This window comes from Canis lupus, chromosome 10 (genome assembly GCF_011100685.1).
Source record: "Canis lupus familiaris isolate Mischka breed German Shepherd chromosome 10, alternate assembly UU_Cfam_GSD_1.0, whole genome shotgun sequence".
NCBI lineage: Eukaryota > Metazoa > Chordata > Mammalia > Carnivora > Canidae > Canis > Canis lupus.
The window spans coordinates 27967476-28028423 of NC_049231.1; the positions used below are offsets into that span (position 1 = coordinate 27967476).

A 60948-nucleotide genomic window follows, 5' to 3' on the forward strand; every position below is an offset into this window, starting at 1 on the left:
AGCCCCAGCACAGTTCTCTCCCCCGTCCTTAAAGCCTCTCGTTCCAGCAGACTTTGTGAATCCTTGCCCTTCCTCTTGTAAGACAGTGAGGTGAGTGCTGCTCTGAGCCCCCAGACTCAGTGGTAGTGATTCTTGGCCCTCCACCCAAAACACAGTTGGGCATACACTAGGTGCTTCATAACTGTTAGTTAATACAAAATGAGGGACTTTAGGGGAGCACCTGGATGACTCAGTGGTTGAATGTCTGCCTTCAGCTCAGGGCATGATCCCAGGGTCCTGGGATCCAGTTCCGCATCCAGCTCCCTGCACAGAGCCTGCTTCTCCCTCTGCCTGTGTCTCTGCCTCTCTCTCTGTCTCTCATGAATAAATTAAATCTACCAAAAAAAAAAAAAAAAAAAAAGGACCTTAGGAAACAGTAGGGTCTCCTTACTCTGAACCCCTGGACCCCTTCGGCATTAGGGACCCCAGGGAGAGTGGGAGGGGGAGAGACAGCCGTATGGTCTTGCCCAGCCTTTGCTTTGTTGGGAGTTTTAACTCAGTTTGAGGATTACTTGAGCGCCTACTGTGTGTGGGTAGGCAGACTGGGTACTTCATGGGGGCAGGACCTTGGCCTCAGACAGGGGCCCTGCCACAGGGCGAGCACTCACTGGGTGCTGGCTGCTTGCTCCTCCAGGCCCCTGAAGGGAGAGCCAGACCGGCCCAGCAGGAGTGGGGAGGAGGTGAGAAGGGAACCCTCTAGCTGCTGCTGCTGCTGCCGAGTCAGAGCCTCACAGCCCCTCAGCCCCGGGGCCCACCTGAGTGTGGAATCCACTGGATCCAAGGCTCAAGCTGGCATAAGGAGATCCCAGACAAGGTTTCTTAGCCCACCTCCCTTTCACCAACTGGAAGGCCTCTGGAGGAAATTCTAGAAAAGGGGCAGGGCTTGAGGAATGCCTTGATGGTGGGAGAAATCAGAGTCCAGTCTAGACCTGGCTTCTTCAGATGCGGGGTTAGGGTTTGCAAGGTTTGGGTTCCAGTCCTGGCCTTTCCCAATTCCTCACTGGCCAGATCCCAGAACATCAGGGTGGTTCAAGTCTCCCCCCATTTCTGCAATGGGCACAGCCTACTGTGTGCACAAGTAGGAAGCTGAAGACTCCTAAGCCAGCAGCTTGACACCAGGTGCCACTGTCTTGCTGTCTCAGAAATCTGTGGGTTACAGGGTGTTCCCACCCTGTTTCAGCCTGCCTCCAGCCTGGAACACACTGGGCTGGGTTTGCCCACTTCTTCAGCTCCTCTCAAGGTCCCTGAGGGCAAGGTCTGGCTTCTACCTTTGTCCCCTCTAGGCTCGCCCAGGCCTGGGCCCCAGCTTGGGTCCGCAGGGGGGTCAGGACACTTGGGCCATAGCAGTAGCAGCTGAAAACCACCAGGGTCGTCTAATCAGCGCGGTGGAGCTCTGCACCTCTCACCCAGGCTCCCCTTCGGTCTGGCCCAAGAGCTCTTCTCTGTCTGGTCTGGGTGGGGCTGCTGTGCCTCTGGGTTGGATGAGGGGTATGTTTTAGGGTATATTTAAGCTTGAGCACACTTGGATGCTGAATCATAAAAGTTTGGAAGCCCCAAAGGTTGGATCATTGGCTGTTCCTTCGAAGGATGTTGTAATCAGAGACTTTTGGACACTGGAAATTATATCAGTGAATGTTGAGATCGTAGTTTTAGAAGCGCAGATGCATGGGGGGGGGGGAGGGCGCACTTCAGAGGTCACCAACACCATCTCCAATCACAAGAGCTTTTCACACTGCCTTGTGAGGGCTTGTCGACTTGGCTGGCTTTCCTCTGCTCGTGCCGAATCCTGCGTGGCCTAGCAATGTGCCATGGTCCCAGGAGCTCAATAGACCGGGCTGACTTGAATGCAAGTGAAGGCATTGCATCAATGGACACTTATTTCCAACCCAGAGACAGTAAGAACAGAGCTCAAGTGTGTGTGGATGAAACCGGCCAGCTGGGCTCAGCCTCGAACTAGCTGGGTGACCTTGGGTGAGGTAGTCCACCTGTCTGAGCTCAGTGTCCTGGGTAAAATGAGAACAATAGTGGGTACCTGACAGATTCTTTTGAGGACTAAAGGAGTTTCTACGTAAAATGCTTTTAACAGGCCCTGCTCCTTGTTATCCAGCCTGCAAAGTCTGGAATGAAAAGACTCTTGCCTCCATTTCTGCCTAGTTGCCCCCTAAATGTGTCCTGCTGCCTTCTTGGGACAATAGCACTTTTTTTTTTTTTAAAGACTTTATTTATTCATGAGAGACACAGAGACAGAGAGGCAGAGACACAGGCAGAGGGAGAAGCAGGCTCCATGCAGGGAGTCTGACGTGGGACTCGATCCCGGGACTCCAGGATCAGGCCCTGGGCTGAAGGCAGGCGCTCAACCGCTGAGCCACCCAGGTGTCCCATAATAGCACATTTTTTTCACATACTTGCATACATCTCCCAGTAAGGCTGGCATCATAATCCCCATTATCCCCTACTGATAAATAGGCCAAGGCTCCGGGGCACCAGGTCCATCCCCAGGTCCCTCACGGTTATGTGGTAGAGGCCAAGTTAGAAAGCTGACCTGAGGGACACCTGGGTGGCTCAGTGGTTGCGCGTCTGCCTTTGGCTCGGGTTGTGATCCCGGGATCCTGGGATCGAGTCCCATGTCGGGCTCCCTGCATGGAGCCTGCTTCTCTCTCTGTGTCTCTCATGGATAAATAAAATCTTAAAAGAGGAAAAAAAAAATCAAGCTGACCCGACAGGCTCCCAAGCCCTCACATGCATGCCAGATGCCACTGCTTGGAGGCTCCCGAAATGCTGCCCCCTGCCCCCTCCATCCCCACGGCTGCCTCCCGGGGGCAAGCCTGGGACAGCCTGGGAAGTGTCAGCGGGTGAAGCTCAAGCAGAACATGCGCAGGGAGGCCAGTGGCTGGCGCGGAGGTGATGGTAGCTGGGTCGGCTGCGGGGCCACTGGATTGAGCAGGAACGTCACGTTACGGACACTTGAGCAGATCGCTTGTTTGTGGTCCTACCAGGGCCGGGCTCTGAGTGGAAGCTTCTGCCCAGGGTGGCCAGGCCTGCGGGGTGATTTCTGGGGCTCTGAGAACTTGCCTGCCTCCTTCCCAAGCCAGAAGCACTTTCCCAGAAGGAAACCCTAGGAGGGGCAAAGGCAAGAGGACTTCCCAATCCTGACAGCCCTCCAGAGTTTGTGCGCTGATAACCCTGGCTTCAGGGTACAGCGGCCCACGGAGGGCTGGGGAGAGAGGGCTCCTCGGGAGACCAGGGTGCGGGGCGGGGGTGGGGTGGGGGGTGCACACAGCGTGCTGCCGGAGGGCACCTCACCTGACAGCTGGTTGGACTCGCCCTAATGTGTGCCCTCAGGCATTTACAAGCTCTGTGAGCCTCGATTTTCTTGTCAACTCTTGTCACTGCAGGCAGTTCTGAGGACGAGTGCCAGGCCAGGCCTCGGGCTGGCTCCTGTGCCCTCCTCCTGTGCAGATAGGGGCAGAGACAGGCTCTCAGGCGGGTGGCGGCCCCTCGGGTCCTGGTGGCTGCCACAAACAGATGAGCAGTGTGCTGTAGTTGCCAAAAAAGAAACCCAAACGAGCTGCTTTCTCCAGCCGCATGAATAGAAGTGGAAGTGTGGCTTCGGGGTCTGGGAAGTCCCACTGCTCCTGGCGGGGGGGTGGGGGTGACCCTTCAAGGCAAGAGAACCCCCCTTCCCTGTTCCACCACGAGGACTCCAGAGGCTCTGGGTCTCCTGAGCGGTGCTCCAGACCTCTGGCCAAATCCACACACGTTATTTGGGGAGTGATTCCTCCAGGGAGTGGAGCCAGCGGAGGGTCACCTTCCATCATCAGACTCCACCCCCAGCCCTGCAGACAGATGCGGGCTCCCTCCCAGCTCGTGTGACATGCTGAGCTCCTGGCTCACAGGTTCCATGCCAGCCTGTGGGCTGACCGCGGGGCCATGCCTCGCATGCAGGCCGCTCAGAGGCACCTGCAGGACGGCAGATGGTTGGGATGGATTGACTAGGAAAAAGGGAAGGTGGTAGGTCAGGAAGATGAAAAGGGATAGCCCTGTCCCTGCAACATCTGGTCACCCCATGCCAACACTTTGGTGACCAGTCTGCTCAGGGACTCTTCAGAAGGCTTCAGAGAGGCCTTACAGCTCCCCAGGTCCCTTCCCACAATCAAAGAGGAACCCAAGGGCCAGAGAAGGAAGCATCTCCCTCAAAGTCACACAGCAAGCCCGGGACCCCACTGGGAGCAGGTGGAGACTCCCAGCCCGAGGCTGCACCCAGTCCCATCCCACCCTGCAGCACTTCCACAGTTAGGACAAGATCGTACTGCAAATGGTGCTTCTGGGACTTAAGGGCAGCATCACAGGGAATAGGGTTTCGTTTCATTTAGAAGAACCTTCCTACTACAGACTCTTTCAGGGACATCACAAGTGTCCAGGTGGAGTTTGGCCCAGCAGAGAAGGGAACATGAATCAGGCCATGTGGCTGGGGGTATGCAGGGGTCCGAGTGTGTGGAAGCCCCACTGCAGGAGGGCTGAGTCTGGGGAGGGGGGTTCCCGTGGTGATGTGAGGCACATCCAGTGAGACCTGGCATGGAGAAACCCCCCTCATTTGCTGAATGGAAAGGAGTGCCCAGGCTGGGGAGTGAGCATGCTGGGCTCTGGGAAGACCAGCGGACTGGGCTGTTCTCCAGCACCTCCCAATAGTATCTGTGGAAAGGGGTTCAGCCTGGGAAACACTGGGTTAGGCAAAGTGAAACTTTTTTAAATGCAGGACTTCTCATCGGCTACTAGGGAAGAGAGATGGCGGGCAGCCTTGTCCAGACCTATCTCAACGGGAACCCCCTCCTGCAGAGCAGTACGGAGGTCTGACTCCACACCACACCGGGCCGTGCCCTGGACTAACTCCCCCTAACGCTGGCTTGCTCTCAGCTTCCTGGCAGAGCCATTCCCCAGGGACTGGACCAAGTCTCCCAGTGAAAACTCTGGTAACACCAGGGGGTTAAGTGTGCCCCAGCTGGGACTGGCAGGGGGCCCAGCGCAGCATCCCTGGGCCTCTCTAGAAACATTCTGCTGCAATTAGCACCCTGCTTCCTGGGAGCAGCCTCTGGGGAAAGCGAGAAGAGAAGCCGAGGCAGGGCCCTCAGGGGTGTGCAGGCCGCAGTTGTGTTTGGAGGGCTGAGAGCAGCAGGCGGAAGTTGTGCGCAACAGGGGGCCTCCCACTCAGCGTCTGCAGCAGCTGGGGCTCCTGGCAGGCAGGCCTGAGCGGCCACTCACTTCCAGCTGGGACGGCTCTGGGCCCGCCACAGCCCTGGGCCCTCTCTGGTGACTCAGCACCGCCAAGGGCCCCCAAGCAGGGCCTCTTCCTGTGAAGGGCTCAGGGGTGATGAGGAGGAGAACCCTGGCTGGATGGCCAAAGACTGGGCTGGGGAGGCCTGCAGGGCAGCCCCGGGACCCTCCCACTCCTGGACCCTCGTCTCCCTCCATCTCAGAAGGGCCAGGAGGGCAGCTGGTCCAGGAAAAAGGACGTTTTATTTCCATAAATATTCCTGCTCTCACTCACACACAGACCCCACTCCGCCCACAGACAGACGGATGGGCAGAGGGGGGCCACCCACAGGAGGCAGAGGCCAGGGGCCCAAGGAGACGCCCCGAGGATTCCAATGAGGGACCTCCCTTGGCCAGGGGCCCTGGAGCTCCCAGCTGGGGCCCTAGGTCTGCCGTTACCTCTGGGCTGGCAGTTACAGCCCCCACAGTCCCTCAGGAGGCCTGACGGCAAAAGGGGGCAGGTGGGTATAGTGAAGCCCCCACGAGGAGTGGGGGACAGGTGGGGCTCCCCCAACTGGGCCCCCTGAGACGATGACCACAGGGCCACCGAGAAAGAAAAGCAAAGAGTGTCAAACCACACACCAGAGAGTGCAAAGAGCTGGGGGTGCAGGCGTCACCCCCCCAGTCACCCGGTTCCTATGGAGGAGGCCTGAGCTGGTTCCTGCTCCAGCATGGCCCCCGAGTTATGGCTGGGCCTTCCCATAAGGCATAAGAGACAGGTGGGGACGACCCCACCCCAGGCTGGGGTTGGGGCTGGGCCTGAGGTCCTGGCCCCTGCCCGACAGCCCTGCTTCTCCCCTACGACCCCAAGTCCTTCCAGGGCCAGGTAGCTGTTCCCCTGCTCCAGGCTCCCCCCTGTGGCAAAGGTCCCCAGCAGTGCAAACCCAGGCCCAGCCTCCTGCTGGGTTCAGCTCCGCAGGGGAGGGGGCAAGGAAGGAGGGGCCCACAGGGGTATGGAGAGAAGCACCAGGCCAGGGGGGGATGGCCATGGGAACAAAGGGCGTCCTAGGCCACCATGGCCTCCCACCCAGGCCAGACAGCGCCCAGTCCTGCTGCCCCCTCCTCTCCCCAGCCCCTCCCTGTTCTAGAGGCTCCCCCAGGTCTCGGGTGGGGGGAACTGGTCCACGTCCCCCATCTCGTTGTAGGTCTGGTCGCCCATGGTGAAGAGAAGCTTGTAGCGGAGACGAACCTTCTCCTGCGGCAGAGAGGGTGAAGGCAGAGAGTCAGAGGGAGAGAAGAGGCTGCCCCCACCCCATAGCGGGGCGCTGTCATGGCCTGGCCCCTCACCTTCTGGGGGTTGGCGAGGAGCAGGACCTGGGTGATGGCAGAGGGGTGGACGATGGGGTTAAATGCTGGCAGTTCCGTGCCTGAAGGCGGCTGCAGCTTCACTTTCATGACCTGCAGACAGGAGAGCAGGACGGGGCCCAGCTAGCCCCGGCTTCCTGTCCCCATCCTGAGGGACCAGGCCCAGTCCACCTGCCAGCTCTTCCTTGGAGGGTCCTGAAGCTCTTGTCCCTTGGTTCCCTTCTATCCCCTGATCCCCAGGGGACCCTGCCCCCTTCCCCCCACCCCCTGACAGCTGACTCCCGTCCAGCCCCAGATCACCCTGCCTGGAAAGGAGGGAGGCAGGCTTGTGTCACCTTGGGGACAGCTGACTGGAAAACGATGTTGCGAATGGGCTGGGGGGCAGTGCTCAGCATAGAAACCACCACCACCAGCACGTCGGAGCGCCCCGGCAGCGGGTCTCGGGCAAAGTGGAAGAGGACCCGGAAGCCATGCTGGTCATACACTGTTACTGGCAAGATGCTGCCTGGCAGAGGGAAGGGGAGAGGGTGATGGGTGGTGCCAGGCCCAAGCCCATGGGCGTCCAACCAGCTCCCCCCACCCAGCTCACATCAGGCACTCGCGGCTCTGCTGGGAACAAGTGAACGAGTCCACATGCTCAGGTCCCTGCCTTGACCCTGGGCAGTAGTGTGGCCAGGGGTTACAGACCAGCCCCCAGGTGGGGCAGGCAGACTTCCACCGTGTTGGTGGAGGCAAGATGCCACCATGGACGGAGTCACCGCTGTGGCTCCCCCAGCACTGCTCCCTGGAGAGCTGGGATGAAGGCCTGGCTGGGGGCTGGGGTCCTGCTCTCCCCGTGTGACCCTGGTACGGTCACTCTGCCGTCCAGGATCCTCCCTACTGGTAAGAGAGGGGCACCACTACCCACTCCCTGGGGACACTGAGGGGGTGATGCTCTTGGTCACAGGGCAGTCACAGGATGGCAGTCACAGGCCGAGAAGACTAGTCAGGCTTTACCTGTCTGCTCGCAGCCTGGGCTATGAGCGGCCTCCCTTTTGCTCCCGGGCAGGAGAGGCTCAGGCTTGGACCTACATCTTTACCCTGGTCTGGTTTCATGATCTCGGAGAGACCTGGAACCTCTATGTCCTCGCCCTGACTTCCTGGGAAGGCAGCACTCAGCAGCCAGCGTACGAAGTCCTCCTGCCTATGGAACCTTGGACTCTATAGAGCACTCTGCCTTCGCTCTGAGATGGATGAAAAAGTGGAATCCTGGGAAGGGCAGGGGTCTCACCCAAAGCTCCCAAAAGGGCAGTGAGGGGGTGCTGCTGGATGGTGTGCTGACCCAGTTCAGCCTGTAGCTGCCTGCGCCCTTGGCCCACTCACTGGGTTTGATGGACTCCAGGGGCACAGTGATGGTAGCCAGCGAGAGCTCAGTCGTAGTCGGCTGCTGCGGAGGCCCAGGGGGCTCGGGAGATGCGGTATGAAGGAGGCCAGCGGCACTGGAGCTGGGCGAGCTGCAGTTGCTCTTGTTCTGCAGGTCCCGGAGTGTGAGCCGGGGGGCAGGCTGCTGCTTCTCCCTTGTTGGGGGACGTGGCATTGGGGGTGAATCTTTGGTGGCCGAGAGATCAGGGTCACAGGACAGGCTGGGATTCCTGGCTGTCCCCAATGATCAGCTGAGATGCCTCCCTGCCTCTCCGGCCTTGGTCTCCTCCCCTTGGAATAGGCAGCTCTTGCTCCCCAACCTGCCACCCTTGGCCTATAGGGTACAGTTCCCCTTTCTCTCATAACCTCTCTGTTCCACGGAACGGGCCCTGCACCTGCCTCGGGCCCTGTTGCCTCCCATAAGCCCAGCACAGAGCTCAGCACATAGCAGTCCTCTAGGTGGGGAGGAGTGGGGGGAGGGACTCCCACCCCATTCCAGCCAGGGGGTGCCCTCACCACCGCACTTGTTGGGACTCCGGGGGCAGTGACTGCTGCAGGAGGGTCTTCCCCAGGAGGTCCAGGTCATCCAGACCACTGCTTGCTGGCAGGGATGTCTGCGCTGAGGGCTGGCTGTCTGTGCTGGGGACCTGAGGCGGGGCTGGGGGTTCTGCGCCATCGGAGGACTGTTGGGCACACAAAGCATGCAGATGGGTAGGGCGATGCTGAAAAGGGGCAGAGTCACCTGGCGCTGCCCTGAAGCCCCTTCCCCTCCTTGCAGGTGACATCTGGGGAAGCAGCACGGAAGAGGACGTTCTTGCTGGCCCACTCCCCTCTTGTGGGCTGGCCTGGTCTGGGGTTCTACTCTAGAAACCATCACATTCCAGGGTCCTTAAAGTCACCCCCCAAAAAAGAACGGGGAACCCCGTCTCAACCCAACATGGAGACTCGCAGGGAGAGCATGTGGAGATGAGAATGCCTGCCTTCCCCCAACCGCAGACCCCACTTGGGGACAGGTGCCTCAGCGCCAGGGCCCCTGCCGCCCCAGGGTCCCCTCTCCTCACTGCCTCCTGAAGGCTGCCTGTCCCAGCTGCCCTCCCCCTGGGACAGGTCAGGTGGGTTCCTGGCCCTCCTACCTGGAAGTTGTTCCATCCAGCACCGTCCAAGCTGGGGCCTGGAGGGGGTGTGGGGTCGCTGAGGCCTGAGAGGAAGTGAGACAGAGATAAAGGAGCTGGATTCCTGAGAGTAAACACAGGGGCTGGGGGCTGTGTGCTGGCTTGGGGGTCACTGGCTCCTGCCCTCCCTCTACATCCCCTCGAGAGGCTTAGTTCAACGGGGAAATCCCACTTTTAGAGGGAACGAGCAGCAGAGCAGAAGCAGAAACCAAAGATCCTGAAGGCCCATTCCCTGCACCCACTGGTGTTCCTCTCCTGCCACTCTGAAGCCACCTCCATCACTAGACATCAGGACTTTTGTCTTCAGAGACAATGGGCAGCTGGGAGCCCCGAGTGGGTGGAGAGGTAGGATTCAGTGGGAGACACCAGGTGAGGATCCATGGACAGGGGGTGGCACTGTGCCCACTCAACAGTGGCCTCTGGACATCAGAGCACAGGCGGTGCCCCAGACTGAACAGCCAGGTTGGCTGGGCTGCAGTGCCCGCATGTGCACAGTGGCAGGCGTGAGCTGGGGCAGACTCCTGAGGCCTTCTCTGCCCTGGCCCGTGCCCACAGGGTGGGCTGGCTGGGACCAAGGAGAGATGGGGGCCCTGTGGATGGCTCTGCTTACTGGCCTGCCGATAAGCAGAAGGCAGTCCAGGTCACCAACCAGTCTGACCTCTGCCCGCCCTGAGGTACACTCGAGACCAAGTTCACCACGGGTTTTACCTAGAGAAGACAAGTTATCCTGTTTCTAGCAAATCCTGAAGAAGTGACCTGCAGCCTGAAGTGCCGCAAAGGCAAGGCACGGGCAGCCCAGATGGCTGGGTCTCCTCTCTGGGCACAGCACCCTGAGAGCAGGGATGACACGGGGGTGGCTGCTAAGGTTTCCCACACACCCCTGACGTGTCAGGCTCCTCAGCCGTGGGACTCACTGAATCCTCAAACTACCCTGTTCACCCCAAGGGCGGTGCAGTAACCTGCCCCAGGCCACACACCTGGCAAGTGGCGGCATCTGGGCCCGGCTGGAGCAGGGCCTCATTCCTGGAGTTCAAACACGGCTCTGCCACTTGGCTGTGTAACCTCAGGCTGGTGACAACCTCCTTGTGCCTCGTCTGTAAAACTGAGCCAGCAGCCGTCTGTACGAGGGGACTGCGGTACACTAGAGCAACGAGAGGAAGTGCCTGCACCGTGCGGGGCACCCTCCTCAGCAGACGGGAAGTCTGCATTGCTTACCCTGCCCCCTCCTTCACCCTTCCTGCGGCGAAGAACCGTTTAGGACAGGCCCCCTCTGTGGTCCCCAGGCTTCCTCTATTCCCCCAGAGCTGGGCGGGTGCTGCCCTGGCACTTCTGGTTCCTGTTCCCACATTTTCTCTGCTTCTGAGTAGAAACCAATGGGAGCTGGAGGCTCAGGGCTCTGCGGCAGCGGCCCAGGGACAGGAAGTACGAAGCACACCTCACTTCTCCTAAAAAGGTGGCTTTGCCCCAGGTGGGTAGTTGTTGCCTGGCACATGCTCTGCTGGGGCAGATGAGCCGGGGGCGGGGGGGGGGTGCTCTGTCACTGGACCATCCTGTCCCTTTCTGTAGCTCAGAATGAAGAGGGGGCAGGTGGATGGGAGGCAGAAGCAGACCCACAGACACCCTGTGGCCAGACCCTTTTAGGTAGGGTGCCAGCTGCTGGGCCTAGACAGGAGCCCCGTCCTGGTCCACTGTCCAAGCTCTTGTGTCCCTTTCCTGGCTGATTAGCTGAGTCAGAGCCACAGAAAGGTTCAGAGAGAGACTCAGGATTGAGTGCCTCGTCCTAACCTGCTTGCCCCCTTTGGCAAGGCACACCCCCACCTGCCTGAGCCTTGGTTCTGCATCTGTACAGCAGGGATGTTGGTGGCATCCGCTCCTGTGGTGGGTGGAGAGTGGTGGTCTGTGATACGACAGTCTGGTAGCCGTGGTTAGGGAAGCCACCTGCCCAGGACCCTGGCTCATGAGTGCTTCTTCCGGTCCATTAGGTTTGGTTTTTACCTCAGAATTGGCTCGAGAGAACACACTGACTCTTGGCATTGAAGTCAGTTCCCGCAACTAAACCTTTGAGGTTCCTCTGACAGAGCTCAAGCTCTTTTTATTTCTTTTTTAATAACTTCAGGGCTGAGACGGAGAGGCCACCACCATGATCTCCTGCTTCTAAAGCCTCAGAGGGGGCTGCTGCATCAGAAAGCTGGACTCCTAACAACTGTCTGGCCAGCTGGCTGCCCCCTGCATCTTCCCCAGGCATGTGCCTGGTCCCCGTGGGCTCTTGAGCCCTGCCGCTGGCCCATAGTCCAGGACCGGCCTGGGACATGGAGTGCTTGGGGCTCTGGCAGCAGCTTCCCCGGAGCTTCCGGTACTGCAGGGCCATGGCTCTGTCCCTGTGCCTCTCTCCCTCTTTTTTTAAAGATTTATGTATGTATGTATGTATGTATGTATGTATTCATGAGAGACGCAGAGAGAGAGACAGAGACACAGAAAGATGGAGAAGCAGGCTCCTCACAGGGACTCTCCCCCGACCCCAGGGTCACACTCTGAGCCTAAGGCAGATGCTCAACTGCTGAGCCACCCAGGTGTCCCATGCCTCTCTCCCTCTAGATGGGTGGGAAAACCACAGCTCTCTGCTGGGAGGCTCCCAATTCTTGGCTCTAACCTGCTGTGGGGAAGTCCCACCATTTCCCCACAGGCCACTGGAGCCTAGGTATGGGCGGCTCACCAGAGCTCGCTTTAGAGGCTGGCCAGTCTCACCCTTTGGCTAGTGACCCAGTAAGAACTCCTTAACATTCCTGAGCCTCAGCCTCCTCAGCTGTGAAATGGGCCTAACCCCACAGGACCCACCGGATGCAGGATGCCTCACGTACTGTGGGCATCCCCTCCACCTGCAGCCAGCCCACCCTCCTCTGGGCCCCAGCCCTTCCTCACCCAGAGACATGAGCTCATCATCAAGCAGGGAAACTGAGGTGCTAGGCTGCTCGGAGCTGGCTGGGTCAGCAGGCCGGGTGGGCACGCCTGGGTAGGTGGTGCCCGTAGGAGGGAGATCCAGGCCGGAGAGGTCCAGCAGGGCCGAGGTGCTCCCTGCGGGGAAAGGAGAGTCAGGCACGCCCTGGGTGGAGGACAGTCAGGCTGTTGGAGGCCAAGGTGCTGGGGCGGGGGGGGGACCTGGGGGGCAGGAAGCTGTCCCCCACCCCCCACAGCCCTCCTGCTTCCTTTGCCCTCCTTGGCCATACTGTCCTGGCCCCCAAATCTGACACCAGGCCCTTTGTCTAGCACACGGTGTTCCTTCTGTCCAGAACCTATTTTCTCCTTCTCTCTACTTGGCCAGCTGCCCCCCATCCTTTGAGATGTCAGTTAAATTCGGCTGCTTCTGTGTAACCCCTGCCCCTGCAGCCCCCCAACAGGGTCCCTTCTAACCTCTGTGGGCCCCCATGGCTGTCACTTCACTCTGACTGGAGCCGAGCCTACAACATCTGTGTGCTAAACCCTCCCTCCCACCTTCTGATAAGTAAACCAAGCCTGGAGGGTGCCTTCCAGCCCCACATGACAGGTGCCAGATCTATCAAATGAAAGAAAGGCCTTCCTTCTTCTGCCCGTCCTTGCCAAACCCTGGCTCCCTCTCCCTCCTCCTCATGTCCAGACTTCCTCCCCCACAGCTGCAGCCTTGGCCCAGACTTCCCCCCCAGCTCTCTCCTTAGGGGCCTTCCCTATTTAAGGGGCCAGGGTCACCCTGGCAGTCACAGCCCCCAGCTCTGGAACCAGCGCTCCACCAGCCTGGTAGGGCCCTCCCCAGCTCCCCTGCCAGATGCTCACCAGGGATGGAGCTGGCTGCAGCATCACCATTGACCTCCTCACCCCTCACCAGCTGCTTGTACAGGTTGATCACCTGGGTGAGGTTGTCGTTGGCCTGCAGGATCTCGGCTGGAACAGGCAAGAGAGGAGAGACTAGGCTGAGGGAAGGTGGGGGCCTTTGGGGGGAGATGAACACCTGCATCCATCCCAGCCCTCGGGTGAGGGGGTGGGGCGGGGGCATCCCGTTTGCTCTACTCAGGCCCCCTGCCACCTCCTCTTGTCCAGTGTCTCCACTTGACCACCACCTGGAAAACCATCACTGCTCACGTCCTTGCTTATTGTCGGTCTCCTCTCCATAGGCTGCATGCCCCACTGAGGAATCATATCCCCAGGGACTAGAACAGTGCCGGGCACAAACTAGGCCCTTACCAACACCACCCCCTCAGGGGCTGGGGCTTAGAGGGGTCTGGGCAGCAAGCAAGTCTCTTGGGCAGGGACTAGGTTCCTGGCACACAGAAGGCACTCAGTGAGCTTCCACTGTATCAGGTGCTGAGATGGCACCCAGATTGCTGCCCAGAGACCCTGGATGCCAGAGAATAAGGACAAGAACCTGATAATGTGGCCCTGGCAGGGGTCACAGGGCCCCGCTCCGGACTGCTCAAGCCTGCGGGACTTGTCCTCAGTTTCCAGCCCTTACCTACCAGGAGGCAGTGTCTGGCGAGAGCCCCTGGCCTACCCTGGCTCTGTCACTGTTATGCTCTTGGTCTGGGCAAGTTCCTTCTCCCCATTTCAGCTTGTTCAGCTTGTGGGCAGTAAATGAACTGCCCAAGCAGGGGCTTGGCCCATAGCATCTCATAACCACATCTGCTCCTGCTCTCTGCTTCCTCAATGAGGAGGAATCCGAGGTCCTGGAGAAGGGGGGCCCCCTGGTGGCAGCTCCTGTCAACTGCAGATACTTAGCAAGGCCTGAGAGAGGCAGCAGAGGAAAAGTCTTAGGTGACTCTGCTGGGGGCTCACCTAAGGCCTCATCGTTGTCCTCAGTGTCACTGGCCAGTCGGAAGAGTGTCGGCCGCATCCGCTCACAGCGCTGGTACAGCTCCTGGGGGCAGCAGGGTGGGAGGGTCAGGCCGGTGGGGGGCCAGGTGAGGGTGGGGGCTGGGCAGAGGAGGCCGGTGAACCCAGACTGAACCTGGACCAGTACCCATACCTTCATGAGGTCCTCGCTGCTGCGGGCTGAGGCTCCGCCCTGGCTGTGGCTCATCACCATCTCTGTCAGCAGCTTCACGTTGTTGTTTACCTCCTCAATGGCACTCACCCGCTTTGAGATCTTCTCCATCCGCTTCTGGTCCTGGGGAGGCAGCAGCCCGGGAGAGCCCAGGTCATGCCTGCTCTGAGCCAGGCACTGTCCACAGCACTCTAGTTTCCACTGGCTTGGTGTGACCCCCCACAGAGTGCTCGTGCCCAGCACAGGGCATTTAAGTCCAAGAAGCCCTCTGCCAACCACGTGCTCACTTCCTCTCCTCTTCTGTCCTGATGCCCCCTGGGCCCAGGCCTCTGCAGGAGCCAGTCAGAACCTCCAAAGCCCTCAGACACAATCTCCAGGGTGGCTTGGGAATCTGGGCTGGGTGGTTCTGGAGGACCAGAGCTACATACCCACGCCTGTGGTTTTACATGACCCTAGCTCTCCTTGTGTTTGACCCTTGAAAGGAGGTGCCTGCACTTGAGAGCCAAAGGGAGCCTTCGTGGTCACTGAGCACAACTCAACACTAGGACAGAGACCCTCCCATCCCATGCCCGCCATGCTTACTATGCACATTCCTCCCGGGTGGGACAAAAGGTGGGCTTGTGCTGTGCCCTCTAGCATAGTCACCCTCCTTGAGAGGGGCCACCCGGACTTCCTCTACACTGTCAAGGCACACCCAGCTTGTTCTGAGTACAGCCTGGGACTTCTGCCCTGAGTGTCTCCAGACTGTAGGCTTTGATGGCCTGCCTCCATCAATAAAAGAAGTTTCAGCGTGTGCCCACAACATCCATATGCTTGCTTAGAAGTTAAACACATACTCTTCTCTTCCCATGCAAGACATACACATATGTGAGTCCCTTAAATATAATGGACGATGCCTAACTGATTTCTGTTTCTCGTGGAAGAGGGAGCTGGCCTCACAGAAGGCCCTTTACCTGGGTCACTGCAGGATTCCTCATATGCACACACACAACCCCACCTCGGTGGCCCAGCTCAGATCCCCACTTTGCCTCCTCCCTGCACCACGGGCTTGGCCATCACCTCTTGCACCATCTCCTTGATGAGTTTGTTGGCTGCTCGAAGGTCCTCGGGGTGGGAGCTCTTCAGTAAGCGGGCCAGCATCTGCAGGGATGGAGGGGCACAGCTGTGACACCAGGACTGGGCCTGGGGTCATATCCTGGCTCCCCATTTCCTCACTGGGGGGACACAGGGCGTGTATTAAGCTCTTTGAGAAATGGTGAGACTCTACCGACACTTGATGGAGGTGGCCATAGGACGCCTGAAACACTGCACATGAATACTCCCCAAAGAAGTTCTCAACAAATGGTACAAAATGTTATATGACTATCACGAGAGGATCTTTCTGGGTGTACCAGAAAGGTACAGAAAGCATGTACCAGAAACTCAATAGCGCTTACCCTCTGGGGCTGGGACTAGGTAGACAGGACCTTTTATTTTGTATCTTAGCTCCTCTGTGCTGTTTAATTTCTTGCCCATGAGCACAAGCTTCTTCAACACAAAGTTCATGAAATTACCATTGAAAGGATCAAAGACAAAACTGCTGCTCAATGCCCTCAAAGTAATCCCAGGGATACCAAACATGCTCCTGCGCTTACTAAATGCAGGGGTTCTGGATGAGAAGTACTCAGTACACAGAAGTGCTTTATAAACTGTGCCTGTCACCCACTACGGTGACTGTGCCCCGCGTGAGCCTCTGTTTCAGGTCAGGGCAGCCAGGGCCTGGAATTCAGACCAAGTGGGCCCCGAAGCTCCTCGTCTACCCCTCCTACCCCTCCCTGGAACCTCACCTTGGATTTCTCCTCGTCCTCAAAGATCACATTCTTGGGTCGTGGAGGAGGAAGGGGAAAGGTGGCATCATCTGGAAGTTTGGGGTCGGACTTCACAATCCCTGGAGCAGACAGTGGTGAGAAGGCTGTCAACAGGACCTAGGGCCAGGGGTGGGATGGGAAGGGGCGGGAGGCAGGCGAGGGTAGGATGGAGGCTTGGGGACAGCCCTTCTCCAGCATACTGGCTTTGGACTCTGGTGGGCCAGAGTCAGCTCCTGAACTAAGATGCCAAACTGAGTGGTGGAGTTTAGGCACCCGTATTTTAAGGCCACTCTGTGGAGCCCATAAACAGGCCCCCCTCGCTATAGGTTCTCGGAAAGTTAAAGGGCAGTTCCATGACCACGTTGCCAGAAGCTGCCCCTGAAGTGGCCAAAAGCCCCAGCTCAGGGAGGAGGCACTGCTCACACCCCACCATCTGGTGCCTCACCCTGCTTCTTCAGCATCTGGTAGGCCTCTGCGATTTTCACCTCCTCAGGCAGGCCGACCGTCCAGCTGTAGAGGAGCTCCAGGATCTTGTTCTTCACCTTCTCTGATGTCCGTGAGCCCAGGTACTTCAGACACCAAGGGGAGAGGAGGCTTTTGCAGTTGTCTGGCCCCACTCACTGCAGCCCAGCCCCTGCCCCAACCTGGCTGCTCCCCAGGGCTCCAGGGAAATCTCAGCTTGCGGGGCCCTCACGTCCCACCTGGCTGGACTGGTGCAGACTGAGCTCACCTCCTAGCTCTGCTGCTCACTAGCTGTGCCAGCCCTGAAGGTCTGTTGGCCCCACCTGTTAAGTAGGGATGATAGCAGTGACACCATGGTGAGGATGCAGAGCTGACACGGGGAAGGTGCAGAGCCTAGCGCCTGCTTTCAGCCAGCTCAACTCTGGCTTAACTCAGTGACCTCAGGAAGGAGGAGCCACCTGGCTTGGGGCTGGCCAGGGTAGGGGCAGGTGTGGAATTGCTTGGCCCTGGGTCCCACTCACAGTCTCTTAGCAGCAGACTAGGCTGAGGCAACTGGCTCTCACACCAGTCACCTCCTGGGAAGAGAATGGGGGGCCGGCTGGAACATTCAGCTGCTACTGGTCAAGAGAGGGGTATGAATGAAGGAGGGACAAAGGGGGTGGGCTCTCACCCAAGGGGCAATAAGCATGTGCATGCTAGGGATGCCTGGGTGGCTCAGTGGTTGAGCGTCTGCCTTTGGCTCAGGGCATGATCCCGGGGTCCTGGGATTGAGTCCCGCATCGAGCTCCCTGCAGGGAGCCTGCTTCTCCCTCTGCCTGTGTCTCTGTGTATCTCATGAATGAATAAATAAAATCTTAAAAAAGAAAAAGCACGTGCATGCCCTACGGGAGGACCCCCTCACCCCCCACCCAAGGCCAAGGCTAGGGCTTGACCCATCAGGGGGCTCAGCCATTCAGGTTTGGGGCCTCAGCATCCAAGGTCTCATGGAGGCTACTCTTGTGAGGTGGGGACAGGGAGACCCTACACTAGAACCCTAGGAGCGTGGGGAGACATCAGAGACAGAGTGGCCTACTGGGGAGGCTGATCAGCAGCTGCGTGCATGCCCTGTGCTCATTCCTCACTAAGCCTGAGCCGCCCCATCCTTGAGCAGTTCCAGAGCAGCCAGCTACCTGGTGACCTGGAAGCCCTCCTCCTGGACCTCCCACCATCCCAGACTCAGCTGTGAATGACCTCAAGGAAGGCTCTGTGTTTGTGCCAGAGTTCTAACGGGAGCCTGAGCAGCAGATGTGGGAACCCCAATGTGAGTTTCTGGGAGGACAGCAGTCAGGTGCCTCCCACACAGGGTCCTCCTTCAACACCCCCCCGCCCCCATGATTGCACAGGCCTAAACTGGGGCTGGGAGCACTCACCTTGGGAGACACGACCTTGATGAGCTCATTGAGAAAGCGGAACTTGCCCACCTCGTCATGGAACCTTTTGCCACAGCTCTTCATACATGTTTCCAGCACCTAGTGTGGGGGGAACCCAAGGAGAGGGGTCAGAAGAGACAGTCTCTCCTCCCACACCTTGGCCAGGGCCTGGAAGCCCAGGGATGGGCATTCAGAGGGTGGAGGGTGGGGGGAATGACTCCTGAGGACAAGTGGATTCTGAGGGTCAGAGGCCCCTGAGCCTGATCACCACCTTCTGAGGTGGGGTGGGTGCCCTTGAGGGCTGGCAATGTCTAACTGGCAGCGCCGAGGGAGCCCCTCCATGGCCTGGCCACATTTGAGCACCACTTGTAAATGAATTCCCTATTCTTTTTCTGCAAAGGTTTTTTAAACTTCAATAGGCACCATGCACCTCGCCTTATCCTATTTATCTGTGCACTCATAGGACTAGCAAGTTTGAGAAAACCCTATCAAAACAAATACATAACTATGAAAAGAAAACCTGCTTATCTGCCACCTAAGGTCAGCCTTGGTCTATGGTGAGTTGCTAAGGGGCCCTTTCCTGGGGGCCACAGACCGTGCATCCCCCAGTCTTCTTCTGACATCGCTTCAAAAGTTCTGGCCCAAGCCCAGCGCCAACACTTGAACCCCCAAGGGAAGGACGGTACTGTCTCGGTCGGGAGACCACTGATGGGCTGAGCTGGTTCCATAATGCACCTGGGAGCTTTATAAATGTGCAGGTTCCCGGGAGCAGATCCTGAAGGAACTTGGGTTCAGTGGGCCCGGGGTGGGCCTTCATTCAGTATGTAACTGGCCTCCTGGAGATCTGACACCCTGGCCTCCTGGAGATCTGACACCCAGCTGGAGCAGGGAACCTAGTCCAGACAGTCCTGGAGGGCTTCCTCCCCACAAGAAGCCTAATGGTGCAGGGGCTGGGACGGGAGGCTCTGGGCCCCCAGGGGCTGGCCCAAACTCCTGATTGAGGTCATTCTGGCACCACTCCTTTGGGCTCGAAAGAAGAGCCTGATGGGACCCCCAAAAGACTTCAGTCTTGGCCTCCCTGGGTCGTATCCACGTGGTCAAGGGACAGATGGCACGTTCTCCCCTCTTCTTACCGTCAGGGCTTGGATCGCCTCCCACTCCTGCGGTGACTGGATCTTGTGAGCCAACAGCCGCGTGGCAAGCGGAGGCCTAGGTGAGAGGAACAGCACAGATCCCAAACAGCCAGAGCCCAAGGCTCCCCAGGGCTCCACACCACCCTACTCGGATCGCAGCCCTTGGTGGCTTTGGTGGGGCAGATACAAAGGCCCAGCTCCTTTTCTGATCATCTGGGGCCAGAGATGTGGCCTGACAGGGCAGGGCCAGCAAGGAATATGAGCTGGGGACCATTGAAACGCGTGAGCTCGGCCCGTCGGCCAGCTTTCCTGAGAACTGCTAGTGGGACCCCAGCCTTGAAGGACCCAGTCTGGGAGTACACCATGACAAGGTACCATGAAGGATGGGCAGACATAGCTCCCTGGGAATTTGAGGGGACACAGGACATTCTGCTGAGCAAAATCAAAGATGGCAATGTCGCCACTAGATCATAAAAGACCCATCACTAGTGACAGTGCTTAGGATGTATGAGGAGCCTCATATGCATTTTCCTGCCCAGCCTTCAGGGGAGCTCTACAGGGTTGGCAGCGCTCTCGCCTCCCCTTTATAGCAGAAGACCTGGAGGCATGCCCGGCTGACTCAGCGGACAGAGGGACGGGGTTCGCACCCCAGCAGCTGGATGCGGGGTCAGCGCACTTTATGCACGGCCTCCTGGAGCAGAGCACCGGCACTGGTGGGAGTGCAGTGGAGGTGGAGCACCCTGGCTGCGGTCCCCAAACGTCAGCACCACCTGGGGGAGCCTGCTAACAAAGCCACCCCAAGCTCCCTGCCACTCTAGTCCTTATCTGCACCCAGGCCCCAAATGTGCATTTTTGAACAGCACTAATTTTAATGCAGGTGGTTCTCGCTCCTCTTTGAGCCAAGGGCCTGCTGGCCTCCTCCCAGCTGAGGAGCATGTCCCAACAAAGCACTGGCTGGGGTGTAGGCGGGCCTGGGCTTAATGCAGCCCAGGACTACCATTTTCTTTGTGGGGAACCCCTGAGTCCCCTGGGCCTCAGTTTATTCACCTGTAAAATGGGTTCAGTAAGGCCTGGTTTACAGGGTGGCACCGAGCAGCACCGAGTACCCACTACCATCATTAATTTGTAAGCACATTTAGAACGAAAGCTGAGTCTCCGCCCACTCATGTCTCTGCCCAAGGCCAGGGTCTGGAGTGTGCAAGGCAGGTGCCCAGTAGATTCTGTTGAGTACGTGAGCAAAAGAGGAGGCCACCTACCCCTCAAAGTCCTCGTTGAGCTGTTCGCAGAAGCCGTTGATGCTGGCCCAATTCAGCTCCTTGTTTAGAGGATTTGTGGCTCTATCTGTAGGAGGAGAGAGGGCCATGGTGGCCTGGTGAAGGGATCCCTGCCTCTCCCACTCCCTCTGGCAGTGGGGTTGGTCAGTAGGGGACAGGACTGAGCATACAAAGAGACTCCCTTTGACATCCTGTTCCAGTAGCTTCAAGACCCAAGTGATGATCTTCAGCTGCATCAATGGACAGATGAGCTCCTGTCCACTGGCTTCCCTTTGTGGCCTCTCCCCGAATAGCGCTACTTTTAGAGCCAGTGCTCAGGGGTGGTTCGCCACACTCTAGTGTTCCCATCTCCACAGCTGCACACCTTTCTGCCTGCTCCTGAAAGTGTCCTCACAGTTCTCATGGAATTTATACACTCAGATCCAGAAGTAAGGAAAAAAAGAAAAAAGCCATAGTTCTGCTCTCAAGGAGCCATGTGGCTGGCTGGGAAGTGGGCCAAGGAAAGCTAGGTTCTCAATACAATGTGACAAAGGGCGAAGGAGCCAGAGCAGGGGATTTCAGTCGGGCCTAGGACCAGGGAGGCTGTCTGGAAGAGGCAATGCTCAAGCAGGAGTTAGTTAACCAAGCTGGGATGGCATGAAGGCTGTGTGTGAGGAGGAGAGATGTAGATCACTGAGCAAAGGGCAGAGCACGAAGGACCTTGGTAATAAGGACTGCAGCTCAGATATCACCTCCTCCACGAAGTCTTCCCTAACCCTGGCTCCTGCCCAGGGTGGCACTGCTGGATCAGCTCTCTCTTGTGTGTCCCCCAGCTCTGACCTTCATCCAAGGGCCCAAGCCTGCAGTTGCACTGCATCTCAGCCTCTTGGGCACATGCCTATTTTCCCTTGGCAAACAAATGACTGAAGGAGGGCTTGGCTGTGGGCAGGTGGGCATAGGTTCTGGAGAAGTCTGAATCCAGGAAGGAGTAGTGGCCAGGAAAGGACACAGGTTTACAGAAGGGGGTAATAAACAAAGCCAATCATCTCCCTGATGCCCAATGCTGATTAAAAAACAATGAAGTAGCCCACGTGACTTCCCTGAACCTCTGTTTCCCCATTTGTAAAGTTGGAGGGAAATGAGGACTGATTTAGGTGACAAAATACTTTACGCAAGATGAGGCCATGGTGACAGCCAGAGCTAGATCTTCACTACTTCCCCAGAGCCTGTCTCTAAGCTTCACCCCATCCTGGTCTGTTCTACCCAAGCCGGACATTGAGCAGGGGGTGTAACGGGCAACACCGCCCAGCATGGGGGAGGGTGTCGGATAGAGAGGGATCTGTGGACAGGAGGCTGGGGACCCAACATGTGGCACCTGCCCACCTTGGTTCTATGCTGTGGTGGGAGGTCCAGAGCCTTGGGATTCCAGTGCCTGGCAGCCATTTATTCAATTCACATTTAGTCAATAAATATTCTGAGTGCTGGGGTCACAGAAGTAAACAAGACAAAATCCCTGCCCTTCCAGAGCTCACAGCCCAGCGAGAGAAACACCTACCACTCAGACAGATAAACAGAACACTGTACACTGTTGTGAAGCACCATGAAGAAAATCATAGCAAGGAGAACGTATGGAAAGTGTTTGGGGGCGGGGGGGATGTGCTGCTCTCTCTGGGAGAGCTCTCAGAGGAGGTAGAGCTAAGCAGAGGTCTGAAGGAAGCATTTTCTCTCGGTACAAATCTGTTCCAGGAGCCCTGCATAGCCTTCTAGTCCCTCGGGGAAAGGAAGCCCCTGCTGAACACCCAGGGACCCAAGAATAGCTGTCATCCCCCCCCACCCCGCTGCCACCTGCCCCACCAAGGGAAAGTGTGTCCATCTACTCTGCCTCCTAGATCCCCAACACGGCCAGAGGCTGGGGAACACGAGTCTGGAGTTAGAAAGATAGAATGGGGCTAGATCCTATCCTCAATGACATCTGGGTGGGGGACTCTAATAAAACAGGAAGTCCCTTAGAAGTATCAGACACATGAGTCTGAGTGAGGACAGAGAAGCTAGTTCTACAAACTGCTCCTGAGTCAGAAGCCAGTGAGGAAGAAGCAGTGGCATCATGAGACACCAACTTTCTCCCCTGCGTTGGGCTCAGAGTGAGAGCTGACCAATGTCTCTGGCCTGAGCACCCAGCCCCCAGCCCTCTTACCTCTACCTGGGGGGAGCACTTTCCCCGGCAGGCAGGCAGCAAGGGAGAACACCCAGCGAGGGCAGAGAGAAGTCTTTCACAATGCAGCACAACTCTATCCTGTCACTCCACAGCGGTGACGATATCATCTACCTACTAGAAGCTACTCTTCACCCTCAAACCACTGCAAGAGAAGAGCTTATCATTTTGGTAAGGGATAATGGGGAAGAAAAAGAGGGAGCAATCGTAGCCTCAGTCTATTAGAGTCCAGCCTGCTGCCAAACCCAGGTGTCCGGACTCCTGTTTCTCAGATCAGGCTCTGGACTCTCGGAAAACCCGGACTATTGCTAAACCCGAGACTGCTTTGTATCACCCTCAGTCCAAGTCCTGTCCTGCAGTTGTCAGATCTGTTAGCCAGGGCCCTGCCCATCCCCCCAAGCTGCTGCGGGGACCTGGACACTTGTGGCGTTCTGGCACAGTCTCGGTGACCACCGCGTGCCTCCTTTCCATGCCCTCCCCCTCCACTGGCTAGACTGACTTTGAAACATGCCTGCAAATGCTCTGGTTCCTGGGCCAGCCTCAGGGTTCGGTTCTGCTCGAGACTGGCTCAGAGAAGGCTGGTCATGACTGCAAATCACCCCGCACAGCCCCTGACGTGCCAGGGACCAAGGAGCGAGCTGAAGGTAGACCGAGAGCTCCCTGAGGCCCTGGCACAGACGTGGCCCGAAGAAGAGACTCGGGAGGAGCTGTCACTAGCCCAGGGAGAGTCCAGGAGGCAGGCTGTGAGAGCCAGTATCTCCGTCAGCAATATGGCTTAGGGGCCAGGCAGAAAGTGTAGGGGCTCCGAAGCCTGAGTAATAGGAGCCGGTGCCTAAGGAGACACAGGGAAGGGGTTCAGGGGCCTTGGAGGAAGGTCAGCCAAGGCTGGGAAAGGAGTCTCGCTCGGGCAGAGGTATGAACCTGAGGGGCTGGGCTGAGGGCAGTGGGAGGGAGCTTGACGCTACCTCTGGAGTCTCAGATGGGGCCCTCCCAAGCCTGTGGGGCTCGAGGGATCCCCACGGTGTGGCCAGAGTTGGAGGATCTGATGGGCCAGAGTCCTGGGCGAGGGAACGAGCAAATCTGAAAGGCGCTGCGGGCTCAAGGAACGCAGAGGAGGGAATCACGCAGGCCGGGCCGGGCAGCGGAGGGCTTGCGGCCCTCGGAGTAGGGCCCTCCCTGCGGGGCCGCCCAGGGGCTGCTGGCTTGCCCCCCACCCCGGGCCGAGGAACGACTCGGGGGTCCGCTCTTCAGCAGAGAAGGCTGGGCCTGTGGGGCGTGGGGACGACGGTGTCCGTCCGGGGGGCTCCGGGCGCAGCTCCCTCCGGCCCGAGGACCGGATGGGTGGGCGGTGCCCGCGCCCACCGAGCGCCCGCGCGGCGGCGGGGTCTTCCTCCACCCCAGGGTCGGAGGGAGCCGGCTCCGGGCGCCGCCTCTCCTGGGCCGGAGGCGGAGCGTGGGGAGGGGGCGCCGCGTACCCCGCCCCCGCCGGGAAGGGGCCCGCCTCGTGCCCCCGGTTCCGGTTCCGGTCCGGCCCGCGCCCCTCCCGGACACTCACTGATTCGCGCCTCCAGAGTCTCCGGCTCCATCGCGGGCTCCATCCGCCACGGGACCCCAAGCCTCGGCACCGCCCCCCGCCCCCCGCCGCTCTCGCGGGACCTCCTCGGCACCGCCCTCCGCCGATTAAAGGGGCAACGTCCGCCCAGACGCGCGGGAGCGGCGCACGGGAGCGCTCGGCACCATAGAGACGCGAACGAGCTGGCCTAGAGGGTCACTCGCTCTCCCGACTCCTCCCCCCAGGTGGTGTCTACGTCGCGGGCGGGACTCGACCCCTGCCTTCCCGTTCCCGGCGCTCAGGCGGGAGAGGAAGCGGAGGGACTGGGGGCCGAGAGGGGCACCATGGAAACCCCACGGGACGCTGTAGCTCGTTGTGCGTCACGAAGATCCCCGTGACTGCTTCCGGAAGAACCCTCCGCGGCCATGTTTCTGAGGGGCTCTGAGGTCACTTCCGGAACTCTGAGGGGACACTTCCGCTTAGACTGGAAAAGTGGGAGGGTCCCTTAAAGGGGCCATGACGTACATTGGCCGTGGCGAAAGCGACAAGTCAAAGTTTGTCGAGTGCTTACAGTGTTGCAGGCATTGTTCTAAGCACTTTTTTTTTTAAAAAAGATTTTATTTATTTATTCATGAGAGATGCAGAGAAAGAGGCAGAGACATAGGCTGAGGGAGAAACAGGCTCCCTGTGGGAAGCCCGATGCAGGACTCGATTCTGGGACCCCAGGATCACAACCTGGGGCAAATGCACAGCCAAAAGCAGATGCCCCTGTTCTAAGCACTTTTATACATGAATGCATTCTGTCCCCACAACCAACCCATGAGCCAGATGGTGTGTCTGAGGTCACACAAGGAGCGGAGCCTAAATCCTCTGCTGTCTGCGTTCATTTTGCGATTGCTTTGCTCAGGGATGGGCGCTGGAGGAGAAAGGCCAGGCTGGATATATATTACAGAGGTGGGGGAAGCCCACGGGTGGTGGCAAGTCAGGAGGTTGCTCCCGACTGCAAATGAGGTGTGTGTGTGTGTGTGGGGGCTCTTGAAAGGGCAGGTTTCACAGAGGGGACATTTAGCTGCGAGACGGACGGACTCCTCCGGGTAAACCTGGTGGGAAAAGATGTTTCGGGTGGAGGGAACCAGACGTTTCAGGGCTCGCAGGGTCGAACGAGTAAGGTGCATTTAGAGAATCGAAAACATATCCACAGGGCTCCCGGGGATGTTGGCCTGGCGGTAGGCAGGGGCGAGATCATGCGGGTCTGTGTTCAGCTTTTTTTCTGGAAGCCATATGGGTGTCGTTAAAGAGCTTCATGGGTGGCGACAAAGTCAGGCTTTTGTTTCAGAGCCGTCCCGGCGGCAAGAGTGGGGAGACGATACGGGTGGGGGCTCGCCTGAAATCGGGGGGGGGGGGCGGGACAGGCAGATTTCCTAGCCCTGAGGTCCTTCCTCCTGCCGCTTCTTCCTCCAGCAAAGGTCTCCCTCCTCGGGCTTTCCACCTGCCTGCGGGGACCGCCGGGTGACGTCACGCCCAGGGAGCGGGTCCCCGGGCTCCCCCGGGTCGGCTGCAGTCTGTCGCCCCCTGGCGGCCCTCCGGGGAGCCACCCCTCTGGAGCCGCCCTGTCCCGGGGAGGGTTAAAGCCGCAAAGACTAGGAAATCTGGGGAGGCCGGTTCGGCTTGGTGAGCGCCTTGGTGAACGACCTCGAGTCACCTTGCAGAACCGCAGTGACCTCATCTGGAAGATGAGGGGGTTGTGCTGGGTCAGTTTTTCCCCTCAGCTCACCATTCAGCCGACTGAGACGCTTTTCTAAAATTCTCCCCGCAGGCCATTAAAATGATTCAGTAAAAGTGCTATGTATGTTTATTGCATTCCTCAATAAAAGCTGTAACATATTGTGTACTTAGACCTCTTTCTGTTCCTTTCTTTTATTAGCAAAATGAATGATCCCAGAAAGAAAAGGCAACTGTATTTACCACACTGATTTCAGGGCATATAACAACACCCCGTCAGGAATTACGTTTTAAAGATAGCATCGATTTGACCTGGATTCAAATTCTGACTTCACTGCTTTCCAAGCTGTATGACCTTGGGCAAGTCACTTAGCCTCCCTAGATCTCAGGCTTCTCACCTGAAACATGGTTGTGAGAATTCAAAGAAATGGTTTTTGCAGAGTGAACCCCCCAACACATGCTCCCTACCCACTTTCCTTGATGAACTTTTCTCCTTAGTACTTATAGTTGTTATGTACTTTCTTCATTGTGTTTTCTGATCCCTCTTCTCCACTAGAATGTAAGCTCCATGAGAGCAAGGAATTTCATCTGTTTGGTTCACTAATGTATCTCAAAAACTTAAAAGAGTTGCTGTTACATGGTAAGTATTTGGTGGATATGCATTGAATAAATGAATGAATTGAAACTATTATTTCATAAATATTATGGATGGAGGGGTGCAGGAGCATGTCCCACATCGCAAAGTAGATGTGTGTGTGTGTTGGGGGCAGGCTGTGCTCTCAAGAAAGGCTCTAGGCTGTGCATCAGCAAATCTCAGAGAATAGGGCTTGGTAAGGGAGACTCAGGAGCTGTGGCCAGGCACGTGGGGCCTGGTCCAGACTGGGGGGTCACTGGAGAAGGTGCAGGAAAAGGAACCCAAGGATGGTGAAAGGAAAAAGCACAGGAGACAGGAAATGCAGGGATTTGGCCTTGAAAGCTGTGTCCATCTCCACCATTTGCAAATGTCTTGCTCTGAGTGACTTGGGAACTCTGGATGCAGGGACAGGAAGAAACCAGAGCTATTCTTGAAGCCTCTGTAATTTACTAATAACCCATGCTGACCTCTTAGGGCTTAATGCCTCAGACCCTTCCCTGGAAACCCTTCCAACCCTGAAAAGGCTGGCTAGGATGGGTGGGGAAGGGGGAAAGAGGAAATGGGGAGAGATCTTGGAGGGCAAGTAGGAGGGCACTCAATCCTTTTCTTGGGAGGTGGGGAGCAGGGGGTTGTAGAAGGCTCACAAACAAGCTGAGACATGGCTTTAATTCCAGCCCCTGTAATCCCAGCCAGGTCCTGGCTTACATCTCTTTACCAGGCTGCCCTCTGGGGGCAAGGGCACAAAGGACCATGGGTGTCATCCTCAAACAGACCTCAGAGCTGGGTGTTATCCTCCCGTTTTACGGATGAGAATTCTGAGGCCCCATGTACGGAGGTGGTTGGCCAGCGTCGCCACACATCTTCCATCTTAAGAGCTTATGTAAGTCCCAAGTCCTTGCCTTCAAAGGCCAGAAAATGCAAAAGCAAACAAAATATGCTGAATTCATTATAAAAGTATTACAGTGGGCTGCTGTGGGAGTGGAGGCCATGTGTGGGTGGCTAGCCAGACCTTTCTGATGAGTTCACATTTTAGCTGAAAAGGAGCTCGGTGTAGGAAGGGTGTCCAAGCCAAGAGAATAGCAAGTGCAGAGGTCCTGAGGTCATACAGCTCAGCACACCTGAGTCAATTTGAGCTCAAGCTTGAACCTCTGCACTCAAAGTCTGTGTTTGATTCCAGGAACCATGATTCCAGATTCTACTGCTGGCTGAGGAGAAAGCAGGATCAGAAGGATGAGAGAGTGCATGCAGCTTATGTATTCAATCACTTCTTATGCACATGGGGACAGAAATGGACTCATATTTTCCGAATCACAACTAGGTCATGTGGTATAGGGAGGGTTATTGCCCTAATTTATTAATTTACATAAGTGAGAAATCTCATGGAGTATTAAAATTCAGCCCTGTTTCCCTGTACATTTATTTTTCCCTCGTACATTTAATAAATTATCTTTATTGAAAAGAATGACCTTATAGCTGAAAGGAAAGATAAATTCAGTGCAAATATAAAGCCTCTATTATAAAAAATGATTTAATTGGTTATTTACGATTAAGGCCATCCCAGAAAATCTGGATCATTTCAAATAATGGGACAGTAAACCTAAGATGTGGTTCAGAGGGGCTGGGTCATTTCTTGTGCGTGGAGGGAGAGGATTGAAGCCTCGAGAGAAGTAAACCTGTTCACTGAACTTTTCCATGTCATGGGGGGTTGGGCAGCAAGTGGATATCTCTCTTGTGACAATTAATTTGGCTGTCTTCGCTTTGATTTCATGACAAAAATAATTTGCTGCCAATTATCAACTCACCTGCTGTGTGCCATGACTTTACATATATATCATACCTTTGAGGTGGGGATTAATCTCCCCATTTTACAGAAGAGGAAACTGAGGTCCAGAGACATTAAAGAAAATCTTGACTGAGGCTGCAAGTTAGTGGGAAGCTGGGACCAATTTCTGTTTGGTTTCTGAGGTTGCACTAGGGCTACTCTGCTGATTTTCTCTGAGGTGACTATGTGTGTCGAAATCCCCTGGGTTGCTAATGAAGGACACAGGCTCTTGGACAACCTCATATTCAGTTTGGACTTGCTGAGGGTGTGGCTCAGGAATCTGCAGTCCGAGGTTAGCCTTACCATCCCTTGCACCTGCCTACTCTGGATCCTCAAGGATCTTATTTTATTTATTTTTTTAAAAGATTTTATTTATTTATTTATCCGTGAGAGACACACTCAGAGAGAGGTAGAGACACAGGCAGAGGGAGAAGCAGGCTCCATGCAGGGAGCCTGATGAAGGACTCGATCCCAGGGCCTTGGGGTCACAACCTGAGCCCAAGGCAGATGCTCAACCACTGAACCACTCAGGCACCCCTCCTCAAGCACCTTAGATCTAAAATGGGCACATTTAGTGTTACACAGACTCACCCCCGAAGATCCGACCAGAGATCACGTGGACGATCTCTGCAGCATAGTGGGACCCCGGTTCCTGGCCTCCCTCTGCCCCAGCTCATTGTAACATCAGCCTGTCCCTGCTCTGGTTCTCAGGTGTACTAGGCGAAGTCACACTTTCCGGGGACTGAATTGTATGCCTCCCAGGTGGTAAGGAGGAAGAAAGGCTAGGGAATGATGGGTGCAAGCAATACCCATTGCACTCCGCACTCTGATCCTCTCATGATGGAAGGAAACAAGAAACCCCAGGATTCACCAACCAGAAGGCAATATTCAAACATGGCCTCTCTCTAATTGCTGATGGGCAGATGCTTACCATTCATTAATGTGCCCTGGTGGGATTTACATTCTACTAAACTGATAAACCCATAAATGAACAATAGAATTTCAAAAGGGGTTATGGCAAGAAGACAATGCACCAGGGAGCTGTGAGCCTGCTGCACTGTCAACGTCCTGTAGGGCTATCTTCTAAGCTCCAAGGTGGGTGGTGGTGGTGGTGGGGGAAAGACCAGTTATCCTGGTGGCGAACTGAGAGGTGAGAGAGAAGAGGTGCCCTTGAGCAGGGCACTAAAGTGGAGCAGGAATTCCCTCCCCAAGAGAAGGGGACAGTATGTGGGAAGCATGGCTTGGCTGGAGTGAAGGGTGTGCAGGGGAGAAGAGAGAGAGCTATATGTGACTTCGGGCAGGGCACTTCACCTCAAGTCCTGGTTGGTAGAAGATTAGAAATAACATGTACCACACTTAGCATACAGTAGGCACTCAATAAATGTTAAAGAAGGCTCTGAATGGTGACTAGTGCTGTTATACTGGGAGGGGCCCTCCATTCTATTCCCCAGGTTTAGGGTTTGGGTCCTAACCCTTGGTCTTCCTTTTCCCCCAAAGCGTATACCTTCAAGGTATCTGACCTCTCCCTTCAGAGCTGAGCACACCCATACGTTTGTCTCCCTGCCGAAAAAGGACTCCAAGTACAGCAACAAAGTCTTGGATAAGCTCCAAGACAGGACTTCCTTGTCTTTCCATTGGAGTTAAGCTCCTGGGAGGAGGGGAACTGGGCACATTTCCCACAGAGAGCATTCTGGAGTTGGAAGAAATCTCAGAGATTGTTTATCTAATCCATGGATTTTCAATCTTTTTGTTGTTGTTGAGATACCAAACGTAAGCAATGCACTTAAAAAAAAAAGATTCTATGTATTTATGAGAGAGAGAGAGAGAGAGAGAGAGAGGCAGAGACACAGGCAGAGGGAGAAGCAGGCTCCATGCAGGGAGCCTGATGTAGGACCTCATCCAGCGTCTCCAGGATCATGCCCTGGGCCAAAGGCAGACACTCAAGCACTGAGCCACCCAGGCGTCCCTAGGCAATGCACTTTACATAAGGACAAGGAGAAGTCAAGTTTTATGGAGAATGAAATTTATGAAAATTTGGAGACTTTGGGGCATCTGGGTGGCTCAGTAGTTGAGCATCTGCCTTCAGCTCAGGTCGTGATCCCAGGGTCTGGGATCGAGTGCTGCATCGGGCTCCCCTCAGGGAGCCTGTTTCTCCTTCTGCCTGTATCTCTGCCTCTCTCTGTGTGTCTCATAAATAAATAAATAAATTTTATTTATTTATTTATTTATTTAATAAATACAATCTTCAAAAAAATTTGGAGACCTCACTAAAATAAAAGAATGTAAAATTACACATGCAAAATTAGGTATTTACTGGGAGTGAGAATACAAATTCCTATGAATTACAAACTTTGAGAAGCTGACAAATACCATACTCATAAAATCAGAACAATATGAAATTTTTACTTAACTACCTGACATGCCACTGTAGGACATTTTCCCCCCTCCAATTTGGGGCCCATGCTTTTCAGATAGCAGTGAGTTTATTATATTTTCTATAATGAGAAAGGAAAGTCAGGGCAGCCCGGGTGGCGCAGTGGTTTGGTGCCTGTCTTTGGCCCAGGGCATGATCCTGGAGACCCAGGATTGAGTCCCATGTCGGGCTCCCTGCATGGAGCCTGCTTCTCCCTCTGCCTGTGTCTCTGCCTCTCTCTGTGTGTCTCTCATGAGTAAAATAAAATCTTTAAAAAAAATAAAAGAAAGGTCAGGCTTCTAGCATGTTTGATCAAAAAAAGTTTTTTATTTTATTCTGTTAGAAAGGTTTTTCTCTGCTTCATAATCTGTTATTGATAATGTCACGTCAATCTTAGATTTTTAATACTGTCAAACTTGAGAAAGCCAAATTTTGTGTGTTGCTTCATCAGGAACTGCGAAATTCTGTCCGAACCAAATGTGTTCTATGCTGAGACACACTCTCATGCATCATGTTATAGAAAGCATTTGGCATAACACACAGATGCACTTGTTGTTTGCACTACTGCTACTGGCTTGTGTCCTACAACAGAGGCATTCTGATCAATTCAATTGTACAATTGGATTCCCAATAAAGAAGAAAATAACCTATGGTAGGTTCTTAGATTTTTAAAAAAATTATTTATTTGAGAGAGAGCTCACATGCGTAAGCAGGGGGAGGGGCAGAGGGAGAAGCAGGCTCCCCACTAAGCAGGGAGCCAGATGCAGGGCTTGATCCCAGGACCCCAGGATCATGACCCAAGCTGAAGACAGATGCCCAACTGGCTGAGCCACCCAGGTCCCCCAAGCATGTGGCATGTTTAGAGTTACAATGATGTGTTGTTGACTGTTTTCCCAATGGCCTGGAGTTCCCTTGTACCTAGGTGACTGTGAGAATTGAGTCCACCACTTGTAGTTTTATGTATCTGAGAATTGGAAGAGTTTTTCATAGGCCAGCTTCTGGCTCTGTACAACGCAAACCTTGGTTCTCCCCCACTGCCCACATTCTTCCCAAGTCAGGTGACTAGGGTGATATAACCTCTTCCCCTGCACCTTTATGTCAGGACACCAGCTGACTCAGCAGAGTGGGTATGGGTGTTAGGAGTATTTCTGGAAACGACTGTCTACACTAGGACAGCTAGCAATCCCCTAACTATTCCTAGAAGTGACTGTGAGCCTTATAATGATAACCCACGAAACTCAACCTAATGCTTCCTATTAGTTAGATCGCAAATTAGACCCAGCCACTAGAGAGAGAAAAGTGTTTTCATGATATGGAACAATCTCCAAGATACGTGGTTAAGAGAATAAAGCCAAGGTATGGACAATACCACACATGCCAACCAAGGAATGGCAGGCTCTCACCTGAGAGGCATGGAGCATGACTTGGAAAAGAAGCAGGAGAATGGTATTTGCCTCTGGGTGGCTGTGGGAATTTTGGTAGGAGGAAGACTTACTTTTTCCCTGTCCAACCCTTCCAAGCTCCATGAAGTATTTTTTAAATCACACGCATGTTGTAATTTTTTATTTTTCTGAGATGGATGCTTAGCAGTTGATGAGTTCCTTCCTTCCTTCCTTCCTTCCTTCCTTCCTTCCTTCCTTCCTTCCTTCCTTCCTTTCTCTCTCTCTCTTCCTTTCTTCATTTCTTTCTTTCTTTCTTTCTTTCTTTCTTTCTTTCTTTCTTTCTTTCTTTCTTTCTTTCTTTTTTGCTTTCTTCTTTCTTTCTTCTTTCTTTCTTTTCTTCTTCTTTCTTCTTCTTCTTTCTTTCTTCTTCTTTCTTTTCTTTCTTTCGATTTAGATTGTTCTTTCAGCGGCCAGCAGGAGGAGGCAAATGCTTTCTCTCTCCTGGAGAGGTTACTCCCTCCACAACCTCCTAAAAACACAGTGGCTATGCCCTGTGGCTGGAACCCAGACTCCAGGTGGTGCCCTAGGAGGAAAATAAGTGAAAGAAGTTGCCATCATGAACTCCAGGCAAGCTCTGAATTTGAAATAGTTCTATCGTGGGGTGCCTGGCTGGCTTAGTCGGTGGAGTGTGAGACTCTCGATCTCAGAGTTATGAGCTAGAGCCCTGCATTGGGTGTAGATATTACTTAAAAATAAAATCCTTATTGGCGCCTGGGTAGCTCAGTCAATTAAGTATCTGACTCTTGGTTTCGGTTCAGGTCATGATCTCAGGGTTTTGAGATCAAGCCCCACGTTGGGCTCCACACTTAGTGAGGAGTCTTCTTCACCCCCCCCCCCCCCACTCTCTTGTTGTCTTTCGTTCTCTCTCTCTGGAATAAATTTTAAAAATCTTTTAAAAAATAGCTCCATTGTTATATAATTCACATACCAAGCGACTCAGACATTTAAAGTGTACAGTTCGATGTGTTTTGGTAAATTGCATTATTAATTTGAAAAGACTAGCAAAATTGGGGCACCTGGGTGGCTCAGTTGGTTAACTGACTCTTTTTATTTATTTGAAAGATTTTAAAAATGTATTTATTCATAAGAGACAGAGAGAGAGAGAGAGAGAAACACAGGCAGAGGGAGAAGCAGGGAGCCTGATGTGGGACTTGATCCCAGGACTCTGGGATCATGACCTGAGCTGAAGGCAGATGCTCAACTGCTGAGCCACCCAGGTGTCCCAAGTGTCTGACTCTTGATTTCAGCTCAGGTCATGATCTCGGGGTTGTGAGGTTGAACCTGTGGGCTTTGTGCTGGGCATGGAGCCTAATTAGGATTTCTCTCTCCCTTTGCCCTCCCCCACCAGCCTATGCATGTGGACACTCTCAAAAAAATTGTAGCAAAAAATATATATTACATTAAAAATTTCCATTTTAACCATTTTAAGTGCCTAATTCAGTGGCAATAATTGCATTCACAAGGTTGTACATCATCACCATCTATTTCCAAAACCTTTTTATCACCCCAAATAGAAATGCTGTACTCATTAGACAATAACTCTCCAGCCCCAGCCCCTGGTAACCTCTAATTAACTTTCTTTTTTTTTTTTTTAGAAAAAGATTATATATATATATATATATATATATATATATATGTGTGTGTTTTAAGATTTTAACATATATATATATATATATATATATATATATATGTTTTAAGATTTTATCTGCTTATTTGAGAGAGAGAGAGGGATCACAAGCAGAGGAAAAGGACAGAGGGGGAGGCAGATCCCCCCTGAGCAGGGAGCCCAACGCGGGGCTCCATCCCAGGATCCTGGGATCATGATCTGAGCCAAAGGCAGACACTAACCGACGGAGCCACTCAGGCATCCTCTAATTTATTTTTGTCTCTATGGCTTTATCTATTGTAAAGATTTCATCAAAGTGAAATCATGCAACATGTGGCTTTTTGTGTCTTCCTGCCTTCACTGAGCATACAGTTTTCAAGGTTCATCCACGTGGCAGCATGGATCGGCTCTTCATTCCTTTTTAAGGCTGAATAACATTCCATTGTGTGTGCACACCATATTTTGTTTGTGCATTCACCTGTTGATGGACACCGGGCTGTTTCCATCTTCTCTGTCATCAGTGATGTTGCTAAAAACATCAATGTACACCTCTGTTCAAATCCCCGTTGTCAATCCCTTTTGACTATACCTAGGGGTGAGACTGTTGGGTCATGTGGTAATCCTACTTTTAGCTTTTTGAGAAACTGTCAAACGGGTTTCCATGATGGCTACACCCTTTTACATTCCTACCTGCAATGTATGAGGGTTGAAACCTCAGTTTTTTGTTTTTTGTTTTTTTGTTTTTTTGTTTTTTTTTTTATAAATTTTTTTTAATTTTTATTTATTTATGATAGTCACAGAGAGAGAGAGAGAGAGGCAGAGACACAGGCAGAGGGAGAAGCAGGCTCCATGCACCGGGAGCCTGACGTGGGATTCGATCCCGGGTCTCCAGGATCGCGCCCTGGGCCAAAGGCAGGCGCTAAACCGCTGCGCCACCCAGGGATCCCTGTTTTTTTGTTTAGGTAGGTTCCACCTTGGAGCCCCATGCAAGGCTTGAACACGACCCTGAGATCCAGACCTGAGCTAAGATCAAGAGTCTGATACTTAACCGACTGAGCCATCTGAGGGCCCCTAGACCTTGATTTTTAAAAACCGACTGGTTGTCTGCTGCTTGCCAGGAAATGGACAGACTCTGGTAAGATCCCTTACCCTATTGGCAAATCAACTCCTGGGGGGAAGGAGGGGACCTGAGGATGACTTAGGGCAGGAAGACAGGGAGGGAGGGGCTGGGGGCTTCTAGAATTCTGTAGGGGAGAAGGGCACATGAGTCTGCAAGCAGGCCCCTGAAACTCCAGCTGAGAGGTGGGTGGCCAGGGCAGGGCGGAGTGGCAGAGGGGGAGTGATCCCCTCTGGGACATTGAGCTAGAGGGTCATCGTTCTCAACCCCTCTTGTGTTCAGACAAGAGAATGATGGCCTAGTGAGTGCTAGCTCCGTAAAGCACCTCACAGCAAATCTAATGATGGAGGTGAGGGGCTTCACCATGGCCCAGAGCATGGGAACCGCTCAGTAAATACCAGCCATTAGCTATGAATTACAGAATAGTAATTGTGGAGCTCCTACTATGTGCCAGATTCCATATGTGAAACCCATCACATACGTTCTCTCCATTAGCCCCATGGAAATACTGGGAAGTAGAAATCTTTAAAATGACTTTCCAGGAATGCCTGAGTGGTATAGTAGTCAGATAAGTGTCAGTCTGGCTCTTGGTTTTGGCTCAGGTCATGATTTCAGGGTTGTGGGATGGAGCCCTGTGTCCTGCTCCATGCTTGGTGTGGAGTCTGCTTGGGATTCTCTTTCCCTCTCCCCCTGCCCCTCCTCTCTCTCTCTCTCTCTCTCTCTCTCATAAATAAATAAATAAATAAATAAATAAATAAATAAATAAATAGATAAATAAATAAATAAATAAACTTTTAAAAAATAATAAAATGACTTTTCAGGCAAGGAAGCCGAGGCCACCAGACCTACCCAAGGTCACACAATAAGTAAGTGTCAGATCCAGGACTTGAGGATGATGTCATTTTGCTGAAGCCCCAGCTCAGGCAGCTGTGTGGACTTGGGGTCTCCATCCTCATCGGTGTCCTCGAGCACTGTGCCTGCAGCTGGTGGTCTCCTGAGGGGCCTCTGGGAGTTGGGCAGGGGCCCATTACAGCTCTGGGCAGTGGCTCTCTGAATTGTGAAGTTGATCCATAGAAGTACTATGGGGCCCTGGGGTTCCATCCCCACTCTAAAAAGGGAGCACCAGCCTCTGAAATGGATATTTCCCCCAATGACTTCACAGGCCCCTGGAATCACGCAGCATCTACTCCCACCCTGGGATGCAAGAGTGACAGATGTTGACTCAGTAAGAGGAAGGTCTTTCTAGTGCTTCATGAGCTTAGGGTAGGCTGGAGGCCTTGAGAAGGGGTGAGCTTCCCTTGACAGGGGGCGGAGGGTGAGGGGACTTCCTTTGCTCTTTACCACATCAGGGTAGATTAACACCCTTCCCTTACAGACACAAAGACTGCCTATCTGCCCTGACGCAGATATAGTCCTGCCCTTGAGTTTGCCAGGAGCATGGGGGAAGGGGCAGGGAAGCAGGGTGGGAATGCCAGGTTGGGGGTTATAATCCAGATGCTGTTTCTGTCTGCCACGGATCTGCTCCACCAGGTGTGACCAGGACATCAAAGTGTACCATTGTCCACGGGAAGATTGAGTGGCCCAGGAGGAGGAATGGGGCTTGGGGCTGGGGTCTCTCCTCCTCCAGGAAGAGCAGTTCGGGTCCATCCAAGGAGCAGTTTGATTTACTTGTCTAATTTCTAGAGAGACGTTCTGTGTGGAAATGTACCTCTTGCTGCTTATATGAAACAGAGCACAGAACATTGTGGCCTCTTCCGTAAATCTTCCCAGCACCATGTGTGCACCTCAGGGAGCTGTGACCCTGAGAAGGAGCCTCCCTGGTCCAAAGGGCCTGGGTAACATGCTGGGGGCAGGGAGAGAAGCAATGGGCTATGCATCCCTAGATCGGAACCCCTGCAAATACCCACACTTCTGCCTCTCTGATGAGCGTTTCTGCTGCCATCCACCATCCAGCCGCCCATCCACCATCCTGCCACCCACCTTTGAGCTAACACGGACCTGATAAGGTCCATCCAAGAGCTGGGGAAGAGTTCTAGGTGGAGGAACAGTGAGAACAACGGCTCGAGGCTGGAATGAGCTTGGTGAATTCAAGGGTCAGCCTGGCCAGGGATATGAGGGGTGACATGAGGCTGCAAGGTGGACAAGACCAGATTAGCTAGGCCTTGTCAGCCAAGGGGGAGTTAGGATTTGGTTCTAAATGCCAGAAGAGGGGCGCCTGAGTGGCCCAGTGGTGGAGCATCTGCCTTCAGCTCAAGGTGTGATCCCGGGGTCCTGGGATCAAGTCCCATGTCAGGGGATAGAGTCCTGCATGGAGTCCTACATGGAGCCTGCTTCTCCCTCTGCCTGTGTCTCTGCCTCTCTCTCTGTGTCTCTCATGAATAAATAAATGCCAGAAGCCACTGGAGGATTTAGAGCAGGAGACTGGACTGTTGTCACTTAGATTTATGAAGATCCCCGGGGGTGGGCAAAGGTTGTGGGGCAGGAGAGGAGGGAGGGTGGAGGAGGCTGTGACTGACCCATTCCCTCCTCCCACTTCTCCAAAATCCTTCCTTCTTCCAAGCCACTCCGGATGAGGTGAGGATGACCCAAGAGCTCCAGTGGACCTAGGCAGTGCTGGAGGGACGTCAGCCAGGCACACGGCAAGGTACAGCCAGTAGCTGGCGCTCAGAGTGGAGCCGCAGAAACAGGCCATCAGGTTAAATCAGAAAGATCCCTGGGCTGGAGGAAGCAAGAGCTCTGTGGAAATCTCTTGAAGGAGAGACAGTCAGCTGGTTGGAGGTGGAGAGGCAGGGCTGGACATCTACTCCGGCAGCCTTAACATCCAAGGATGCCTAATGGATAATATTTAATAACAGCAAAAGCTTATTCAACACTGGACATGGCTCAGCACTTCAGTGTTTAGCACTTCGTGTACATTCTCCTGTAAGGTTCATATCTGCCCTGTGAGGTGTGACCCATGATGTATGACACGTCCCATTTTACATACAGATGGACAAACTGAAGCCCAGAGAGGTTGCATGACATGCCCAAGATCACACAGCTATAGAAAAGCCTCCCTGGGGCAGTCCCGGTGGCTCAGCGATTTAGCGCCACCTTCAGCCCAGGGTATGATCCTGGAGACCCGGGATCGAGTCCCACGTTGGGCTCCCTGCATGGAGCCTGCTTCTCTCTCTGCCTGTGTCTCTGCCTGTCTCTCTCTCTCTCTGTCTCTGTGTCTCTCATGAATAAATAAATAAAATCATAAAAATAGCGCCTCCCTGTGCCTGAGGCCAACAAACCTGAAGAAAGACTAAGGCCAGGAGGGTTTTGATCTGAGAGATTGAAGATCGGAAAGCATAGACCGTGAGCCCTAGCTCTGTCTGGGTGATGGGACCCCTAACCGACTGGTGGGAGCATCTGGCTGCCTTGAGCATCTGGCTGCCTTGAGATGGTACATCTGGCTGTCACCAGCATCTTTCTTCTCATGTCCCAGGCTCCTGCCCAGGTTCCCTGGGCTCTGGGAGAATGGACACTGGCTTCCCAAGGACAGCTGTTCTCCAGAGGGGCAGGGGAAGGAGCCGCAGTCCGTGCTGTGGGATGCTGCTCACTGCAAATTCACCCGAGCTTCAGCTCTGTCCATTGTCCTGGACTCTGGGGTCATCAGCACAGGTGGAACTGTTACTCATTTAGGAATTCTCCCAAAAGAAGGAAGGTATCTGTTCATTTATCTTTTTAGCATCTATTATGCGCCCCACATGCTACATAAGTTTTTAAATCAAATAAAAAAAATTCTTACAATCATCCTGTAAAGAAGGTGCTATTAGCTCCCTTTCACAGATGAAGAAACTGAGGCTTAAACTGACTTGCCATGGGACACCTGGGTGGCTCAGTGGTTGAGTGTCTGCCTTCTGCTCAGGTCATGATCCTGGGGTCCTTAGGATCAAGTTCTGCATTGAGGTCCGTGTAGGGAGATTGCTTCTCCCTCTGCCTGTGTCTCTGACTCTCTGTCTGTGTCTCTCATGAATAAATAAATAAAATCTTAAAAAAAAAAAGGTAACTTGCCATGCCTCCACAGATTGTAGGCGACAGAACCAGGACTTGATAGTTTTTCATTTGATACCAAAACTCAGTGCTTCTGTGCCCCCCCGCCCGCCGCATTCCCTCTGCCATCCGAAGTAGGATGCTGGGGAGAGCGTGAGCAAGGAGGGGTTCAGGAGGAATATCACTGATGTGTTGGGCTGTTTGCTCTTTGGGAGGAGCAGAACAGGAAAGAAGATAGGCAGGAACCTCCCAGACCTTAGGACCAAATTCCCCCAACAGCAGAAGTCCAGTGGGCCATAGTCACCAGGAGCTGTGGGCTGACTCCTCCAGTAGGCATAGCAGGCACAGAGCCTTGGGCCCAGCACAGAGGCTCCCTGAAATATTTTAGGTTTTTTTTTTTTTTTTTTAGATTTTAGTTTTTTATAAAATCAGAAGAAAATGAACTTTCAGGTAGAAAAAAGTGTGGGTATTTTGGGGTTTGCTTTTTATTGAGGTATAGTTGATATATCACATTACATCAGTTTCAGGTATATAATATAAGGGTTTGGTATTTGTGTATGTTGAGAAATGACCGCCACACTAAGCCTAGCTGCCAGCACCGTGTGGAGTCGCACAATTTTTTTCTTGCTTTCTTCTTGTTATGAGGACTTTTAAGATTTTTTTTAAAGATTGTATCTACTTATTCATGAGAGATATACAGAGAGAGGCAGAGACGTAGGTAGAAGGTAGAAGGAGAAGCAGGCTCCCTGAGGTAGCCCGATGCAGAATTCGATCGCAGGACCCTGAGATCATGACCTGAGCTGAAGGCAGATGCTCAACTGCTGAGCCACCCAGGCATCCCTTAAGATTTATTCTGCTAGCAACTTTCAAGTATGCAAGAGTATAATTAAGTATAGTCACTATGCTGTACTTCGAATGACTTACTTTATAACTGAATGTTTATACCTTTTGACCCCTTCATCCATTTCGCCCATCCCTGAGAAAATGTTTAATATATAAATAATATATGTTTAATATATAAATATATATAATTTTTTTGAGAGAGAGAGTGTGCATAAGCAGGGGGGAGAGGCAGAGGGTGAGGGAAAGAGAATCTGCCGCCAACTCCCCGCTCAGTGTAGAGCCCAACATGGGGCTCGATCTCATGACCCTGAGATCATGACCTGAGCTGAAATCAAGAGTCAGATGCTCAACCTACCCAGGGACCCCTAATATATAACATTAAAAAAAATTCAGTACAGTTAACATACAGAGTTATAGTAGTTTCAGGTGTATCAATATACAATATTAATATATTTATTCAGGGCAGTAGTAAAATATAGTGATATATGTGTGTGTCATGTATGTGTATATGAAAATATGTGTGTGTGCATGTTGTAGTTAATGTAGGAAGTGGCCCATGAAGGCTGATGTACCTTGGACTCACGAGAGTCATAACGGGGCTCTGGGAAGTTGCCAGAAGAACATTCCTAGAGGCCTGAGGGTTCATACAGCAGCTGCCAGGAGGGGGGTAGTTACCTTCTTTACAGCCAACACAGGTGGGCCACTGGGCTTTTGGTCATAATAACAAATAGTATCTGTTAACTATTAACAAAGTGGCTAGGTCTTATCTCCCTTAATCCTTAGGACACTTATGTTCTCATTTTACAGAGGAAGAGATCGATTGAAAGGTTAAGTAACTGGCCCCAAGGTCACATAGCTGGCAAATGGTAGAACCAAGCTTCCCGTTCCATATTGCCCTCCAAAGGACATCTGAGGACCCCTTCTACCCTGTAGAAGTTCCGGGAATCTGGAACTTTCTGGAACCTTCCACTGGGGATGGTGGTGTTAGTAATTAAGTTTTTTGGTTATTTCCAGTGTTCAAGCTTATATCCCTACTTAAGCTTGGTCTCTTGAAGGTCTGGCTGTATTTTATTCTTTTCTTCTATGGAGGCCCTCAATCCCCCATCTTACAATACAGAGACCCTGTGTGACCAGCTCGGCCATGTCCTTCTTGGCACCCCAGAGGTATACACACACTAGCAGCTTTGTTGTGACTGTTCCTTGCTGTTGCCTCTTAGTACAACCTGGTGGCCTTATGTACAATTCAGTGAAAGCAGCTCTGTAAGGCTGGTCACAGAGCCCTGGGAACTTAACGCTGTGCCATGAGCAAGGTACCAAGGGCACAGAGGGTGCCCCCTGCCCTGATGTGACCTTTCATGGCTTTATCATAGTTCATTTCTATTTGTGTAGCCTCATGAATGTAGCCAACTCTGTATTAGTGATAATTTACTTTCTGCCCTATCTCCAGTAATGATGGTGATTTTACTCTATAGTAGATCAGTTCCCAAATAGTTATTAAGCGTGTCCTGAGTGCTGAGGACAACTTTCTGATCATCTGGCTTCGGTTCAAGGTAACATTTGGAACAGGAGCACGTCTATGAGATGTCACCGAAGAGGGAAGTGAGGAAAATTTATAGCCTCGAATGCATTTATTAGTAAAAAGACGAGATGAATGATGAATGAACTAAACATTCAACTTGAGAAGCTAGAAAAAGAGCAAGAAAAGAAAAGAAACACCAAGAAAAGAGCTAATCGGGCATAAAGGAAGGAAATAAGGACACAAAACCAAGAGCTGGGTCTTTAAAAACACCAGTATGATGGAATGGCTAGGGACATGCCCAGACCACAGATTCTTTTGTTTGGAGGCCTTCAGAATTATTATTTCTCCCACTAAGCTTTTGGTAGTAATCGCTTGGCCAAGTGTACTAGTCATTCCTTGCTGTGTAACAAATTCACCTCAGCATAGAGACATAAACCAGAAAGAGGTTTCTCACAGCTTCTGTGGTCAGGAATCCAGATAGGACTTTGCTGGGTCTCTATCAAGGCTGTGGTCAAGATGTTGGCGACCTCAGCCATCCTTAAGTTGGCTTAAGTTGGGGGAGAGTCACTGCCAGGCTCACTCATCAGGCTGTTGGCAAGCTTCAGATCTCCACTGGCAGTTGGCTGGAGGCATCGGTTTTTTGGTACATGGGGCTTGTCTGGAGGGCTGTTCATAACATGGCTTGTTTGCTTCCCCCAGAGCTAGGGCACAGAAAGAGAGAGAGAAAGAGAGAGAAGGAGAGGGAGAAGGTGAGGGGACTGTCTTTTTAAATGTTTCTTTTAAAATTTTATTTATTTATTTATTCATTCATTCATTCATTCATTCATTCATTAGAGACACACAGAGAGGCAGAGACATAGGCAGAGGGAGGAGAAGCAGGCTCCCTATGGGGAGGGGAGCCCAATGTGGGACTTGATCTTGGACCCCAGGGTCACACCCAGAGCCAAAGGCAGACGCCCAAATGCTGAGTCACCCAGGTGCCCCTTTTAGTGTTTCTTTTTGTAACCAGTCTTCTCATAACCTAATTTTGGAAATGACCCTCCATCACTTTTGCCCTATTCCAGTATTCTATTGGTTAGGCTTGAGCCTCTGGGGACGCCACACTTAAGGGGAATTAATATACAAGGGTGTGAACACCAGGAGGTAGGGATCAGTGGGCATCGTGACTGAGGCTCTGTGTCACACAAAGGACATCCTTCTGGAGGGCAACTATTATTCCCTTCACTAGTGAGGGCAGCAAGCGATGGGTTGGTAGACAAGGCAAGCCCTGCTACTTACTTGTTATATGGGACTCTTCCTTCTCCATCTGAAAAATGGGATCATAATAAAGATCAGCTCAAAAATTTGTTGAGTTTATTGTGATGAGGGCTGGATAAAGCGCTTTGTAAAATGTAAAGTACCCTTCAGAAGGCAGGCTTTCATCAATTAATCAATTAATTAACTTGAGAAAGAGTGAGAGTGAGAGCACAGAGGGAGAAGGAGAAACAGACTCCTGCTGAGCGGAGAGCCCGAGAGGAGGCTCTATCCCAAGACCCTGGGATCATGACCTGAGCCAAAGGCAGCTGCTCCACCACTGAGCCACCCAGGTGCCCCAGGAGGCAGGCATATTAAGAGAACAGGGCTGGCGATGCAAGTGTTGGTGATTTTATTTTTTTTTCTTTCCTCCCTTCCTCCTTTCCTTTCCCCCTTCCTTCCCTTCTTTCTTTCTTTTAAAAAATCTCTCATTGATGTAATACATACACACAGAAGACTGTCCAGTTCAGAATGTGGTCTTGGGCTCCCAGCTTGAAACATTTTTCAGAAACAAGTGAACTTGTAAGTTCTTTCGACTTGGTGCACTTTCCGAAACCTTCTACAGTGAGCTAGAATTACTGCTATAATCAGAAAAATGCCACCTTTACAAGGTGTAGTTTCTGTTGATTAGGGGGTTTCTGTTTATAAAGCACTCGAAAACTCCTTATCTTGCTTGGGCTTTACCAGGGCCGTGGGAGAAAGGCCGAGAAGGGACGGATTTCCTTGTGGCTTAAAATGAGGAAATCACCCTCGTCTCGGGGCGGGCAGGGGACGGGAGGTGGTGTCCTCTGTAAGCACTGGGCAGCAAGCCACCTGTCAGCTCCTGGCCCCGAAGGGCTCTCGCAGGGCCAGCCTCCTGGCACCCCTTCCAGACCAGCCACTGCCAGCTCTGATGGAAACCACTCTGGCTCGCCAAACCAGGGCTGCAGAACAATCTCCCTTCTGGGAATCCACCCTCAGTAAGTTGTCAGGATGTGGTCAAGCTTTATATGCAAAGAGATTTAATGCCGCAGCGCTTTTAATAGCAAACATTTAGAATTAATGTAAGTCTTCAGCAGAAGGAAATTGGTCAAATAAATTTAGTCATTGAAAGGGGGAATATTTCACTGCCGTTAAAATATAGCTGTGAAATATAGATTTGTGGGCTTTGATGGTTACTGAATGAAGCAGGACAGACACCTGCATAGACAGAGGGCTGTCTATGATACAAATCCACAGAAAACCCTGAGGAGAGAAACGGGCCAGGAGAGTAAGCATGTTCCCTTCTGGTGGTAGGGTTAGGAGCTCTTGCTTCGTTTCTTACTTTTTTTTTTCTTTTTTTTTTCCCAAAGATTTTATTTATTTATTCATGAGAGAGACACACAGAGAAAGAGAGAGAGAGAGAGAGAGAGAGAGGCAGAGACACAAGCAGAGGGAGAAGCAGGCTCCATGCAGGGAGCCCGATGTGGGACTCGATCCCAGGTCTCTAGGATTGGGCCCTGGGCTGAAGGCGGCGTTAAATGGCTGAGCCACCTGGACTGCCGCACTTTTTTCCTATTCAAAAATTTTTAATATTTTTAAATTTTTATTTATTTATGATAGTCACAGAGAGAGAGAGAGGCAGAGACACAGGCAGAGGGAGAAGCAGGCTCCATGCACCGGGAGCCCGATGTGGGATTTGATCCCGGGACTCCAGGATCGCGTCCTGGGCCAAAGGCAGGCGTCAAACCGCTGCGCCACCCAGGGATCCCCTATTCAAAAATTTTTATTTATTTTGTTTTATTTTTATATTTTTTCAAAAAAAATTATTTATTGATGAGAGACACAGAGAGAGAGGCAGAGACACGGACAGAGGGAGAAGCAGGCTCCCTGTGAGGAGCCCGATGAGGAAATCGATCCCAGGACTCCAGGATCATGCCCTGAGCCAAAGGCAGCTGCTCTACCACTGAGCCACCCAGGTGCCCCCTTTTCTTACTTTTTTCTTACTGAGGATTTCGAACTGCCTGCGTGAGCCTGTCAGTTACGAAAGAGGAGCGAAGCATTTAAATCCCCAGTCTGGAAAAAAAAAATTAAAAATCAATTAATCAATCAATCAATCCCCAGTCTGCCTTCACCTCAATCCTACTCCTTCCTTCCCTGATTTTAACAGTTTGTTATAGATTCTTCTAGATGTTTTCCCTGAATCCACCACATATTGCTTTTAAACTTACCCGTAGGATCAGAAAAGTCATGGCACGAGGGGAAAAAGCAAGACAAAAGGGCTCTCAGAATCAATCTTGACATCACAGAAAATGAGAAGCTTCAAGGTTTTTTTTTTTTTTTTTTAACAGGGCAAGTCTCTCTGTTTGCAGATGAGGAAGCGGGGCTCAGGACCAGGGCGGCTTGCCAAGCTCACAGGGTGTTCGTGCTGACACCCATCTGGCCTCATCCCCAGCCAGACTGGGCTGGGCAGGGGGTGGGGTGCAGGGGAGCTGGAGGCAGGAGGCTGGGTGCAGGGAAGTCAGGAGGATGCTCTGGGTGGGGCTAGGTGTGCCCCGAGTGTGGAGCCTCCTATCTGTTCATTCTGGGTCCTGGGAGATGGGACCAAAGTCCCCATTTATGGCCTGGAGGAGTTAATGTGTAATATTCTAGAAGATAAACTGGGCAGAAGGGACCAAAGTCCCCATTTATGGCCTGGGGAGTTAATGTGTAATATTCTAGAAGATAAACTGGGCTGTGACTTGCGATCCTGAGCCCAGGCCTCCAGGAGCCTCGGAGACCTGCAGTCAGGAGCTGCCACCATGTCGGTGAGGACGCTGGCCTCCCTACTGGCCACCTCCCCATTTCCCACATCTTTGCCTGAGTAGGTGGCTTGGCAGGGGTGGGGGGAGGCGCTGGAGAAAAGTGTCACCGCCCTTCTCTGGGCCTCAGTTTCCCTATATATATAGCGACCAAGTTGGACAGACCGCCTCCCCCTACCTCTAGCATAGATGTTCTCTTCTCTCTCTCTCTCTCTCTCTCTCTCTCCCACCACCCTGCTGCGGGGGCCCGAACCTATCGCTTCCCCTCTCTGGACTCAGTTCCTTGTTTGTAATAGTAATAATAGGAGTAATAATAATCGTCAACACCTAGTGAGCTTTTTTTTTTTTTTTTATTTGAGTGAGCGAGAGAGAGTGCATGTGTGTGCACAAGCAGGAGAGACAGAGGGAGAAGCAGACTCCCCACTGAGTAGGGAGCCTGATGGGGCTCGATCCCAGGACCCTGGGATCATGGCCGAAGCCAAAGGCAGACACTTAACCAACTGAGCCACCCAGATGCCCCTCTCCTGAGCTTCATAAAGATGAAGACACTGAGGCTGGGGGAGGAAGTTGCCCAAGGTCACAATCTGTAAACTGCAGGAGTTTGAGTGGATCCTCTTTGTGATCCCTGATTCTCTGACTTAAAACCTGGCTCTCTCATGACTGGCTGTGTGGCTTCAGACAAGTCACTCCCCGTCTCTGGGCCTCAGTCTCCTGCATTTTGTGGAACTGGATCACAGATGGCATCTGAGGATTAAGGTGTCTTAGTTTCCCGTGGCTGCTGTAACACATTCATTCTCTCACAGTTTAGGAGGCTAGAGGTCTGAACATGAGGGTCAGTAGGCCATGCTTCCTTAGAAGGTTCCAGGGGCGGATCCTTTGTTGGCTCTTCCAGCTTCTGGTGGTCATGGGCAGTCTGTGGCAGTGCTTGGCTATAGCTGCCCAGCTCTCCTCTCTGCCTCTGTCCTCACAGGCGCCTTCTCCTCTGTGTATCTGTGTTTCTGGGTCCACTTTTCCCTTTTCTTATAAGGACGCCAGTCATATTGGATTTAGGGTCCACCCTAAAGAAATCTTAACTTGATTACATTTGCAGAGACCCTATCTCCAGATAGGGCACATCCACAGGTGTTGGGTGGATGTGACTTTTTGGGAGACACCATTCAAGCCGGTACAGACAAGATGCAGGATGGGAGTGCCCCTGGCAGGGTCACCCTGTGGCAGGGACGATGCTGTCGCCACCCTCTGCCTCTCAGGGGGAGCTCTGAAACCCAGAGACTTTCCCGACCCACTTTCCCCTTCTCCATAGACAACCCCGTCCAAATCTCTTATATTAATGATGGGGGATCTCCTCCCAGCTCAGTGCCCTCGAGTGTGCAGAGGGCAAGTGTGACCTGCAGCCCTGGGAAATGGTGCTTGTGAACGGGTGCCACCGGCAGAAGGGCTCTGGGCACAGGCGCGATGAACGTCTCATGGAATGTTTCTCTGTTGGCACAGGGGAAATTTGAGGTTATGAACATGGACATGAAGTTGGGGGGAACCCTGAAGATTAAGGGCAAGATTGCTGGTGATGCTGATGGGTGAGCAAGGGGAGATGGGGGAGGGAAGCCGTCCACAGGCCTGGAACAGGCCCGGAAGGTGGGGGCAGGCAGGGCTGCCCTGTGAGATGGTCACAGAGGAGAGCGACCTCAGGCCAAAGGGGCCTTTTTTTACATCTTTGCTATGTCTCACACTCACCCACGCCCCCACTGGCTCTCCTCCTGCTAGGGACCTGCCTTCTTGTCTGAAGCTGTTTGGGGACCCTCAAAATTTCCCAGCTCATGCTATATGCTCAACTCTGTGGCCCCCAAAGACACTGAAGGGGCAGTTGGGGAAGCCCCTGGAACTTGGCCCAGCTCTCTGTGGATCAGGCGTCTCTACTGAAAGTCCCCCCACCATTACCCAGCTGACGGGGCTGAGGCCAGCCTTTCACACACGTTACACCAGAGACAGCCACCAAGGGGCGCCAAGTGGCCTCATTCGGATTCCCTCTGCTAGAAGGGACAGGGCTCACCCTCCGCTCACCCTCCGTGTCACACAGCCCAGCACCAGCCTCCCCTGTGTGCTCAGCGGTTGTAGAATTTTTGGGGACTGATATCCATTAACTTTGGGTTGAGGAGGGGCAGACTGATGTAGGGAGGGGGTAGGAGCCAAGAACAAAGCCACCCACCCCTTTCTCCTACTTGGGTTCCTCAAGTTTAAAGACATTTATGACACTGCTAGTCTGAGCCCTCCCACGGAAGGCGCCCCATTCATGACTCAGAATGTCCTACTCTCAGGGACCTTGACGGTCTCAGGCTGTACTCATCCTGTCAAGAAGTCACACAACCCCTGATTGAATACCTGTAGTGACAGGGAGCTCACCACCTAATATGACCCAACTCAGTAGATACCTAAGGACAGCAGTTCTCTCCCCCAGGATAGGTACCCCTGATCCCTGAGATTGTCCCTATCAGTTACCCTCCTGTTGAGAGCTTTAGGCCAGGTGACAAATAGAATGTGGTACTCCCCTGCAAAGCCTGACCAGGCTGTCACCTCCCTTTTCAGGCACAGGCCTCAATTAACACCTTTCTTTTGTGATTCTTTCAGCTTGTGGTCAACCAAGACCCTGCCATCCAAGCAGTTCTACCCAGGAACGGCCCCCACTCCTTACTCGTTACCCCTTTGCCCTACAGGTTTGTGATTAATCTGGGCCAGGGGTCAGATAAACTGAACCTGCATTTCAATCCACGCTTCCACGAATCCGTCATCGTCTGCAACTCAAGGGATGGCAACTGGGGGCAGGAGCAACGGGATAAGCACATGTGCTTCAGCCCAGGGTCAGAGGTCAAGGTGAGGTCAAAGGGGAAAGGTGCCTGAGGATGTCAAAAGAGAGAGAGCCCAGTTGGTAGGGCACCCTGGCCTTGATGCACGCTGGCCCTGATGGAGACCCCGGGAGCTGCCTGGGCTCATGTCTGGGGCCTCCTGCCTCCCTGACGCCCTCCCTCCTACCACAGTTCACCGTGACCTTTGAGAATGACGGATTCAAGGTGAAGCTGCCAGATGGGCACCAGTTGACCTTTCCCAACAGGCTGGGCCACAGCCACCTGAGCTACCTGGGCGTGCAGGGCGGGCTGAAGGTCTCCTCCTTCAAGATAGAATAAGCAGGTAGCACCTCAGGGGGGTGAAAGACCCCCTCCCTGGTGCAGATTCCCTGTCCTGAGCTTTTACCCCGTCACACAGGATCAGCAGCCGCTGGCTTCTGTTTCCCTACCAGCAGCCCTGCCCCTGGAACCCTACTCTCCTCCTCTAAGACTAAGAATAAACAAAAGAACCCGCCTTTGGCCAGTCTTTCTGTTTTCTTTCTTTTTTTTTTTTTTTTTCAGTCTTTCTGTTTTCCACACATTGTAACACTCCCAGCATCCTCATGGTACAGAGAAGGAAATTGAGGCACAAGGTCATAGGACTGTGAGGTGACACGCTCCCCAACACCTCTAAGCACCGCTGCTGCCTCCTTGTCCCCGATTATCACCACGGCAAGCGCCAAACTGCCCTATGGGATTACGGGGCAGGCACTACTTCCAGGCACCTGGGCCAGGGGCTGTTCCAGGAACTGGAGATAAGGCTCCCACCTGGGCCTCTTATCGCTGGAACATTCATTCCAGCCTGGTTATTCATTACCCCCTGCCTGGGCCTCTCCCCTCAGTGGGGAGAGGGGCATGGGTTGGGGGCATGGTGTGATTCTTTGGTTTTCCCCATGCGTGCAAGGCTGTTGAAGCAGGTGGAGCTAACCGTGATCTCCCAGGTCCCCAAGCATCTTGCAGGACACCTTTTATCAAAAAGCTTTTTTTAATTGGGACCCAGAAGCAGGTCTGGGGAGCACAGGATGGTGAGACTCCTCCCCCTGTGAGGTCACACCTGACTTTTCTCTGAGACTTCCGGGATAAATCAGGGCTCAGGGTTGGAATATCGGGGAAGCAGCCTTGGCAGGGACTAGGGCTCTCGGGGATGTAGCAGGGACCCTCCTGGGGGCAGCTCTAGGATGAGCTGGGGCAGGCGGTCCCTTCAGGAGAGGAGACAAAGGCCCTGTGTGGTATGTACCCCCCTCCCCAGGACAGTTTTTTCCAGCACAAAGGCTGTACTGTAAAGCTGGGCCCTCTAACCAGTGGCGGTGGCACAGGGTTGGGAGGGGGCTTAAGGAATGGCCCTGGGTCCAGAGTGGTGGGGGTATGGGGGGGCGAGTAGGGGGCTAGGCAAGACAATCCAGCAGGGCCCATGGGAACACCCAGGTCCCAGAACAGGTCTGGTCTCTCCTCTGGCCTCCTTCCCATCTGTCCTGCAGAGGCATGGAGGGGCTTGGGGGGGGGGGGGGGGCAACTGGGTTCTCCCATCTATCATGGGTAGGACCTACATATCAGGTGCTGACTCTGCACCTGGGCTGTTACTAGGTTGTGCCTTGAGCTCAGCAGGGTCCTGAGCCCCTGGCCAGCCACTCACACCTTGACTTCATCATCCTCCTCAGCATCAGCAAACTCAAAGGTGTTTGCTTGCACTGTGCTGGGCACGGGGGCCCTGCTGCCTGCCTGCCCCCACTCTTCATCCAGGCTGTCCCAAGAAGCCCGAGCCTGGGGCAGCACCCCCTGCAGCTCCCGCCAGGAGCCGCCCTGGCTGTCCCCCCAGCCTGCTCCCCAGTGCCTGCCAGGGGCCATGTCAGCAGGTGCACGGGGATAATCTTCCACTGGGCTGGCCCTCACCTCAGCCAACAGCCCAGCAGTTACCCCATTGGGGCAGTGTCCACGGGGTTGGGGACTTGAGGCAGGGGCTGGGGGTCTTGAGGTAAGCGCTGGGGTTCTTGCAGCAGGGGCTGGGGTTCTTGTAGCAGGGGCTGGGGGGCTTGTGGCAGGAGCTGGGGAGCTCGGGGCACAGGCTGGGGGGCTTGGGGCAGGGGAGCTTATGGCAGGGGCTGGGGTGTCAGCTGCAGAGGCTTCTGAAAGGCTCATGACCCCCAACAGCTCACTGAGGAGAGATGGCCCAAGGTCGAGGTCCAGGCGGAAGGACAGGAGGGAGTCAGAGCGGCGAAGCTCGGGCTCAGAGGGGAAGGTACTATCATGGTCTCGGTCACGAGGCTTTTCCTGGCGAGGCACGCGGGAGATAGTGCAGAACCCAGAGTCCAGGCCTAGAAGAGAAATGGGGAGCAGAGTCATAGCTGGGGTCCCTGACCAGGAATTGGGGAGGGGAGAGCCAAGACCAACCCTAGCTTGTTATGTGGCCTCTAGCATGTCGGGCCTCAGTTTGTCCCATCTTTCCAATATAGCAAACCCTGGAGTCTCTCACGGGATCTTCCTATCAAGCCTAGAAGTGGAAAGTGGGACATGGTCCTCATTCCCATTTTGCAGATGAAGAAAGTAAGACTCAGTTTGGGACAAGGGGAAAGTTTGGCCCGGGGTCACAGAGTCTGAAGGGGTGGAGCCAAGCCTGGAGCTCAAGCCTTCTGACTCTCCATCCCAACTGATGGTCTTGGGGGGGGGGGGGGGTTGCAGATGAACCCACAGTGTGTGGGCTGGTTTGGGGGCACGGGGAGGGTCCAGGGTCTGATTGCACAGAAATCACAAAGGACAGGCAGATGCCCCGCAAAGGACGTCTGGTCGCCCTCTGCTCCAGGACAACCATGGCCGAGGCCCCGCGTGGTTACTGTGGAGCAGCCCAGGGTGGGGATCTATCTGAGCAGCGGGGTGGGAGGCGGAGCTTGGGAGGAAGCCGGGGCCGGGGGCAGTGGGGCAAAGCCGCGGGCGGGGAATGGCCACCAGGTGGCAGCAGGGCCCCAGTGCCCAGGTGAGCTGTCCAGCAGCGCCAAGGTGGCACCTGTCACTCCCACCACAGCAGGAACGGCCTCTGGATTCTGTCCACGTGAGTGGTTTTTCTCAATTTGTCAGGTCATGGGAACTTCTGTTCAAATAACAACGCAGCAACAGCTAGCTCCTCTGTCCTGAGCACCTACTCTGTGCGACTCTGGGCCACACCTCATTCGCATATCACAACCCTGAGTCTTAGCAATGACCCTAACGGACCCATTGTACAGGCCAGCGTTTGATCTTCAGGAGGTCAGTCGGCTTGTTAGAAATCAGGAAGAATCAGGATTTTCACCCAGAGCCAGACTCCCAGTGTCTCCACCCTGTCATTCTGACCTTAGGGGGCTGCTTCCATTGAAGGGGACGGGAGAGGAAGAGCCGGCTCAGCCAGGGGACCCGGACACAGGGAGGCAAGTTAGAGGCAGGTAGAGCTCAGACCCCAACTCCTCACCTCTCAACCCCAGCATGCTTTGGGGTGACCTGGTTTGCACCCCTTGACCCTCACCCCATCCACGGTTTGGGGCTTGGGCCTGACCTACATGGTAAGACCAGAGTAATGTGGGGAAGAGAGCTCACTTGGAAGCGAGGCTGATGATCGAACCCTCTGGACCCCAGCCCCTAAAAAATGAGCAGCTGGCCCAGACTCTCACCGTAATTGGAGCGGCCGTCCGTGGAAGTGGCAGGGCTGCGGTCAAAGGTGAACTTGCTCACCAAGAGGCTGTCGTAGGCGGCCTGGTTGAGCTGGGGCAGGGAGATGGCGTTCTTGATGATCGGGGAGATGGCCGGTGGAGCAGGGGAGGGCGCCGGCGGGGAGGCCATCCGCCGGGGCGGCGCCCCTACCCTCCGCACCTGCTGTAGCTTCTTGGCCAGGAAGCTGCGGGGTGAGCGATGAGTGCCCCCCGAGCTGCCACCGTGGTTGCTGAGAAAGGAGGTGTCGCCGAAGACATCCCCGCCACGGCCCACGTGCATGGTGTGGCGGAAGTCCCCGAGCGGGGGGCTGATCATATCTGCCGTCAGCCGCCTCTTCCCGTGCGAGCTGGACACCCAGCCCACGGGCGAGAGCTTGCCCAGGCTCATGGCAGGGGCTCCTCCGGCCCCCTGGGGGCCCGGCATTGGCTCTGGCTCTTCACGGCTGCTGGTCCATGCGCCGCCGGGGGCCTTCCCCGCGGAGGGGCAGTGGGCAGGGGCTGCCCCTCGGTGCTCCTAAGGTGTCACCCCCAGATGCTGAGGCTGTGGAAGGCCCATGGCTGGTCTCTCCCTGGGGCCTGGCTCCCCGTGGCCACCGCTGTAGGTGATCTGTCCAAGAACAGAGAGGGTACAAGATGTGCCTTGAGTGTGGACAGCCCCGGGGGTAGGGACCTGAAAGAAAGGAAGAAAATGATGGTGGGCCCGGGGGATCCTGGATCCAAATCACAGCTCAAGAGAACAGGCGGTTCCACCCCCAGACAGAGGTGGGGACCACCACCAAGATGCTGAGCGGGTGTACAGGAGGACAGGCTGTATAATTCTGGGCACCGGATGTTTAGCAGGAGGCAAAGGAAACAACACTGATAAAGTCGGAATCGTGGCTGCCCCGGAGCAGGGACTGCTGGGTGTGGGCACAGAATAACCCACCGAGCTGGACACTCGAGGTGTGTATCAGTAAGCAGCACGCTTAATGGTCTTCATACCGAGACTGTCCGTGAAGCACCTACTAAGTGCCGATTAAGTTACCTCTGTCATTCACGTAACCCACGCGACAGCCCTGAGGGAGAGACACTATTTTAGAGAAACTGAGGCCTGAGGTGACTCGTTTGCGGCTACACGGTCAAAACGGCGAAGCAGAAACCCCCGATTCCCAAACCCAGAGCCCCTGAGCCCCAAGCTACAGTCTCTTCTGCTGCCAGGTTGAGCAAATGGCCTCCCTTCTCTGTGGGTTAAATTGTCCTCCATTCAGAGAGGCCAGGAGGGAGGAGGCGCCCTGCCACAGGCTTTGTGAGCTGCTGTGTAAACAGCCTGCACAGAGGTTCCTCAGAACCCTCTGCCTTTAAGGTGTTTCCTGGAAAAAGGATCCTGTGGTCAGAAGTGGCTTTTCCCAGCTGCCTACTGCATGCCTGAGCATATTCAAGGCTCTGAGAAGGCCCGCGGGAGAGATCTTTACTATAGTTTTTCAAATTGATGGAGGAGCCTTGTTGTCAGGGAAGAGGTTTTGGAAAAAGCTCAGTTGGTGCCAAAAGCTATTCCTCGCCCACTCCCTACCCCCTCCCGATCTGCCTCCCCAGCCCCCACCTCCTCTAAGCTTCTCTCCGTCTGACCCATCCCTTCTAGTATCATAGAAAGCACAGTCTGGACGACACTTGTGACTCTGTGGTCTGACCTCCGGTTCTCCTGTGGCCCAGAGAGGGCCCAAGTTTGCTCAAGGTCACCTCAGGAGAGCTAGTCGAGACTTGAACTCAGAGCCTCTGACTCACGTGGCCTTCAACTGGCTCCTGGAGCCCAGTCTTGTTTCCCCAGATTGGCCACACACCGCGAAGGTGGGGCAGCCGTCTGAATGGTCCCGTCTTCCCCTGCTCCTGGCACCCAACTTGGACTCCCCACGTGCGTGGCAAGTGCCAAATCAACGGGGGTTCAATCGCAGGACATCTTTGTGATGACCTTCCTGCCACAGGATCACCCCTTGCTAGCTTTCAAGTGAGGGCAGGTAGGTGGGGGTGGGGGTGGGGGATTAAAAAGCTTCACCATGTGACCTTGAGCAAGTCAAGTACCTGCACTGGCCTGGGACCTCAGCTGATAAAAGTTGATAATAATCCCTAACAAGAACACCTAGATCTGTGCCTCAACTCTTTTTTTTTTTTTAATTTCGCTGCCACCTCCAAGCATAAAAATCTCAGTACTGCCCTTTGAATGTTATTTGAAATTCATATTAGGTTAAATAACAAGATAAAAACAAAGAAAGCAATAAAACAAAGCTTGCTTTGTTCTCTGATGACATTCTCTTCCCTTCCCACCATCTGATCCTCCCCCAACCCTAACTCCTCCCCCTCTGGGGGGGGGGGTGTCTGAATCATCCCTTTCCTTGGCACCCCCACACCAAGAAGTCCTCGTGGAATGTTTGCTGAAGTTACGAAGCGCTCCGCCAACCATTACATGATGTCATCTGACTCCAGCAGCCCCGCAAAGAAGAGGGGTTAGCCCATTTTTATACAGAGAGCCAAGGTTCAGAGGGAAGGGACTTGGCCAAGGTTACCTGGCAGGTGCATGGCTTGGGCCAGGTTTCCTTGCTCAGTAGAGATTAGGGAGGAATTTCTAAGCAGGAGAGGGAGGGGAGAAATTGGGGGGGTTACCCTGAAATATCATGCAAGGGGTCACTGTGTCTGCCTTGTTGCTACACCCACCTCTCTCCCAGCCCCCACCTCAAAGTAGCCACTTTACTCTGCACAAGGGACTCTGGCCCCCCCGGAACCCCCATGGCCACTTTGACTTGGGAGACCAGCTTCTGCCCCAATCCTGTGATGCTCCCACCTCCCAAATGCTTCTGGGTACCTCTAAAAAGTCTCTCCCTATCCCTCCACCTTGTCCACTGCAATAGAGAGACCCTGCCAATGGAGAGGTTGTGGGACCAAGGGCAGGCAGAGCATTGCTACCGGGGACCTATTTTCCCACGTGGAAAATAAGAATATGGAAAGCTGGTCCTTTCCCGGAGTTGCTGTAAGAGTAGAAGGTGCTGTACCCAAAGCCCCAGGTCCCGGAACAGGGCAGCCCCAGTTCAAATATCCAACACCCCAGTACTAACATCTCTTACTCGGCGCACCCTTGGCTGCAGCTCTGTGGCACCTGCTGCTGACTGCAGGGATTATTGCTGGTGATCAGCGGTGCCCCAGGGGAAGAAGGGTTCCAGGCGTCCTGGTGCAAGGCCTACCTCCCCTCACCAGCCCAGGATTACTACCTGTTACGCTCACACCCATTTTACAGGTGAAAAAAGTAAGGCATGGAAAGGGGACTGACTTGCCCCAAGTCACAGAGCTAAAAAGTGGTGTGGCTGGGAACCTCACCGGGCTTCTGTGACCATCACTAGTAAATGCCAGAGGAGGGGTAGGACCACAGGGGCCCGCGGAGAGTTGTTAGAGGAGGCAATGCCCAGCTGCTGAGCTCCAGAGCTCCAGAAAAGGGCAGGCCTGGGAGGCAGGAGACTCAGCTGTGTGGATTCAGAGACCTGGGCAAGAGTGGTCACTGGGCAGCCTCGGGGTCCGAGGGGTCCTGGTAGTGAGCCTACAGAGGACAGTCAGGCTGCGCCGCTCCCAGGGGGTTACTCAATGGTGGCAATGACCTCACGGACAAGGTTTGAGGCCGCACGCAGGGACCCTGCTTTAGGAGAGGCCGACAGGGGCCGCTGTGGAGGCGCGTGTGGGGCGGTGGAGGCAGGGGCCTGTCCGCCCCCGACCCCGGGGTTGGGAGAGGCTGGGCTGGGGCACCCTGGCGCTCACCTGGGGTTCACCCGCGGGCCCGCCTGCCGACGCACGCACCACCTGCCATCGGGAGGCCACGCACACGCGCACAGCCCCCTCCCCACTGGTGTGTCCAGCTGGGTAACACCACCGGTACCGCTGGACAGCGGGGCCCTGCCTGGCTCAGGGCTGCTCTGGCCCTGGAATAAAAGGTTAACTGCCCAGGGCCTCTCGCATCCCCGGGAGCCAGCCCCCACCCCTACCCCCAGGTGGAGAGACGCGCACACTGAGGCCAGAGAGGGGCAGCAAGCCGTCTGCCGTCGCAGGGGGGACCCTGTTGCCCGGCTCTGAAGGGGCTGGGAGAGGGAGAGCCGGGGGTCCTGGGGGAGTAAGAGGAAAGAGCGGGAGAGGCGCCTCTTGGTCCACCACTCCAAGGTAGAGCCGAAGCCCCCCGATCCGGGAGGAGGTGGCCGCGGACCAAGTGTCCCCCGATTCCTGGGTTCCAGTCCCCGAAACGCGTTTGGCGCGGCCTCCGGCGGGGGGGCGGGGGGGGGGCGTTCCTCTAGGCCTCAGTTTTCCCGTCTAGAAAATGGGCTCCGGGCTTCCATGCGGGTCTAGCATGGTTGAGGCAAGGACTGGACAATCCCGAGGCCCGTCCGGACTGGAAGTCCCGGAAAGACTCTGGCCATAAAACATTCCCTCCGGGAGGCAGGGGGTTAGCCTGGGGAGGGTCGATCGGCGGGGGCAGGGGACAGCCGGCTGCCGTGGCCCGAGGGGAACCGGACGGGATGACCTCATCCGCCGCTCGGCCAGGAATGCGGCGGGTGGGGAGGGGGCAGGGTGCCTGGTCCCTCTCCCCAGCGGGCCCTCCCGCCCCCCACTTCCCGCTCTCCGCGCCGGCCTCGCCGAGGGGCCCGACATTCCGGCCCACCGCCCCCTCCCCTGCCTTCCCTTCCTCTCGGGGGGCAGGAAGGAGCGTAGACGGCCCCCGCTCGCCCCCTCCTCCGCCGTCCGCGCTCCCGCTCGCCGCCGCAGCTCTGCGCCCGCCGGGGGCCGCGCGAAGCCCCGTCCCCGAACTTGCAGGGACCCCGCGCCGCTCCCGCGGCCTGGGCGCCGGGCCTCCCCCAGGCACCCGGGGGCGCCGTCCCCGGCTGGCCGCCCCCGCCCCCGCCCCCCGGCCCGGCCCCCGGGCGCCTAGGAGGGTGCAGCCCCCCGCCGGCGTCCACGCCCCCCGGCGCGCGGTTACCTTCTCTCGGCGAGCCCGGGGGCCGGGGCCGGGGCCGGGGGCGGACGCCGCGGCAGGGGCGGTGGCGGGCGCGTCCCGGCGCGCAGCCCGGGCGAGTGGCTGGGCCGGTCTGCGCCGCCCTGGCCGCGGGCTCCGCGGGCTGGCTCCGGGGGCGGGGGCGGGGTGTGGGCGCGCTCCCTCCCCGCGCCTCGCTCCTCCCGCCCGCGGGCGGGGCCGGGGGCCGGGTCCCCCTCCGGGGCACCGGTCGGGCCGCGGCGAGTGGCGGCGGGAGCCGGAGGGGGGCGGCGGCGGGGGCGCGGGGCCGGGGCCTGAGGGCACGGGGCGGGGGTGGTGGGAAGCGTGCGGGGTCCGGACGGGGCTACGCGGGGACCCCTCCCTCCCCCACCGGCTCCCCGCGGGGCCTTGGGGCGCCCAGACCTGAGAACTCTCGCTCCCGGGCTCTCCAGCCGCTCCCTTCGGGTCTGCGGGGGCCTTGAATGCCGAGAAGACCCCCATAGACCCCGAGATCTACGAGTGGGATGCCCACTGCCTTTGTCCCCATCCCTCAATCCCTTCAAGCCAGCGCAGGCCACAGGGGTGCTGGGACCCAGACGTGAGCCAGACTGGGGCTCAGACCACAGCAGGCGACTCAGAGTGGTGTGTGGTGTGGTGGTCAAGGATGGTGGCCCTAGGACCCAGGGGCCCGGTTTCCTCTCCTGCCTTAGCCACTGCATAGCCTTTCTGGACCTCGGTTTCCCATCTGTAAAATGGGATAATAACAGTAGGCTTCGGATGTTATGCTATTAAGTGTTCTCTGCTCTGTCAGCACCTAGGAGGCCGGCTGAACAGGTCCATGAGACCACACCTCAGCTGCATGGGTTCAGAAAGCTTTATTGAGCACCCCCCAACCCCACCCAGGAGGGTCAGGGAATAGCCCTGCACAGGACCCTGCGTCATCCTCAAGGAGGGGAGATAGACCTCTGATCCCTGCCACATGTTTTTCTTGTCCTCCTCTGATTCTCTCCTGGGACTGTGAGCTCCCTGGGGATGGGCAGAAAGTCCTGAGGGCTGTCCTGGCACAGAGAGACCCCTAACAACCTCCAGGGGAGTGTGTGTTGGGGGGGTGGGGAGCAAGTTTTCCTAGAAGATGATACCTGACATAAGTTGTACAGGACACATAGGCAGAGGGGGTGCAGTGCAAGTGCGCACACACACCTGGTGGGACACAGCACAGGCCAAGATTTGGAGCGAAGGAGCTACAAGGAAGACGAAGGTGTGGCTGGAGGAAGTCACCTGAGTGCTGTTCTGGCTGGGGATGAGGGGCTATATTTACACACAGGTGGAGGAGACAAAGTTTTGGTGTTTACAGAGTGCTGGGCCTCTTGTGCTGACTCCCTGAGTCCTCATGCTGGCCACCAAGGGAGGGGTGTTATTTCCCCAGCTGGACAGATGGAAAGATGGGGAAACTGAGGCACAGCAAAGTCTGGCACTTCCTCTAATGGGCAGCAGTAGGACTGAGACTCCCATTGGATAGAGCCCTTCCTTTGGGGTCAGGTGTGGAGGTGCTTGTCCTGGGGAGAACTGGGGACAGTCTCAGGGGTGCTGAAGAGCACAGGCGAGGAAGAAGGGAGACTGCCCCTGAGAGGCAGGGATGGGGCAGGGGCACAGTCAAGGGCTGAGTCAGGGGCCCACAACTGGGCCAGGTCTTGGGGGCCTAACCTTGGGCCAGGCGTCTAGCCTCTCCCAGACAGAGATAGGGAGCCAGCAGGCAGTGTGAGTCAGATTGTATTTGTAAGTTCTTACTCTGAGCCAAGAATGGACTGGAAACACAGTGACAGAAGCAGGGACTAGTGGCTATTATCATTAATAGCAGTAGTAATAACCAGTATTTATTGAGCATTGAATGCTTATCAGGCCCTACAGCCTCTTATAGGCACTGTCACATTTAATTCTCCTGAAAGCCCCAAAGGGACAATCCTGCCATCATGTCCATTTTGCAGAGAAGTGCAGTGACTTGCCCAAAGTCTCCTGCTCTGGCAGGATGGCCATACCCCTCTCTGCCCAGGATGGTCCCAGCATAATTATTTTAATTAAAAAATACATATTTATTTATTAATAAAAGATTTTATAATTTATTTGAGAGCTAGAGAACGAGCCAGCAGAAGAAGCAGACTCCCCGCTGAGCAGGGAGCCTGACATGGGCTCAATCCTAGGATCCTGGGATGATGACCTGAGCTGAAGGCAGACACTTACCCAACTGAACCACCCAGGTGCCCCAATTTTATTATTATTTTAAAGATTTTATTAATTCAGGAGAGACACAGAGAGCCAGAGACACAAGCAGAGAGAGAAGCAGGCTCCATGCAGGGAGTTCGATGTAGGACTTGATCCTGGTACCCTGGGATCACAACCTGAGCCAAAGGCAGACACTCAATCACTGAGTCACCCAGGCATCCCTCAAATAAATCTTTAAAAAAAAATTTTTTTTTTAAATAAAATCTGAAGAAAGGGGATGCCTAGGTGACTCAGCAGTTGAGCATCTGCCTTTGGCCAAGGGCTCGATCCTGGAGTCCGGGGATTGACTCCTGCATCAGGCTCCTTGCTTGGAGCCTGCTTCTCCCTCTGCCTCTCTCTCTGTGTCTCTCATGAATAGAAAAAAAAGAAAAAAAGATTTATTTGAGAGAGAGAGAGAGTGGGGAGGGAGGCAAAGGGAGAGAAAGAATCTCAAGCAGATTCCACACTGAGCATGGAGCCTGACACAGGGTCCGATCGCATGACCTGAGCCTAAATCAAGAGTTGGACATTTAACTGACCGAGCCACACAAGTACCTCTAAGATTTTTTTTTTAATTTTTATTTATTTATGATAGGCACACAGTGAGAAAGAGAGAGGCAGAGACACAGGCAGAGGGAGAAGCAGGCTCCATGCACTGGGAACCCGACGTGGGATTCGATCCCGGGTCTCCAGGATCGCGCCCTGGGCCAAAGGCAGGCACCAAACCGCTGCGCCACCCAGGGATCCCTAAGATTTTATTTTTATGTAATCTCTATACCCATTGTTAGGCTTAAACATATAATCCTGAGATCAAGAGTTGAGTGCTCTACCAACTGAGCCAGCCAGGCGCCCCCAGCATAATTATTAATAGCACTTCCTTTCACTCTCAAAGATGACCTGGTTCGACAATAAATTACTTGTCACTTTAGCCAGAGGATCCTCAGAACAGCTGGCAAAGGAAGCAATTTAGTGCCCTTTCAAAAGGCCCTGAACCCAAATCTTGACCCATTGGCTTTCCAGGCATTGTGTGACTGGGGGCAAGGCACTTGGCCTCTCTGATCCTCAAGTTTCCTGTCTATAAAATGGGTATAATACCGGTGCGGAGATTTGCTACTTGTTGCCAGCCTCAGAGATGGCTGAGAAAGCAGTCTTAGTAGGAAGGGTTACAGCCTGCCACATAACTGCCTCCATCCTCTCCAGCTCCAGGCTGAGGGCAGGGATCCAGTGGTTGAGAACCTTCTCCTTATGTGCCAGGCACTTTGTCTCCACTAGCTCATGGCGAGGCAGTGTTCGAGTCAGAAATTCTTTGCCCCATTTTACAGATAGGTACACTGAGCCTGAGGGCGGCTCTCTCCCTTCATTCAAAGCCTCTCTCCAGATAGAAATACCTCTCCATGCAGGCTGAGTTCCTGTTCCTTGCTTCACTTCTGATTTAAGTGTCTGATTTAAAACTCAGGTTTTCCCCTCTGGAAAATGGGAGGACAGAGGGGCCTTGGCACCCTCGTGAAGGACGCAGGAATGGGCAGTCTCTATTTCCTGTGCTTTTTTCCTCCACTAATTTCTCGTGGTCCCTTTCCTTTCCTGGTGAAGGGGCTGTCCATGTCCAGGAGCACAGGGGTTAACCCTGGGGAGCTGTAATCACCGTGTAGAATGCAGAACAAATGCCTCCCAGCTAGGGACTGGGAGCTGCTAAGGAGGGCACTGGCTGCCTATAGCATTCAGGAGCCCCCAGCTCCTCCTCTGTCCTGGAGGAATGAGGGTGGGGGGGAGGGGGGGCTTGGGCCTAATCACAGAGCTGGGCTGCCCCCTCAACTCACCCCAGCAGACTGGGTGGGCTGAGGCTTAGGGCTTATGGGAAGGAGGCGGTTTCT

The 60948-nt window shown here is 54.4% G+C and overlaps 3 protein-coding genes and 1 long non-coding RNA gene across 7 annotated transcripts; 1 reads left to right on the forward strand and 3 right to left on the reverse strand.

The window, feature by feature from the left end:
- Positions 1-5534: 5534 nt before the first annotated feature.
- On the reverse strand, positions 5535-24545 carry GGA1 (golgi associated, gamma adaptin ear containing, ARF binding protein 1). 3 transcript variants are annotated; one of them, XM_038550645.1, is made up of 17 exons: positions 24107-24545; positions 20343-20427; positions 19087-19162; positions 17954-18052; positions 16528-16651; positions 16062-16162; positions 15295-15375; positions 14218-14358; positions 14028-14109; positions 13032-13139; positions 12147-12299; positions 9189-9253; positions 8572-8738; positions 8017-8210; positions 6990-7159; positions 6637-6747; positions 5535-6544 (listed from the first exon to the last, which is right to left on the reverse strand). In XM_038550645.1, the coding sequence occupies exons 1-17, from the start codon at positions 24147-24149 to the stop codon at positions 6434-6436; spliced, it is 1911 nt and encodes a 636-aa protein (XP_038406573.1). In that variant the 5' UTR covers positions 24150-24545; the 3' UTR covers positions 5535-6433. The 3 variants fall into 3 exon arrangements, with proteins under 3 accessions (XP_038406573.1, XP_038406574.1, XP_038406575.1); XM_038550646.1 differs by lacking the exon at positions 24107-24545 and adding an exon at positions 23517-23795; XM_038550647.1 differs by lacking the exon at positions 24107-24545 and adding an exon at positions 23063-23206.
- Positions 24546-41331: 16786 nt separating this feature from the next.
- LOC106559379 lies at positions 41332-45689 on the reverse strand. The gene is made up of 4 exons (XR_005365604.1): positions 44724-45689; positions 44489-44568; positions 42520-42547; positions 41332-41942 (listed from the first exon to the last, which is right to left on the reverse strand). It is a non-coding gene; the product is annotated as an uncharacterized LOC106559379 (long non-coding RNA).
- On the forward strand, positions 45288-48469 carry LGALS2 (galectin 2). The gene is given in 4 exon segments (NM_001284467.1): positions 45288-45299; positions 46785-46867; positions 48002-48158; positions 48323-48469. Coding segments are annotated over 4 exon segments (393 nt in total). The 5' UTR covers positions 45288-45293.
- A 666-nt stretch (positions 48470-49135) lies between these two features.
- CDC42EP1 (CDC42 effector protein 1) lies at positions 49136-56930 on the reverse strand. Of its 2 annotated transcripts, none has more exons than XM_038550648.1 (3): positions 56825-56930; positions 51805-52513; positions 49136-50481 (listed from the first exon to the last, which is right to left on the reverse strand). In XM_038550648.1, the coding sequence occupies exons 2-3, from the start codon at positions 52265-52267 to the stop codon at positions 49799-49801; spliced, it is 1146 nt and encodes a 381-aa protein (XP_038406576.1). In that variant the 5' UTR covers positions 52268-52513; positions 56825-56930; the 3' UTR covers positions 49136-49798. The 2 variants fall into 2 exon arrangements, with proteins under 2 accessions (XP_038406576.1, XP_038406577.1); XM_038550649.1 differs by having other exon boundaries at positions 51805-52450; positions 56825-56886.
- Positions 56931-60948: the final 4018 nt, after the last annotated feature.

Excerpts from the sequence above, each read along its gene's own strand:
- GGA1 (XM_038550645.1), bottom strand. The coding sequence starts at position 24,149 with ATGGAGCCCGCGATGGAGCCGGAGACTCTGGAGGCGCGAATCA. Across the intron at positions 14,359-15,294 it reads TCAAGGAGATGGTGCAAGAG|GACCAGAAGCGGATGGAGAA; the intron begins GTGATGGCCAAG and ends CTGCCTCCCCAG. Across the intron at positions 7,160-8,016 it reads CCTGGAGTCCATCAAACCCA|GCAGCATCTTGCCAGTAACA; the intron begins GTGAGTGGGCCA and ends TCCCTCTGCCAG.
- CDC42EP1 (XM_038550648.1), bottom strand. The coding sequence starts at position 52,267 with ATGCCGGGCCCCCAGGGGGCCGGAGGAGCCCCTGCCATGAGCCTGGGC. Across the intron at positions 50,482-51,804 it reads GGACGGCCGCTCCAATTACG|GCCTGGACTCTGGGTTCTGC; the intron begins GTGAGAGTCTGG and ends TTTCTCTTCTAG.